General features: G+C 42.6%; 2 protein-coding genes across 3 annotated transcripts; one reads left to right on the top strand and one right to left on the bottom strand.

The window, feature by feature from the left end:
- Positions 1-20,509: 20,509 nt before the first annotated feature.
- LOC147452015 (uncharacterized) lies at positions 20,510-40,740 on the top strand. Its single transcript, XM_086517851.1, has 6 exons — positions 20,510-21,395; positions 38,644-38,719; positions 38,853-39,562; positions 39,643-39,777; positions 39,955-39,999; positions 40,101-40,740. Exons 1-6 carry the CDS (start codon positions 20,670-20,672, stop codon positions 40,215-40,217), a joined length of 1,809 nt encoding a protein of 602 aa, XP_086373977.1. The 5' UTR covers positions 20,510-20,669; the 3' UTR covers positions 40,218-40,740.
- A 1,650-nt stretch (positions 40,741-42,390) lies between these two features.
- On the bottom strand, positions 42,391-63,046 carry LOC147452014 (uncharacterized). Of its 2 annotated transcripts, none has more exons than XM_086517850.1 (6): positions 62,823-63,046; positions 62,485-62,524; positions 44,818-44,898; positions 44,346-44,520; positions 42,903-43,161; positions 42,391-42,815 (listed from the first exon to the last, which is right to left on the bottom strand). In XM_086517850.1, the coding sequence occupies exons 1-6, from the start codon at positions 62,898-62,900 to the stop codon at positions 42,621-42,623; spliced, it is 828 nt and encodes a 275-aa protein (XP_086373976.1). In that variant the 5' UTR covers positions 62,901-63,046; the 3' UTR covers positions 42,391-42,620. The 2 variants fall into 2 exon arrangements, with proteins under 2 accessions (XP_086373976.1, XP_086373975.1); XM_086517849.1 differs by having other exon boundaries at positions 44,346-44,529; positions 62,823-63,043.
- Between the last annotated feature and the right edge of the window lie 9,043 nt (positions 63,047-72,089).

The raw sequence follows: 72,089 nt of genomic DNA, 5'->3' as shown, positions 1-72,089 counted from the left end.
GAAATGAAAGCTAAGCCGAATTGCTGCGATAGTGCGTATCGCGGACAAGGGAATAGGCTCAAGCATGTACGTGTGAGTACGGTTTCCTCTCTCAGCGAAGAACATGGTTTTGTAGTTGGGGGCAATATAGGTGGTGTAATGTATGAAGCGTGACCCACCGGATTTCTCCCAAGCCGTAATACATTGGCGTTGTAGAAAAGCTTCATTCACTTGAGAGTCAATTGAAGCATCATGTAGCAAGTGTAATGCATCCCATCTCCCAAACCACTTCTTTATGTCTTGCATCCATCCCGTGCTTAAGATCTTGCTTTTATGCGTCTTTTGAACTTTTTTGCTTGCTTCCCATGCAATTGTAGGAAGTCGATGTGAGGGGTTTTGACGCATCTTTATCATGTACTCCACAACCCTTTCCATGCCCATAACCTCAATTGGAAGAGATCCCGACTCAAGAAGTGGGAGCATATATGGTGTTTGTGTCTTAACTTGGAGAAAGTTTGTAAGAAAACGCTTTTGGACATTCTCAAACTCTTTCCAAGTAGACTTTGAGATGCTCCCGCCCCACACTTCAACTCCATAAAGAAGAACCGGTGTCACCAATGCATCAAAAAGATACTTCTTGAGAACCCAACACTTGATGTTTCCCGCATTACACATGTTCTCAAATGCATAATATGCTCTCTTTCCCGCTTCCAAATGACGCATAGCACATTCATGCCACTTGTGATTGGATGGAACCTCAAGGCCAAGGTACTTAAAGTTCTCAACAACTTCAAGTGTCTCGTTGTTGTACACAATGCATGGCTTCTCCTTATGGTTGGTTTTCACAAGCATAACCTTTGTTTTGGATTCATTTACAATCAGCCCACTATGCAAGCAAAAGTTCTCAAGGACAACCATAAGCTTTTGTGCATCTTCTAAAGTGTGTGCTAGAAGCACTACATCATCCGCATACAACAAAAGCATGATTACCGCATTGCAAATAGTGACCTCTTCAATGCCTTCTTCTTGCATCAAGTACCATTTGTTCCAATTGATCGATGCATAGACCAAAGAGAGTTGGTGACAATGGACATCCTTGTTTAACCCCAATAGTGCTTACAAAAATTTCTGAAATTTCTCTTCCCATGCGCAATTGACAAATCACCTTCTCATAGATTCGAGAAACCGCAAGCATAAACTCACTTGGCACTTGGAGTTCTTCCATCCTTCTCCACAAATTGTTACGTGGAATCATATCAAAGGCTTTCTTAAAGTCCACAAAACAACAATACAATCGCTTGCCTTTCAACCGACTTTCCTCCATGAGAACACGAAGAGTGACAAGATGATCAATGGTGCTATAGCATCGACGAAAACCCGCTTGTCCCTTTGCACGCTTGTCATTCTCTTCAGCCCAATCACTCAATTTCATCTCCATTATGCACCCAAACAACTTTGCCATAAGAGACCCAATCATTATAGTCCGGTAGTTGCTTACATTCTTTACATCCCCTCCTTTATGCAAAGGCTTAACCCAATTAGTACTCCAATCATAAGGCATACCATGTTGGAGTGCAAGGTTGAACATATCACACATCCACTCATGGGTAAAATCTCCCGTCCATTTGATCATCTCCGGCTTGATACCTTGAAGATCTTCCGCTTTGTGAGTGGCCAACTTTTCAAGCCCACCACATACATCCTCAATAGTAAAAAAAGACGGCATACATGGGAGTGAACCATAAAATGGCATTTTTTCAGTATTTGCTTGCTCATATAATTGCCTACAATGTGTGTACATATCCACTAGACTCAAGTTACCAAAATTCTCAACCCGCTTGCCTCTCAAGTTTCTCCAAAATCTTCCACATGCATGTGCTTTTTCTTGGACTTGAAATTCTTGTTGCTTTACTTCCCATCTTCTTCTCTTCTTTTGAATCAATGCCTTGTATGTATGCAAATGACTTTGATAGTTGTCTTTGTCCATAGTTGCATCAAGCTTTATCAAGGACGTTCGAGCATCTTGACATTCTTTATCAAACCACCTTTTGCGTGATCTATCTTTGTTGATACCATGGAGATGTTTTATGGCAAAGCATTCTTCCGCACAAGAACAAATAGCTTTCTTGAAAGCTTCCCATTTAGTTTCCAATGGTGCATCACATTGAAGCTTTGTCATCCATAATTTTTGCTCAACCATTTCAATGTACATTGGTGCCCGTTTGAAATCCATACATAGTGATAACTTCTCTTTCCTTTGGCTGAGATTATCATGCTTAGTTGCTTCTCCACATGAAAGATCAATACATAAGGTGCGATGGTCGGATTCCGGGGTCCATTGACCAAACATAAAATTCTTTATGCGATACATGATGGCTTCAGAGAGTAGCATATAGTCAATCACACTATCCCCATTATGTCTCCTACATGTAAATCCATTGGTTCCACTCCACAAAGATACACCATTGGCAATGAGCATACCCGTGCTATTACACATGTGTAAAAGTAACTTTCCATAGTGATCCGGCTCTTTCTCATCCATTGAAGTACGATCATACAAGTGAACTTCCTCAAACTCCCTTGAAATGTATGGCATATCAAATTGTTGAGTATCATGTTGCAATGTTTTTGTGCGAGCATTCATATCCCCAAATACAATAACATCGCCTTCACCTTTGAAATAAGCAATGTCCTCTTCCAAATCAGAAAATGGTTGATCTCTATCCATGCAAGCATAAAAGGGAGAATCATGATGAGGAATGTAGCAACCGGCTACAAAAATGGGTGCTCTTTTTGGTGTCATAATTTTCAGCCATACATAACGTTTGTACTTGTCATCTTTCACAATTGATACAAAATCTTCCAATCCTTTCTTAACCATACATGCTAACCCTCCTTGTCCTCTTCGTTGCTTGAGATTCTTTGACCACATCAATGAATGTACATTGTAATCCTCCAAGCCGTTAATCCTTTGTGTATCATGCTCCCAAGTTTCAACAAGAAGTACAACATCGGCTTTGCTTGTTAGTTCATCAATGCCAACCCCCGCATTCCATGGGTATCCATTACAATTCCAAAAGCATATTTTCAATTGTAACTCGGTCTCATAGGTCACGCATCCCTATTTGCTTGAGAGACTTGCCTCCTCCTTGGGCACATTTTCTTCATGAGAGATCTCCTTGTTTTTATTATTCTTTTTCTCATATGCCTTGCGACGCATATTTTGTTGCTTAATAGTGCGGTCTTCACATACAAAACATTTTGTATCCCTCAAATAGATCCAACTATTATCAAGGATAATCTTTCGCTTGGTCTCATCCGGCATGGTGCATACAATTGGCCGTTCTCCCGAGCGAGGAGCTCCTTGCTTCCCCACTCTATGTGCTCCATAGACCATAACTCCGGACATGCCAAAGTGGGTTTTGAAGAAATCTTCAATAACAATGGCAAGAGAAGGAGGTTTCTCTAACTTCTCTTCGGGAATTCCACGAATAACAATGTTCTTGGAACGTCGCTCCCGTTCCTTCAACTCCTCCACATCCACATTCTCAACATTCTTTGTTTGAACCATAGCTTGCATGAGTGAGGAATTAGAAACCACATTGCTACCACATACATCAGCCCAAGACTTGTTTGTGCATACATTTTTCATGTCGCATACATCCCGGCTCATAGTGTCAAATTTCTCCTCTTTCAATACATGGTCATGCTCTACTTTGCTCATCCGCTCCTTCAAAGCATTCAAGTCCACAAGAGAGCGTTTACATTCCTTGACTTCCTCTTCAAGTTGCATCAAACGTGTTGTTTGCATCTCAAGTGTCCTCTTGAGATTCTCATTCTCAACCACAAGTACCCATAGTGTGCCATTCTCCATTGCAAGTGCTCGTAAGTCTTCGCCTTGTTTGTTTACGGTCTCTTGCAATGATACCAAGTACGCCATGATCATGGTTTCCGATGTCGTTGGTTGGGTGGTTGTGTTGTTATCTCCATACTTAGGAGATTTTGGATCATTTTCCACAATGGTTGTAGACCTTGTTGAAGAAGAAGAACCCTTGCGAGTGCCGGAAGACATTGTATGTAAAATAGGAGATGAGAATCAATTTTGTTGAACCTGTTCACTTCCGAAATGCTGCTACAGAAACGCCTTCCATAACTTTGAAAATTTCTGTCTTTACATCTATGCGTAGAGGACTTTGTGCTCTTCGATTGAGGCTATAGATCACCCAAATCGGAGTTCGGATGAAGAAATTATGATCAAAAGAGTGGACTGCTGTCTACTAGGTCAAAAAACGACTGCGTTTTTAGAGAGAGAGAGAGAGAGAGAGAGAGAGAGAGAAATGAAATGTTATATTAAACGCCTTCAAAAGGCCAAAATGACCTAGGAGACCTTATTGATATGATCTTGGTGGATCGATCCAATGTCTTGGTACAAAAATAAAAATGAAGAAAGTGAAAGACTAAAATCATCATCATCATCCATGCACGAGCATGCCCCGCATCGGGCATTGTTCGAGAAAGTATTGCGTCGGTTGCTGAAGAGCTTCGTCAATGTCCACCTTTGTAAACAGTCGTACTAGGCTTCTTCCATGTCGTGCTAGAATAGTCTTGATCCTTTGACGGAGCCTTTGTCCATGTCGTGGTCGCCCTCGTAAACATGGGTCTCTAGCTCTTCGGAGCTCAATGGCTCTATCAACTAATATACCTCTAGTATAAGTGGCCTTTGAAGTCTGTTGTGAAGCATGCTCATCTACATGTTGAGTCCTTGCTCTAAAGAAGTCAGTAATCTCCCTCTGTGAATGTCTCCCATTGCCTTATCTCCTCAAGAAACTCTCCCTGTGTCTGTGCAACTCTAGCAAAAACAACCCAAGGCATGTCTGATACTGATATCCCATGCTGCCATTTTAAGGTAAAAACAGAAAAAGTTTGAAAGGTGTCATTATTTTTTTGGTTAGGAAAAATGTTCCAAGCCCGGGTTCTAGTGTAAATAAATTGGTAAATGCTTCTAATTTTGACCTTAAAACCAAACATTTTGAAGGGTGCCCTTACCTTTTAGGAAAAATATCTTTTGCAAGACCTTTTTCCAGGGTGCGAGAGAGCCATTATTTTTTTCGATTGGGAAAAATGTTTTTGGCCGGCCTCAGTGTTCGGGAAAAGTGTGCCTCCATTTAGAGCCAGTTGAAAAACAAAATCGTCCAGTTGAAGAAGGGGGAGAAGGAGAAAATTCGCTTGATTTTTATTTTTTTTTTTAAGAGTTAAACTGCTAAAAATGCTCATTATTTTGCAAAATTTCGTCTTTGAATCTACCCTTAAGGGAATTTTGTATGTTTGTGAAATTGAACACTAGCAAGCCGCTTCAATTTTTGACCTTAAAACCCATAAAGTTTGAAGACTAAAAGAAAAATGGGCCTCCAAAGTGTCTGCACGGCAGTGCGCTGAAATTAGGAGGCTTTTCAAGGTCGTATGTACTACGAAACTGGGAGTGCCCATTTTTGGAGGTTGTACTAATAGCATGGGCATTCAAAAATATGTTGTAGGCAGTGTTTTAGCCACACTAGCAAGGCTGTTGAGGTGACAACGGATGCCCTCTTGCCACGCTGGAGGAGCGCTCGAAATCTATCCTAGCCGGGTAGGGAGTTGGTGGAGCATCTACCATAGGCAAGCTCAGTCACACACCACCACACTCCTTGCATGGGCGAGCCCTTGCTTGTTGCTGCTGATGAAAAGGGGGGAGAGAGAGAGAGAGAGAGAGAGAGAGAGAGAGGCGATGCACACGACGTGAACAACTATAGCGGTTTCTTTTCATTTTTAAAGGCTAGAGTAATGAATTTAAATTAAAAAGGGAAAAAATGTATATAAGGATTGTGGTTGCACCAAGTTGTCGAGCAATTGCAGGTCCTCTAGGTCTAGGTCCTTGCGAGTAAGGTAGGTTGAGAATGAGCAGGGTAGACTGAGGATGAGTAGCAAGTAAACAAAGTGAGAAAGCTAGATTCCCCATTCTCTCACTCTCTCCCTCTCCCCAAATCTCCCTCCTTTATGTGCCATGGTGGTTGATTCCCTGGTCAATCACAACCACATGAAGATAGATGTTTTGTATTCAAGATATCAACCACTAGCCCAAGCTCAGTTTGGAATTAGTCAATCGAATGCGATGCTCAGAGGTGGGAGACCTGAACAAAGCATAGGTTTGTTTTTTGACCATGTGCGACGAGCAAAGGGTTGGACAACCATGGCTGCCCACGTCTATGATCCCATGCAAGAAAAAGTTGAAAAACTTGCAATCGAATCCCTCATATTTTTCCTTTGTTTTGAAAGGCATTTTGTGTTGTGTTTTTGTGGGCAGGGTGCAACATGCAAGACCTCATGACAACTACAATATGTGAAATGAAAGAAGAGGAAACTGAAGCGGAAGTTCTTTTCTAGCGTGAACTAAATGAAGTCCTAGCCAAGAATGGATGTCCTTTGGTAGACTTCTCAGGGTTCATGGCAGATGAAGCTCAAGCCAATTGGAATGCATTTCGTACAGTGTTCAACAGAGGTTCCAACGATGTGATGGAACCATGAGAGCGTTCATGCCTCTTCCATTGGGAGCAAAGTTTGGGAATCCACATAACTATATAACGGCTTTCCAAGATGAACACAAGCAACTATGTCGTATGTGGAGATATGCTCAGATAGTAGAGGAGGCAGAGAGATAGTATAGGTGCATCCAAGTTTGGTTGGCAACATGCAAAGTGGCCGATGCCAACTTGGCACCTATGGAGTGTTGGCTAAGTTGGTGGCATGTTAGATACTCACATCAGAAGAAAGACATTATTGGGGTAACTACATTGAGATGTGAGGTTTAATGTGTTAATGCTTTGCTTTCGTATTGTGTAAACTCTTTGTTTTGTATGTTTAATCTATAGACAATACATGTGTTGTGTCAATGCCCCAAAAAACAAACCTCTCAGAGTTGGCTTGCTAGTGAGGGCTACAAGCAAAAAAATAAATAAATTATGATGCACACAGTGTCCATACATAGGGAATAGTTTGTTGCATTAGGCTAAACGCATGGCCTATACAAAGGGTAAATATATTGGACACGATCCTAGTGTTACGAAGCTAAGAGATAGAGCTGCTTCTCGACATTCTCAATACACCAATTCCAATTGGGGATAATTTGACAATATCAAAGCCACACAAACATATGGACAATGTGATTGAAGTAGAACCAAACAGCTCCCACAGGCCACAGTATGTCACACGCAATGGGCACGCAATGCACCACGCCAAAGAAAGGCTAGAAAGCTTTCATTTGCCAGTCAATCGCCACAAAATGACTACTCAAGCGACAAATTCAAGGATGTTCCAAAGAAAAGGGCCATAGAGGTAGACAGACATCAATGACAACATGTGGTCCATATGAAGGTGCAGGGCCGAATCAAGATTCACTTCCCAAGGGGTACTACCTAGTGGTGGAAAAATCAAGAAGAAAGTGAATTTAAGCAGAGAAGGCACAATAGCACCATGCTTTTTTGGTCAGTGAAGCTGAGAGGGACGCACCAACACATGGGCTTGGTTTTGCAGCACAAAGGTAAGGCAATCTTGGAATGTATTCCCACATCTTGTCATGAGACCTCCTAGGGTATCATTGGAATGGCATGGGCACGGGGTGCATCCTTAACAGTGAAGGAGATTCTTGGAGAGCAAGAAATTGGCATTCACTGCAAGCAAAGATGATTCTTTAGAATTGGGAAGTAGTATTTTTATTATAATTTCAAGTTTTGGAAGAAAATCTATTTGTGTGTATCGACTCTAAAATCCATTTGTGTGTATCTCTGTTGTTCTTTAATGCTCGTATACGAGAGAGAAACACACACACACACACAAGGGGGGGCAAGTATATTGTTGTGGTGGAGGCAAGACAATATGCTTCTTATCAAAGAGAGAGAGAGAGAGAGAGAGAGAGAGAGAGAGAGAGAGAGAGAGAGAGAGAGAGAGAGAGAGAGAGAGAGAGAGAGAGAGAGAGAGAGAGAGCGAGAGCGGGGTGGATGTATCCCTTGAGAAGCAACATGGTTGTACAATGGCTTTATCTCTAAGCATTATCTGCTTCTGAGCTTGGTTTGGAATGTAGTGTTTATAAGAAAAATGACTAGAAGAGTATGTTCCTCCTCAAATATGTTCATAGACCATAAAAATTTCAACTCTCTATGCATAATGTATTTTGCTCAGGTTGTTTCCAGAGGTTCTGTGTGTGTGTGTGTGTGTGTGTGTGAGAGAGAGAGAGAGAGAGAGAGAGAGAGAGAGAGAGAGAGAGAGAGAGAGAGAGAGAGAGAGAGAGAGAGAGAGAGAGAGAGAGAGAGAGAGAGAGAGAGAGAGAGAGATTTATTTGATTATGGTCCTAAGAGGTCAGAGATTACTTGTGGGACAATGAAAGCATACATGGTGGTTCCTCATAATGAAAGGGCACATGGGGGACATGGATAAACATGGACACAACAAAATTGTGATGTATGTCACACAGAACTGGGGAAAGGGTGGTTAGGGGGTGGCTTGGGAGTTATTGGGATGTGAAACTCCTTTTTCTTTTGGTTTGCATTTAAGAAAACCCTATTTTTCTCTTTTTTGTCTTTGTTTTTGTCTTTTCTCTCTTTATATTTTTTTATTTTTTCTTTGAAAAGGCCTTTCATAGGGGGAATGTTTTTTCTTTTGATTTTCTTTTATAAGACAAAATAAAAAGCAAAAATTAAAAAGAAAATGCATAATTTTGCATAAAAGTAGAAAATAAAGAAAAATAATATACAAAAAATTAGAAAAATTAGAAAAAAAGAGCAAAAGGGGGAAAAGGAGATATGGCTAGCTGTGGGCGGATTTTATTCTAATATTATGTTTTTTAAAATATATAGACATGCAAAAAAGTTTTAAAAATCTCTCAAGATTCTAAGAAAAACCCAAAAAGTCAAAATTGATCAAAAAATTAGTGAAATTTCATTTATTTACAATGCATGCTCTGGATTGGCTATTTGTATCAAAGGTTTTTTGTTTTCATTAATTTTGATTTTTAAAAAAAGCTAGCAATTCTAAGCAATAACTTAGAAAAATATGCCAAAACTTTACAATAAATAGACAACAAAAAATATCATTAAAAAAAATTTATGGAACCAAATCAACTCAGAGTTAGCACTTCGCAATGCTAATCAACGTTAATTAATTATGGATCCACTCAATGTTGACCCAGAAATTAGTTTAATTAGAAAAATTTATGCGCATCATAAAAAACACTACTATATAGTGTATCAATCATTCCATTTTTCACATCATTCACACATACAAATATATTTTAAGTGTGTAAACATGCACATTAAGCACAATCACTTAGCAAGCTTATGGACACAACATTCTATCACATTTTGATGGCATTTCGATGCAAATTGAATTCTCAAAACCATGAATCATAAACAAATTAACAAACACAAGTATCCATTATCTTCACATCAGTCCATTGACACCAAAATTTACATACATTTTCCCCCAAGTGTGCACAGCATTCTATCACAATTTGATGGAATTTTGATGCAAATTGAATTCTCAAAACCATGAACCATAAACAAATTAACAAACACAAGTATTCATTATCTTCACATCAATCCATTGACACCAAAATTTACATGTATTTGCACCCAAATGTGTGCACACTGCCTACACATAGGCACACACTAATGCACCTTAAAATTGCACTTAATCTTCAACAAAACCTACACATAATCAGCAAACCTTCGATTACTCACCCATGTACCACCACTACATCTCATGCACTGGCGCATGCATGCCCTGGGAAGGCAGCCTGACCCACATCATGTTGTTGTCTCCCTCCAAATCTCGCAAGCCGTGCACACTCTTGCCACCTTCCCTTCAGACCCATCCTACCACGGACTGTTTACCCGTGTTGTCGCTCATTGGGGGTAGAGCACTGGCTGGTAGCATGCTTTGGTAGCAGCTAATGGGGCAAACCATAAGCTAGCATGTGGAATGCTCCAAGGCCTTGCCCATAAATGAACATGGTGTGCAATGTCCCAACAGTGTCCCGCAGCCATGACTAGCCAACAAACAATAGCATGCACCATAGAGCAGGGGTGAGTAGAGGCCTCGCAAAGAAGAAGACATAGCAAAGGTAGCAGTAGAGAGAGAGAGAGAGAGAGAGAGAGAGAGAGAGAGAGAGGCTTACTTTTCTTATCATGGCCTGCTAATCAAACAAGCAAAGCTTGTTTTTGTACTCCCCACAATGTAGCCATTGCAAGCATTGCAGTCATCGGGGCTCTCCATTTTCCAACTTCCAAACTTTAGACCTTCCAACTTTGCGACCATATGAATACTGATTTAGAATCTCTCAGTATTCTAGAAACATTTTCTTTTCTATGAGATTGGGGAGACCTAATACACAAGTTTAATGAAAATCGAGAGAGAAGCAAGAGGACCTAACTTCAATGCATGCACTAATCGATTCATGAAGCAAGTACATGTGACTCCAACCTTCCACCTCCATAGCCTCCTTCTTCTCCTTCTCTACTCTAGGTTATGCTCACAAAATAATCTCTCCTCTTTCACACGATCTCACTTCACTTATATACCTAGGGTTTTAAAAATAAATGACCGGTCTCTCAAGGCACACAGAGTAAAATAGTAGATATAAATTGGAATTCATAGAGATCCCATCAATCTATACATAGTGAATAGAAAATGTGCTTTCGGAGAAACTGAAAATGGTTGCTGGTGCTGGATGCTTCCATATATATATATATATATACACACACACACACACACACACACACATATACATACATATATATATATACATACACACACACATACATGTTACCATATACATGTGGTAGTGATGTGTGTGAACACACTAGGACCGCCGGGGCATTTTTTCCCTCTTTAGGAGGTTTTTCCCCCCGTGCATTGTATATATGCCCATCATTCTAGAGCTATCTATCTTTCCATTACACACTAAGCAACACTCTCTATTGTGTGCCTTGAGCTTCCTTCGTCTTCTCCAAGCTGTGTGCCTTTCTCTGCAACCCTAATTCCAACAATTGGTATCAAAGCATGTCACGTCCTCCCGAGCTTAGTCGCCAGCTCCTCCAGTACACGCCTGCTCACTTTCTTCGATTTCAGTGAGCTTTGGCAAGCGTTCACAGGTCGACAAATACTTTGGGTAAGCTCGAAGAGCTTGATCTGCTCAAAATTTTGATTTGGGCTCATTTCGGCCTCCGTTTCCACTACAGGCAGTACTGCACAGGCTATTTCGTCATTTTGTGCAGAATTTCTGTCAGTGCCATTTTTTGCATAACAGATGCCTTATAGTCTTCTACGGTTTGTGCTATATAGCACAGGTTGTTCCCGCTCCGTTTCTCCTATTTCGGGCAGTTTTCACATCGGGTGCAACATTTACCATGGCTGACAACAACAACACAGATGTGTTCAAGATGTTTGCTGTTGAGGACAGGTTGGATGGGGACAACTACCCTATGTGGGCTTATATGATGCAACATGTTCTTGTGTCAAAGGGTGTCTGGAACATTGTGCAGGGCATTGATGTACGTCCTGGTTCTCAGGATGTAGGCGATGTTGAGGATGTTGAAAGTCTTGCTGCAAGGATTGCTGCTGTTAGAGTTGTTTTGCCTACGGCAGAACAAGCTCGTTGGGATGTTAAGGATGCGCAAGCTCATGCATTGATTGCGTTGTCTGTGAAGCGCACCATTGTTCCTCACATCCGTTCAGCAAAATCTGCAAAACAGGCTTGGGATATTTTAGCAGGTCTTTATGCAAGCCGCAATGAGGCTAAAATTGCTTTGCTGCGTAAAGAGCTGGAGTCGAAGATTATGCATGAGGAAGATGATATGGACACTTTCCTTGCTAGTGTCAAGGATATCAATGAGCAACTCATTTTTGCAGGTGAAGTCATTTCAGACAGTTCCCTAGTGCAGACTGTTCTTGATGCCTTACCAGATTCTTACCAGACTTTTGCTAGTACTTGGAGACTGATGACCCAAGGAAATCCTGAAGTTGTCAAGTTTGATTCATTATGCACATTGCGTTGCAAGAGTCACTTTCCAGAAAAAACAGGACTAGGCAGCGTGCAGTTGAACAGGCTTTTATTGCTTCTCAAAGAAAGGGTGGTAGCAGCAATGCAGCCACTTGTTATGGTTCTGTTGCGAGTGGCAAAAATATTGTTCCTAATGTTTCTGTTGGAAACACTTCGTTTAGCAATTCTGGTGATAAGGGAAAAAAGAAGATGTGTTGCCATTATTGTAAATCTAATGATCACTTGATCAAGCAGTGTCCTAAGTTGAAGGCAAAAGAGGCTAAGAAGAAAGAGGGTGGTTCCACTGCAAATGTTGGTTTCACTACAAATGCAGCCATTGTTGAGTCTTCTGTAAAAGGAGACTGTAATGCTAATGTTGATGTAGAATGGGCTTTTAGTGCAGAGTGCACTTACAATCCTGCTGTCCATGATGCATGCTTGTCAGTTGCTGCAGATTCACATGTGTGGTATTTCGACAGTGGTGCTATAAAGCACATTACCTCACATCGTGAATTGTTTACCTCTCTCGAGTCTGTCCCTTATGGGAATTCAGTCACTTGTGCCAACAACGCCTCTTATCTAGTTCAGGGAGTTGGAAAGATTGTGCTCACTGCTGCTAATGGCAGTTCCTTCACACTTGTTGATGCACTTTATGTACCCCGGATCAAGAAGAATCTCTTGTCTGTATCCGCACTTGCTAGACTTAGACTTGTAGTCAAATTTGTGGATGACAGATGTACAGTTCATGATCTCAGTTTTGGTGATGAAATTGTTACATCTAGGCTTTTATGCCGTGGGTTGTATAAGCTCACTTTGTATGACAAGTGTGGACAAAATTTCGCAAATGCTGTTGCAAATGCAAGGGCTATTCAGATGCAAAACTTTGGCATGCACGTTTTGGTCATCTGAATTTTGCCAGTTTGCTGCGTTTGTAGAAATTTGATATGGTTGCTTCTTTGCCGCCTCTTGAAGCACCTATCAAACATGTTTGTGAAGGCTGTATTTTGGGTAAGATGCAACGTTCTAAATTTCCAAAGGATGGTTCAGTTCGGACCACATGCAGGTTGCAGCTTGTGCATAGTGATGTTTGTGGGCCCATGCAAACTCCGTCCTTGGGCAATTACCTGTACTTCGTGACTTTCATTGATGATTACTCCAGGCATGCATGGGTATTTCCGCTTAAAGCGAAGTCCGAAGTTTTTACGTGCTTCAAACAATTTCTGGCTATGGCTGAAAATGTCTCGAAATGTACTATGGGCACCCTCCATTCCGATCGAGGGGGGGAGTATATGTCTCATGAATTTAATTCATTTCTGGCTAGTCGTGGGATAAAACACCAATGTACAGTGCCTTATACACCTCAACAAAATGGTGTTGCTGAGAGGAAAAAGAGGTCACTGACGGAAATGGCACGATGTATGGTCAAAAGTCAAGCTTTGCCGCATTGTTTTTGGCTCGAGGCCATCATGTGCGCCACTTATGTACTTAATAGGTGTCCTACAAAAGCTTTGCAGTCTATTACTCCATATGAAGCATGGCATGATAGAAAGCCTTCTATTGAGCACATGCATGTTTTTGGCTGTTTGGCATATGCTTTGGTGCCACAAGTGCAGCGCGGAAAATTGGATGATAAGGCTGTCAAATGTATTTTTGTTGGTTATAGTGCTGAAAGAAAAGGTTACAGGTTGTATCATCCGCAAACAAAACGTATTTTGGTTTCTAGGGATGTAGTGTTTGCAGAAGATTCTGTTCAGCCCTTACCGTCATGTACTAGAGACAGTAATGTAAGCTCACAGGACATTTATGACACTTTGTTGCCTCTTTTTAGTGGTGGAAATACGAATGTAAGTTCCAATGAGGCAAATGTACAGCCTATGGGGGTTTCTGAAAATGTTTTAGATCAGCCTATTACTCATGCAGATGTACATGATGTACTTGATGAGGAAAGGGCTGAAAATGAGCAGGCTAGAGGTATGCCAAAATGGCTAGTGCACACTTTGCGTGACAGTAAATTGGATGCACCTTTGTCTAGTCGTACTCGTTCAGGCTCTCGCCATGTATCTTATGCATTAGATTGTTATGCTTTGGCTGTGTCTAGCTTACATGATGTTGAGGAGCCTCTGTCTTTTGATGAAGCACAGAATTCAAAAAATTGGATGACTGCCATGCAATCAGAATATGATGCACTTATAGAGAATGACACATGGACTTTATGTGATTTGCCTCCTTGCAAAAAGGACATTGGTACGAAGTGGGTTTACAAGTTGAAACGCAAACCGGATGGTGAGATCGATCGCCATAAGGCTCGACTTGCTGCAAAGGGTTATGCACAACAAAAAGGCATAGATTATGAAGAGACTTTTGCTCCCACTTTTCGTATGACTACTGTGAGTTTTCTATGTGCATTGGCAGCTCATTTTGGTTGGGATGTACATCAATCAGACATTGTTACTGCATTCTTGAATGGTGACATATTTGAGGAAGTTTATGTAACGCAGCCTCGCGGTTTTGTCATAAAAGGACAAGAGGACAAAGTGTGCAGATGTAAGAAGGCTTTGTATGGGTTGAAGCAATCTCCTCGTGCTTGGTATGAGAAGGCTGACACTCATTTGGTTAAACGAGGGTTTTGTAACAGTCCAACGGAAAGCACATTGTATGTAAAGCGTGAGGGTGATGTACTTCTCATTGTGGTTCTTTATGTTGATGATTTGCTGATCACTGGACCAAATGAGAGACATATTGCTGAATTTAAGGCTGATTTGAATGCTACTTTCAAGATGAAAGATTTGGGGCTGTTGCATCATTATTTGGGTATACAGTTTAAGCATTGTGATGGTGGTATTTCCTTGTGTCAGAAAAGTTACATAGAGACATTGCTATGTAAGTTTGGACTTGAGGATTGCAAATCTATTGCCACTCCCATGGAAACAGATTTGAAGTTGAGTCTACATGATGCTGGCGATCCTGCTAATGTCACTCTTTACCAAACTGCTGTTGGGTGCCTCATTTATGTATGCAACATGAGGCCGGATATTCAGTTTGCAGTCTCACAGGTCAGCAGATTTATGCATAGCCCAGGGTCTAAGCATTGGCAAGCTGTCAAGAGGATTTTTCGCTACCTTAGTGGCACTTTACATCTTGGTTTGTTTTATCCCAAGGGGGAATCATTACCGCTAGACTTACATGCTTTTTCGGACTCAGACTGGGCTGGTTGTTTTGACACGCGAGTGTCCACAAGTGGTTTTTGTTTCATGCTTGGCAATTCATGTATATCATGGTTGAGCAAGAAGCAACCTACTGTGGCCACTTCAAGTTGTGAGGCTGAGTACAGGGCAGTCTTCACAGCTACGGTTGAGTGTGTATGGCTCAGACGCCTTATGGCTGATTGGGTGTTGGACTGGACACTACCAACACTATCTACACTGACAGTCAGAGAGCATTGGCAGTTGCGAGGAACCCAGTTTTTCATGCTCGCACAAAGCACATTGAGGTGCATTACCACTATGTCAGGGAGAGGCTCTCAACAGGAGAGATCAGCTTGGCTTATGTGCCAACACAGGACAACCTTGCAGATCTTTTCACAAAGGCATTGTCTCGTGAGAAGCTTGAAGCTTTCCGCAAAGCTTTGGGCTTACTCCCCTTTGTGGACTGATCCTGTCCTCAGGGCATGGCACTTCCCTTTACTCATGTGCCAGCTCTCGTTCACCGCATCACTCCAGGGGGGATTTGTTACCATATACTTGTGGTAGTGATGTGTGTGAACACACTAGGACCGCCGGGGCATTTTTTCCCTCTTTAGGAGGTTTTTTCCCCGTGCATTGTATATACGCCCATCATTCTAGGGCTATCTATCTTTCCATTACACACTAAGAAACACTCTCTATTGTGTGCCTTGAGCTTCCTTCGTCTTCTCCATTACACACACACACACACACACACACACACACACACACACACACACACACACATATATATATATATATATATATATATATATATATATATATAGAGAGAGAGAGAGAGAGAGAGAGAGAGAGAGAGAGAGAGAGAGAGAGAACGATCCCCCTCCTGAATGTTGTGATGTCTGCTTAGTTGTGTGCTCAAATGTTGTAGATGATGCTTTCAAATTTCATTGGACACAATAGGAGAAATTTATGTGTTACAGTCCTTGAAAGGGTGATATTCCTGCAAGAAAGTACACAAAGACCATGTTGCAAATGACATAACCACAAATATGCATACCTAAGAGATAATAGACGTAAAAAATCCCAAGTGAGATCGATAGGATAGAAATAGAGAGCATGATACAGCAAGAGGGAACGTGCGAGTGCACCTCCTAAGCAGAGGGCTACACCGGCACGACAAGAGAAGAAAGGGGAGAGGAGAGAAAAAGGACATAGTATGATAGCATTGGTATCAAAGCATAGGCTACGCTCCGATGGTTGTGAAAGGCTTTGTATACGACAATCAAGAGATAGTCTTTTTTTCTTATACATGCTCACTTTCCTCTTTGCTTCTTCCTGGCGTGACTAGATGGACTTCATCACATAGCATATTTGAGTGTTTTGCTCTTTCATAGAGGAAAATAATAGAAGGTACTGATAAGGAGCAAGGCTTAGATTAAGAAAATCAATTATTGTATATATTAGGGAATTTGCATCTATAATGCTATAGTAGAGAATAAGAAGAAAGAGAAGTAGGGATGAAAATTTATATCTATTTATTTTGTTTCTCTTATTTTGCTCCTTGTAAAAAGCATTTCAAAGAGTAAAGAAGAAGCAAAAGCATTGACTTTAGCCTAAAAGAAAACAATTCTCATTGACCTTTGAAATACCTCCGATGTTTGAAGGGGACGAGAAAGTAGTAGCAGAGATAAAGAACCATGTGAAAATGGTGGAGGAGAATTAAGAGTCTTCAATAGAGCTCGAACACAAGTCTACAGAAAAGGAGACTCGATGCCATAGAAGTAGTGAATAGTTCATGCCATAGGACAATCTCTAGAGAACTTTATTTTTAAAAAAATTTAAAAAGGGGTCTAATTTTCTTTGATGACCTTAATCGATCTGCATTTGGCATCACCATTGTTATGTGCAAAACATGGCACGTCAGCACCGACCATTTAGCAGCCAACAACAGTGACGCGCACATCACCATGGATGTTGTGGGGCCTACCATTCGGACTCTGACAAATGCCATTAACAATTGCAGTTCGGCAACTAGGCTTGTAGCCACTAGCTTGCCAGTGCCAACATCCTTGCCACCCACCTTCAACCTATGATTTTGCATCGCAAGTTCAACTGCAAGAGCCACACTTAACGTTGGCAATTGAGTAGTAGGTAATGGGCCATGCCAACAACAAAAGCATGCATAAGAAACATAAGGAAATGACTCTCTTATGATAGTGTTGCAAACACACTACAATCGCCAACATGGTTGGCCTTAGTGCAACGTGCGGAGCAGCATGCTTTCAAACCAACCATTGCCATGCAACCAACAACACAACATAGGTCTACATGCTATTGCATGGTGTGATGGTTGACCAGTAGCCACCTCAGATTGTTTTCTCCCAACCAACCACTTCTTTTTTCACCCGCACAGTAGACTACAATGCAAACTCTCTCCCCCCCTCATTTTCTCATGACGCCCACACCACACACCCGGTCCCTCTCTCTCTCTCTCTCTCTCTCTCTCTCTCTCTCTCTCAACCTATAACGTACAATACTTAGTTGGTTGCCCATACTAACTCTTTAGCACAAAATTAGCCCAACATCTTAGAAGTACCTATTGCTCCCATTCAAAAAGAACAAGCGAGATACACAACCTTAAATTATATGGCTTTGTCATCATTTGGACTACTAGCTATACCTTCCAATAACCTTTAAGTTGATAATTTCTTCGTGCATTTTTTAAAAAATATATAAAAGACCATTTGCATGGGTTATTTTTCTATATGTCCAAATGCCATATAAAAATACATGGACAAGCTCATGCCATTTGCGACAAGGAAGAATCTCATTGGACACTTTTAAAGGGAAGAGCTTTTTTACTTACCTCCATAACTTGTCAGGTCTGGAATCAACCATCTTTAACATTGTGACTTATATTTGTACTGATTGGGTTTACTCTTGAGATGATGTTTCATTAAGCTATACAGCTAGTCATGTGAGCTCAGGTGATTTGGGATGATCGGAAACACTTTGCACGTACTACACTATTCCAACCTACACCAATTTGGTGTGAAATAGGTAGTAAAAGTTTTGTCTTTTATGCCTTGCCTAGTCCATTGGTCAAGTGCACATACATTCACCGATTTAGATAGTGTGTAGATACTCATCCTGGTTTAGACTTGCCGATTTAGGCAACACCAATTATCCATGCAGATTCGTCAATTTAGGCAGCATAAGTGCACATTCACCGATTTAGGCAGCACATCAACAAACAACAAATTTACTTATTTAAACAATATTAGTGCAAATTTGCCAGTTTAGGCACCACAAGTGTAGATTCACCAATTTAGGCACCAGTTTCATTGGTATTGGTTCTCTGATTTAGACAATTGGAGCTGGCTACCACTGCACTTAAAGTGTGATTTTATTACTCCAGTATATAATGAAAGGGATTGGACTTGGATTTGGTCTATGATGATTTCATGTTGCAACAGTGTTCATGGAGTTGGAGTTGAAATTTATAAGAATTGACTAGCGAACATTGACCATTGACATCGTGATACATCAAGATATACATCTGGATATTAATCATGATATATACTCCTTATTCTCGTGGTATGGTACACTGTAGATCTCTTAAATACTCAAAATGAATACAGACTGTCCGTAGATACATAATAATGACCATAGACCATAAAGAGCACTTAAAATAATGAAATTTTCATAAATGTGCTTCCTTTTGCATAGTCCATACATTAAGTGAGCTTTTTTCACCTGTCAGCTGCAATAAATAAATATATTACCATTTCCAATACCCATCTCTCTGCTAGAAAAGCAATTGTCCTTAGCTGCTAAGTTAAGAATATGCAAATCATACTTGTCAAAAAGGTTAAAAATTGCTCTCTTTGGTCTTGAAGTCTAACACTATTTGTCTTCCCTTCTCTTTGTCTGGCAAGGTAAACATGCTACTCTCCCAATCCCATTTGGCCCCTATTGCAAGTAGCCACGGCCTCCCCAAGATGATAGGGTAAGCATTGTCACGTGCTTTCATCATAAAAACATCCCTTATCGAATGTGGCTCCACAAGAAGCGCAAAGAGAGAGAGAGAGAGAGAGAGAGAGAGAGAGAGAGAGAGAGAGAGAGAGAGAGAGAGAGAGAGAGAGAGAGAAAATATCTGCATGTTTCTCTTTAAAAGGAATATGGGAATCCAGAGGGAAAACACAAGCACCTCTCATCATCGTGCGCCATGCGCAACCCTTTCCCCCCATCACTTCCCCTTCCCATTCTCTATATACCTCTGTAGCATTGTCCTCAACGTCATAGGCTTGCGCTCTCTCCCTCTTTGGCCACGTCCTTCCGCTCAGCACTACCTGCAATCTCTCCTTTGTCCACCTTCCATTCAAGGTAGAAAGCAGCTCCTTAACTGGAAACAAAAAGAAAACCTCGCTCTTCCTCTCCACCTTCGACCATGTGTGCTGAGGCAACTCCTCTTGCCTTGAGCCTACATTGTAGGCCTCCACCCCCACTTTCGCAATGTCTCACAAATTTCACCCGAAGCTTTGCAATGCCTCGCATCTCCCGCAGGGCAAGGATGGGACCCTCCACCCCTACCTATGTACTGTCGAGATTACACAGACGAAAAAAAATCACTATGTCAGCTCGACTTCACCTCAACACATGGCATCTTTCTCTCCTTGTCCCTCTCTCTCTCTCTGTCTCTCCTCCACGTGTGCCCCCCCGCCCCCTCCCTTTTTTTATTCTCAAAGCCACGACAACATCTCAACATATTCCCTTTAATAAAGCACCCGAAAACTTTGAACATCCCTATTTGGCACCTTTCCTTTTCTTATCAATTACGCTAGTTTTAGTCCACCAATAGAGTTTTTTTTTCTGAAGATAAAAAATTGATTACTATGTTTAAAGCCATTACATCATCATGAGATGTCCCTCTGTCTACTTTAGCCAACAAGAAATTATGTCAATTTTTTATAAATCAAAATTAGTTTTAGCCAAAAAAAGAAAAGACAACTCTAAGCCTTTGCCCTTTGGGAGGCCAAAAAACATTTGTCTCACCTACTAGATATATATCACTTTTTTTTGGCCCATAGAGCAAGATTTTGTATTGTATCAATCACCCCCATGTAAATTTTATTTCTACTATTAGAGCTTGTTAGCAAAGAATGTAGCCCCATACATTTGTATTATACCCATGTAATTTTGCTTTCTACTTTAAACATTATGCTTCATTAAACATTCTATGCATCGTGATCATAACGACTCAAGCCGTGTGAAGACACCCCCCATTTCACGCGTATCTCTTCTGCACACGCACGCGACAAGGGTCTTCTTTCCCTCCATTTGGCAGCAATGCGAGCTGTCTGTACTGTAGCTATGGCTGTCCTCTAACTCATTAGGCCTCTTCTCTTACATACAGAGCTCATTGCCATGCTTCCACGATGATCTCTGGCTGGAGCTCACTGCAGCTTCCCCTTGGCCCCGAGAGCCATGGTCGCGGGGCCTTCACCCCACCTCCCCCTTCCATGGCCAGCCGTCCCTCCTCGAGGGAGCAGAGTTTCAGAAGCTATGACGACCGAGGCGGGCTTGATAGCTTCTCCTTTCCCGAGCTCAAGGTCACTCTTGTAGAGAACCTAATTGGAGCTTTGATCAACGCTACAGAGATTCTAGATGGATATACACCTTCGCCTGGTGTTCATGCTGCCGTTAAACATCTGCTAGGGTTTGAAGCCTCAAATCAAGATCGAGATCTTGCTCTTGCAAGTCATTTACTCCCTCAAAGTGAGCCCTTGGAGATTCTTTTCCATGAAAGGTTGATTAGTGGGAGCTCTGTGCAGAGTTCTATTTCAGCATCGCTTGACAATATGGCTTCTACGCAACTACGCTCACAGGGACATACACATGCTGACCCTGCAGTTTGGTCTTCTTTTGCATTGCATGGTGGAGGTTTATCTCAGGGCCGATGGAAATTTTCTGCCAACACTATACACTCTGGAGGCAGTCATGGTAATGTCCACAGTCCGAGCTCAGAAGAAGACTTATTGTTACAAGAGGCTCGTTCCAAAGCATTTAGAAGTCGCATGGAACCTGATGAGATGAAAGATATCCGCCGAGCAGAAATCTCGGGTGATGGTTTGGTGGATGTGGCACTCTCTGATTCTAAGCAGGTAGGGTGAGTACATACGCAGGCTGGGTAATTTTGTTTGAAAAACGTTTGTAGTATTGATCTGTAGTGACATACGTAGTTAAGTGAACGACGTTTCCTTGTTTGAACTTTTTCTAAAGAACAGTCCCACAGGTCTATAATTTTAGACAATTTTAATGATGTCTGAAGTGCGTTGCTACTGTCTTTCTGTGTTCTTGCGTGTATATTATATCTGCATGTGTGTGTGTGTGTGTGTGTGTGTGTGTTGGGGGGGGGGGGGGGGGGTTTCTTTATTAGGGCAATGATTGCATTTGTTCTATCATTCCCTCAACCTAGAATATTTGACATGTACTACAGGATACAAAGTTATCTTGCATATGAGGGGAGTCAAAGTTTGTTGCATCATTTGTTTAACTTGGAATGTGTTTATGTCAATGTAATGCATCTCATATGGAAGCCCAATTGGAGCCATAAAGTCAAAGTTAAGGTATCGTTTACGTATAGACACATTGAATTGGGGGCAAGTCCATTATTGGAGCATAAAAGAATACATGTGCCCCATTGAAAATACATCAATTCATTGCCGAGAAAATAGTTGACCCTCTCTCTCTTTCTCTCTCTCTATGTGCTCCCACAGCGTGTTTTTTTGACATGGTATCAGAGCTCAAGGGCTCTCAATTTTGAGTACTTTGATCGCAAGTGCGAGTAGAGGAGAGTAGGCTTGGGCTCGGAGCAGCGTACTTCGTTTGTAGAGGCTATTGATTGCAATCAGCCTCAATGTTGTTTTATAACGCAAGTTGAGAAATATTAAGTACCCCATTTCTATGTACCTTTTGTGGGTTCGTCTAGAGCGCGAAAGGCGTGAGCATCAAGAGCACTAGCATTGCGGGTGGAATAGGCCCATGAGGCGACATCAGGGGGGCCTTGGGGGGGGGGGGGGGGGGGGGGGGGTTGTGTATGTGCCAACCTTGTCCCCAAATATCCCTCATGTCCGTGGGATCTCTATGAGGAGCTGGCATTTTGTTTTTAACACATGAGTTGCAGTAGCGTCCTATTAATGCAAGGCATATTATTTGGTCCACCAGGATTAGTAAAATCCTCTATGGAGGTGGTTGCCATGGAGGCTCTGTATATCTTTGGATTTTCCCTATCGGATTGGAATTGTTTCATGAGTTGACCAACATTTGAGATCGTGGTACCCTTCTACGAAGTAGAACTTGTGCTGAGTAACAGTTGAGGTCGCGATACCCCTCGTGAAGTAGAACACTTTGTCAAAGGGAGAATGAATCTTGAGGTCAAGAAGAAATCTTCAACACTCTTAAGTCCAATGGAATTAACATAGGAGCAGGGAAAAGGGGCAGCTAAAGTGGCTAAAGGGCAATGCCGGCAGTCATTAACTCGGTTGAGGCATTAGGAGTAGGTTGTAGTGGGGGAAGAAGTTGTCTCGGTCCTAGAAGAACCATTACCATCTGCAGCTCTGTGATGTTCACATTGTCTCCGATAACATTTGGTTATTGTATGTCCATGCCTTCCACAATAGGCACAAGTAAAACAAGGTGGATTTTGCTAGGGAGTAGTGCCCACTGCCAAGTTGTCCTTGCTGAGTAGTAGTTCCACCACCATGAGTTGCTAAAGCTGGTCAGGGGAATCTTGATCTTGAAGATGCTGAGAAATCAGATGCAAAGTAGGTAGAAGATTCTCTTGAATGGTAGCACGAGTTGAGGAAACAAGGGACTAATGAAGACTCAAGAGAGTCGTATTGTGAGGGAAGTGTGGCCAGAAGTCGAGTAGCCATATCCTTCGAAGTGATTACCTTGCCACAAATAGAAAGCTCATCTCGAATCTATTGCATATGAGAACTAAGATCATGAAGACAAAAGAACTTGGAGTTCACACCCAAAGAATAAGAGGGTATAAAAAATATACAAGAGAGGTGTCCAGAGGGCCTTTAGACCCAACAAGAGTACCTTTCCTTTGTAGGAACAATTGTTCTACACTACTCGTGACAATGTCCTACTACGGAGATTTCTTTGTAGTTATCATTCCCCATTTTGTTGCTACACTCGCTAGGTATTGTCCTTCAACGGACATTGCAACTTGTAGGTCTCACATCTTCGGCTTTTGGTGGTTTGTTCAACATTAGATACCAAGAGGGGTGTTGGAGTATACACCACTCTATTGGTTCACTATGGTATAGGGCATGCTTGTATGGCTAGTGTTGGTGTTGGCCAATGTCACGTGCATACGGCTCTGTGTGCCAAGGTGGATATGCTTCATCGACTTCCAGAGGCAATTCTGTACATATCTCTAGATAGGAGTGTCTAGAGTCCTAGGAGGATTAGTACAAAATTTTGTGAGCCTGCTCGTAGGACCTGCATGTCCGGACGAGTCCATAAGATGAGGTTTTTTAGTTTTGGAACCCTTTTGCATAAATGATTTGTACAAGTGTTTTGACAGATGTTGTTACGCTATGGTGAGCATCTGGTACGACGTGCATGTGATTTTAGGTTAGAGGAATCCAACGAGCCATTCCCCGCGTCAATCGGATTCCCAGGTTGGCAGATGTGCGATAGTTTCACTGAGAAACTTTGCGTGGTCAAGTTTATTAGAATGATTTATTTTTATAACTTTGTCTTCAAAGTTTGCCCTACCGAAGCCTTCAGAGGTACTTAAAGCAGTTATCCATAGCCCAACATTCATCACAGTTCAGGCGCATTCCCTCACCGGAAAGCCTTCGCTTGCTAAACACGCATTCGCCGTTGTAGCCTGGTCCTTCGGCAGCCCATTGAGCCTCTTCTCGGCCATTCCCTCGCCACATCGAGTGCTCCCATTGCTGTCCATTATCGGTTCCATCATCATCTGCATTTTCAGCTTTTCATTCCTCTCACATCAGGAAGAACGCAAATCAGCCCAGATCTACCCCTTGGTGGCCATTAGCAACCCCTCAGTGAGACGGATCCAAAGGTGCATCAATTCTGTCGTGGAGGTACCTCGTTTTGAAAAGTTACTGCAGTGACATTCCCCATTTGAGTTAGTATAGTTTGCATTGAGGCATTGCATGTGTACATTCCATTTATGCAATCAAAAGCAAATACCACATCGCCAACGGTGTGGGGATCCCTTGAGAGGATTGGTTGGGACCCCTTCGAGTGTCGTTCTCCTTCTCTCTCTCTCTCTCTCTCTCTCTCTCTCTCTCTCTCTACAAGGAACCATCATTCGTGCTAAGTAATACACATTCAAGCAAGGAAAGAAGTAAAGATTTGTGGAGGTGTAAAGTTTAGATCTTGTCACCATTTCAATTCTGTTGCACCTGACATGCAATTACAACCTCCGGCTCTTGGAGAAGAATTTTGTGACGTCCTCATCCTGCTCAGGTGATGTAGATAGTTGGCATCAAGAAGTTTAAGTTCATTCCCGAGATTTCTCAAGGAGAGTGTGATAAGCTTGGATGATTACCTCAATTCACAACGAATAGTGCACACATTTTTATTGCAATTGGTCGAACATTTTAAGGCTTTTATGTAGTATATGTATGCACTAGGTACGCATAAAATCCGGAAACCCGATTCACAGTTTTTTCCCTTGGCCAAAACCTTGAAACCCAGAAAAAAGAACCCCATTTTGTTTTGCGGTTTACAAAACCCTTAGGAACTATTCTAATGACGAGGTGGACATAGCACGACCAATTCCCCGTGCACCAGCTTTTCCCTACTCGCATACTTTTTTACATCTTGTTATTGCTAACAGTTCAGATGCTTTTGGAGAGTCAATTTTTAGCCAATTTAAGAGCTATAAAACTAGTACTTACTAAGAGTTGAAGACGTTTCCCTGATTTGGAGAGAATTGTTGTAACTTGTGAAAGCTTAATAGATAAAGAAATACCTCCAGGGGCCCCTACATTAGGGCCAAAAATACTTCTTTGGAGGGCAACCAGCCCTCTCTTTTCAGGTGATTGTGTCCTGCCCTTAAGTTGTTTGAACTTTCAAGTTTTGTGGTAACAAGTCTATGCAGTTTTTTACCAGCTGTACAAATAGTATTTTTGACAACTCTGAGATAAATAGGAAGACGATTCCAAATGAAGGCAAGAGCAAGGTTGTTTGTGTCACAAAGTGATGACGTGGCGGACAATAGAAACCCTAAAATTCCCACAAACCCTAATTTTTGCCAAAAACCCTAATTTTCGGAAATTGTGGAGGTTGGATTATTTTTTTTTTGAAAAATGAAGAGCGACGCGAATTTTGCTTTTTTTTTTTAATAAAAAAAGAGAAAAAGACTCTCTAAGAGAGAGAGAGAAATGATGCTTTTGATTTTAAAAGATTTTGGGGCTTTGCTTTGGGCATCCCTTGTAACCTTTAAATTAGTGGTGAGGGCCTCACTTCTCAGAGCATCTGGATGCAGAGTCTGAGAGTGAAACCCTAACCGCTCTCTTGTACTTTGATGATTGATTAATATAAAAAGAAATACCGAAAGGGACGCCAGTCTTTGGGGCCAATATCTCTAGGCACGGAACTCCGCCGGGCCAGTGTAAATCTATTGTGATTTGTGAATTGTTTTGAAGTGGTTATTTGGTGCTGTCGCGATTGATTCCTGACTTGGAGTGTCCAAGTCTGTTACAATGGTATCAGAGCACGGCCGATTTCTCTTCTACGGGAAATCCGATCCCCGAATTTTTTTTCCGCGGCACCTATGGCTTCAGGCAATGATCAGTCGACTCCCTCTGCATCTGGAGATGCGGGCTGGGATCACAACGAAGATTCAGACAGAGAGTATGGCTCGCCTCGGCCTACTCAGGCGGAGCAAAGAGAGATGGAGCGTCGTCAATTGATTGGCGATGCAACAAAGATGATGCTCAATTTTGCCAAGGACCCAAAGATGGCAAAATATATGAACTAGACCTCTTTGGAAGAGGTACAGATGGAGTGGCAGGGAACCACAACACCACTCCCGAAACTCGCTCTCAAGAAACCTACTGCCTCCAAGAAATATACGGAGAAGGAACTGGAGAACGTGGTTGATGCACGGATTGCTCAGTTTTTTGACGCGCAAAAGAAAGCCAAAAAGCACGGCAAAACGCAGAAGAAAAGCACTGACTTTCCAAGTTATTTGGGTCGTCATTCGACTTTTGACAAGGCAAAGAAACAGAAGAAGCGTGTTCGATTTGAAGGAGTACCCAGTTCTTCTTCTTCTTCTTCTTCTGACAGTTCTTCTAGTTCTTCAGATTTGAGCGAAGAAGACAGAAAAGGTAAAAAGCGAAGCAAGAAACAAAGCTTCGGAAAGGGCAAGAAAAAGGGAAAGAAGGCTACATCTCGCCCAGAGATTGACAGTTCTACTGAGGACTTGTCTACAGACAACTCAGACTCCGATGACGGAAGGTTTTATGCGAACAAGAAGAATTTTTACAAAGCCAACCAGTATGACTTTCTCGAAGATAAAAGCAAGAAAGTCGGAGAGTTTAAGGAAGGTGGCCACTTGATAAGTTTGATACTTTTTCAGGATACTCAGATGCTTCGAAGGCTTTGTCTTTTATACAGCAATTTGACATCGCTTTCGCGGGAGGACGCTATTCAGAGCACTCCAAGATTCGGATAGCTGCCTCTTATTTTAAGGGGAATGCTCGTACTTGGTGGTCCACGCTTCTATTAAGCAAGACTGTGCCAGTTACATGGCTGAAATTCAAGAGGCTTTTTATTTCTTCTTGGTTGACTCAAGAGTTTGAGCGAGATATATGAGCTGCTTGGAACCATCTTCGGATGACCAAGAGCGATACAGTGAATTTTTACTGTGAAAGATTCTGGAACTCTTTTCTACCCGTCTCTTCATTCAAGAAGATCTCGTTCAGAGAACAGATTGAGCGGTTTACCTTGGGTCTACCTACAGAGATCCGAGATCACTGTTTGGAACAAAAGTCAGCTTCTATTCAGGAGTTGATGAGTCATGCGAAGCGGGGCTTTGCCATTCACTCTGGCAGTTTGACCTACCCCACAGATAAGGCCATGACACAACGAGCCGAATAGACTTCTGGGAATGAAAGTAGAAAGAAAAAGAGCAACCCAGAGAAAAAGGATGCACGACCCAAGCTTGCTCATGAGGAGAGAGCTCGCTTCATTAGAGAGGGGAAGTGCTTTGGATGCGGGGAACATGGACATATCTCCGCGAAGTGCCCTAAAAAGGCACAGAAAGAACAAAATGATAAAGATGACCACAGGTCTGAGAGTTCGAGAGCAGCTGAGGAATGTGGCAGAAAAGGCAGATAGAAAAGCAGAACTGGTATCGCATGGCATGGGACCTACACCAAATCTAATGAATGAAAGTACAAACTTTGCCGCTTTTGGGGCAAAGTGAAGGATCAAGAAGCTCTTTTGAAGGAGCCAAGGCCAACTTCTTTTCACTTGGAATTGGCGGCTCGATTTGGAAATTACGCCCAACAAACTGACGCCATAGGCGGAGGTAGTTCGATTGGCACCCGGATGGGATGTTGCCATTACACCGAGCATTGGCAAACTTTGTTTGTAATGACAGGGGTGTTCAGGGCACGCGAGTGACGTTCTACTCGGGATCCCTTGGTACCACAAGAACTACGCCGTGGTTGACTACCGGGCCGAGAAATCGACTTTGATAAATGAAGGGCTTAGAGATTGTACTTGATGAACTTCAGTTTCTTACTCATTCTTTTGGAAGAGAACTGAACGATGGATAAAGGTTGAATATGTTTTGACCTGATCAAAAGAACATGAAGATTTTTCTCCACACTCATGCCGATTGCTTTTCAGAGGGCTTGAAGATCAAACCATTGATTTGATACCTGGAAGCACGCCACCGAATCGGCCACCTTACCGTGTGAGCCGAGTACAGAATGAAAAGATTATGAGCCCGATGAAAGACCTCTTGGAAAAGGGTCTTGTCCAGCCTAGTACTTCACCGTATTGCTCTCCAGTGTTGTTGGTTTTGAAGAAAGACGGATCTTGGAGAATGTGCATCGATTATAGCACTCTCAACGAAATCACCATCAAGAACAGATTTTCGATGCCTAGGATCGATGATATACTCGACAGGTTACAGGGATCCTCGTGCTTTAGCAGGATTGACTTGAAGAGTGGATATCATCAGATAAGGATAGTGCCAGGAGATGTCTACAAGACAGTTTTTCGGACGACTTTTGGGTTATTTGAGTTTTTGGTGATGCCTTTTTGCTTAACCAATGCTCCTGCGATATTAAACCGGATGATGGACAGGATTTTTCGAGAGTACAGGCTATTTGTTGGCACTTTCTTTGACGACATCATTGTTTTCTCCAAGAATGAGGCAGAACACAGAGATCATCTGCTTCAAGTCTTTCAGGCATTACGATATCACACGTTAGTGATTAATGCAAAGAAAAGTGATTTTTTTCCTACCAGAGATTCACTTTTTGGGACACATTGTGTCAACACAGCAGGAGTGCAAATGGACCCGGCCAAGATAGAGACTATCCGTGATTGGCACGATCTGAGGAATGTCCATGAAGTTAGAAGCTTCTTGGGACTGTGTTCGTACTACAGGCGGTTCATACGACAGTTTGCAGAGGTTGCTTCCCCTTTGCATACCTTGACATAGAAAGGAGTACCTTTTTCGTGGGGACCCACAGAGGTGACTGCCTTTCGGACATTGAAAGAGAAATTGACTACGGGACCTATTTTGCATAGTAACAGGGGACGCTCTTTTTCGAGCTTCCCGTCCCCACTTTTCCGTCCCCACTTGCCGTCCCGCTCTCTTTTTTACACTAAAAATCCATTTCAGCCCCGTCCCCCGTCCCCCGTTCCCCCGTCCCAGAATGCGTCCCTTGTGACTATGCTATTTTGACTTTGCCGGACTTGCAGAAGTCATTTGAAGTATATTGTGATGCTTGTGGTCGTAGTCTAGGTGCGGTCTTGATGCAAGAAGGCCATGTCATAGCTTACGAGAGCCGTTTGTTCTCTTGGCCGGAGATGACACCACAGATCTATGAGAAAGAGCTTTTGGCGGTTATCCATACTCTTACTCAGTGGCAGCATTACCTACTCGGAGCGGATTTTACTGTCTTTACAGACCATCAGAGTTTGCGCTACTTCTTGTCACAGAAGCAGCTTTCGGAAAAGCAGATGCGGTGGGCGAACATCTTGTCACAGTTCCACTTCCAGATTGTCCATGTGCAGGGACAAAAGAATGTGGTGGCAGATGCTTTGTCTCGGAAACCGTTGGTTCTGGCTATTTCCGCGATACATCATAGGTTCTTCGAGGATATGGTCGAACGGTATGCCACAGATACAGATTTTGCAGATATTTTCACACGGATACGGGATGGGGAGACAGTAGCTGGATACTCCCTTCGGGAAGGCTACTTGATGAAACAGACTATGTTGTGCGTTACACAGCTGTTGAGGGATAAGGTTATGACTGAATGCCACTGCCCACCTTTTACGGGTCACCGCGGCATTGCTACCACCATGAAGGGGGTAGAGAGATACTTCTTTGGGTCGAGACTCAAAAAGGATGTGGAAGAGTTTGTGCGCAGTTGCTTGGTATGCCAGAAGGTCAAGTTTGATAGGCATAAGGCACAGGGATTGTTACAGCCTTTACCCGTACCCACCCACCCCTGGGAAAGTATTGCAATGGATTTCATTTTTGATCTCCCGAGAACACAGAAAGATCACGATGATTTTCTGATTACATTGCACGTCTGAGACGATTGTCTTCGACAGAGACCCCAGATTTATGAGTTTGTTTCGGAAGGCAATTTGGGAGAACATTGGCACGCAGTTGCAGTTCTCGTCATCGTTCCACTTGCAGACTGACGGGCAATTTGAGATTGCCAATTCAGTGATTTTAGATTTATTGAAGTCTTGTATCTTGGATCAGAAGACTCAATGGGAAAAGAACTTACCTTTGGTGGAATTTGCCTATAATAACACGATACACTCTTCGACGGGGAAGACGCCATGTGAGATTGTTGAAAGTGCTGCGAAGGTTCCATCCTTCCTGAGCACGAAAGATTAGATATTTGAAGCGGATGAATATTCGCGAGATTTGGATACGGCTTTTGCCAAGGTTCGCGAGACTTTGCAGGAGTCTCAAGAACGACAGAAAAAGGCAGCGGATCGCCATCGTCGCGACTTGAAATTGAAGGAGGATGATTGGGTGCTCTTACTTTTGAGAAGGCACGCCTAAGAAAGAAAAAGGGAAAGGAGAGGCTTTTTCCAAAGCTTAGTATGTGATACTACGGACCTTTCCAGATCACTGACAAGATAAATGATGTCTCCTTCCGATTGAAACTGCCATATACTTGGAGGATTCATAATGCATTGCATGTGAGTCTCTTGAACCCTGTTAAGGGTGATGTGCTTGATGATGGGGAGCCTGATGAGCAACCCGAAGTGGAAGAAAACGAGGAAGTCCTTGTTTCTGAACAGATTTTGGCACATAACGATACGAAGAAAGGTAAAGTCCGAAGGCGGGTTCTTGGTTAAGGTCAAGAACTTTCCTGCATTTGATGCGAAGTGGATGGAGGAGGACCTAGCAGATACTCCTCGGATTGTGAAACTTTACCTCGATGTTTTGGTTTAGCATAGTCTACTCCAAACGGAACCCAGAATTCAGCTTGGCTGGAGATCTGGTGTAGTGGGATGCACAAGAGGGGAGTCACTCCGCTCCCTTGTCAACAGATGCCTTGATTTTGATACTAAAGTCACTAATGTCTCTTTGAGCTTCAGGGATACTGAGAGCTGACAGTATTCTCCTCGATGACTTTATGAAATGGAATTCCTGATTATGATACTGATTTGTTCTTGACTTCTTGTGAGTGCAGGAACTGATAGACGAAATGACTGTAGCATTTTGGTATGATTGATCTCGAATAGACATGGTTGCAATAGGGGTTAGTCAATCGGACATCGATGAGGTCCCGATTGGACCTAGATGTGATTGCTAGCTACATTGCCGATAAATCATGGTCTAAGATCCGAATGAATGTTGAATGTCATGTGATGTCCTGTGATGTCGTGTGATGTGACTGTCGATTTTGTACATGTGCTAGATGTGTGTTCCTAGTACGTAGGTATTAACAATCACTGTCTGCTAAGACGGTTTATGGCTTTTGTCGGTTTTGCAGGCGTAATCGCGGTCGATTACAATGCTTTCAAGAGGGGGGTATGTCACAAAGTGATGACGTGGCGGACATCAAAAACCCTAATTTCCGGAAATCGCGGAGGTTGGATTAAATTTTTTTTTTGAAAAATGAAGATCGACGCGAATTTTGCATTTTTTTATAAGAAAAGAGAAAAAGACTCTCTAAGAGAGAGAGAGAGAACTGATGCTTTTGATTTTAAAAGCTTTTGGGGCTTTGCTTTTGGGCATCCCTTGTAACCTTTAAATTAGTGGTGAGGGCCTCACTTCTCAGAGCATCTAGACGCAGAGTCTGAGAGGGAAACCCTAACCTCTTTCTTGTACTTTGATGATTGATTAATATAAAAAGAAATACCGAAAGAGGCGCCAGTCTTTGGGGCCAATATCTCTAGGCACGGAACTCCGCCGGGCCAGTGCAAATCTATTGTGATCTGTGAATTGTTTTGAAGTGGTTATTTGGTGCTGTCGCGATTGATTCTTGACTTGGAGTGTCCAAGTCTGTTACAGTTTGACCAATTTTATATTGGTTTCACTAAACCTTATGGCGATTGAGGGTTGAGATTTTCTGTCACGTGACACATCCAACCCTATGTGTCCGTGGACAAGCTACAGCATAACAGGGTTTCGTCAGTCCAATCAGTCTAGATTAGAAGTGATATGGCACTTTTGTGAGTCTATTCGTAGACCGTGCATGCCCAGTCACTTAGTATAGATGCATATCCTCTGGTTGCACACAGCATGATCATAAGCATTCCCATCAGAATCCATTAGAATCAGTTAGGGGATTTTTCCAGTGCATTTAGCCTATTTTACCTATTTTTGACATTTTTCACTTATTAATTTAAGTGACTTTTGTTGGAAAGTAGGTAGGGCAAATTGGGTAAGAAAATATATAAGCAAACCAAGGTTAGCCCTAAATGGCAGATGAGCAAGGAGAACAGCAAGTCATTGGCGACAGGTTCCCCCCTCTCTCAGCAAGACTCTCCAATATCCCTTGGCGATTTCAACCCACCTTGGCCCTAGCGTTTTTTGCAACATCGCCATCCCCTTGCCTTGGCGTTTTCAACAGGTACTCCCCTTTTGCATCATCTCCAACAGCCCCCTTGCTTTGGCGTTTTTCAGCATACACAGGACAACATCCTAACCTTTGCATCTAGCGTTTTCGCCATCATCAGCAGGGTTGTTTCCTCAGTGTTTTTCAGCCTTGACCCGCAGCAGATAAGCATGCGTTTTCAGCATTGAATCGCAGCAAGACAGCAGCGTTTTCAGCCCTCAAACACAGCAGTATCTCAGCGTTTTCATTAGGCCAATGCAGCGTTTTTCAGCCATGAAGTACCTGCAAGTTCAGCCCCTAAAAGAGTATCAGTTTTCAGCCCGGAAAGACCATCAATTTTCAGCCTTAAGAAACCTCAGTTTTCAGCCCTAAACCTGCAGATTTTCAGCGACAAAGATCATCAGAAAACAGCCCCAGAATCAGCGTTTTGGACTAGCCTCAAATTTCAGCCCATAGCGTTTTTGGATAGTAGATAAAAGATTGCAGATTTCTGCCCTTAGGTCGATCTCGTCATCACCGTCATCACTCATACACTTGCACGCACAGTGTCCATTCACTTTGTTTGCGATCATAGCATTTTCTCACTAAGAATGGAAGGCTCTACCTTCCATAAGAACAAAAGAAACCTTGAGCACAGTTCGGAGCACTCATCTTGAGCAAACCGCAAAACATTCATTCCGTTGCACCTTACATTGGTATCAGAGCCTTGGCAGTGTTTTGTATCACTCAAGGAAAGAACCACAAGAATCACAAGATTTTTTTTTGCTTGTTGCGGTCGCACGAACCCAAGTTCGCTTGGGCGTGTCAATTCTTAATCGTGTTTTTGAAGAGTGACAGGAATCCCAAGAAAGAAGGGCTTGTCCAGCCTCCCCTTGTGTCTCTTTTCACTCATTGAGAGCGGACTGTGCACTTAGCGACCGGCCAATCGACGTGAGGTGGGAAAAAGCAACCTTGGTGTGAGCGCAAGGCCGCCAAGGGGTGCGCCCGCGGAAAGGAGTAGAACTCGAGTGAAGAGAAGATCCTTCTCAAACATGGTTTGCAAGTGAAAGAAAACCTCAAGAATCTCAAGACCCTCAAGCACCCAAGAACCCAAGACCCTCAAGAACCCAAGTCCTCGTGGACTTGAGAACCAAAGATCATAGTGCATGGTCATCACCCGAAGCGGAATGGATACTTTGCTTGGAAGTGACGAGCATGAGAGAGGCGAAGAAGAATTTTCTCCACTAGGATGTTTTTCCGACCCTCCCCCTTCCCCATCTACGTCAAGGATTGCACTAACTTCTATGGAGGAGTTGGAGCAGATGTTTATGGAAAGGAAGCTAGAACGCGAAGAAAGAGAAGTAGACAGAAAGGCCTACGAAGAAGAAATGGCAACCATAGAGCGTCAGTATGACTTGAAAGAAAAAAAACGTTAAGCAAGATTTGATCGCGAGACCAAAGCAAGAATGCAAGAGATGTTGCGACTCTTTTCTCAAGTTCAGGCACAGAAGCAAGAGATTCGGGAAAAGGAGACTCTTTTCTTCTTCAAAGCATGACACATAGGATTTGCATGATTATGAGAAGCATGATGATTTGAATGCCAATGATTTGTATGATAATGATGAGTATGATGATTTGGATGCCAATGACAAGCATGATTATTTGCATGATCAAGATGTGATTTCTCACAAGCATGATGATTTGCATGATGATCAAGATGTGATTTCTCACAAGCATGATGAGTTGCATGAAGATGATGTGATTGACAAGCATGATGATTTGCATGATCAAGATGTGATTTCTCACAAGCATGATGATTTGCATGATGATCAAGATGTGATTTCTCACAAGCATGATGAGTTGCATGAAGATGATGTGATTGTTCACAAGGATGATGTGTCAGTTGATGCTTTTTCTAGCGAAGCTAACCTCGTTGCAGATTCGATCAATCACGAAGGATCGATCTTGGCTCTCGAGCCTAAGTTCAAAGACCCCCCTTAGGAAGAACCGATCTTGGCTCTCTAGCCTAGGTCCAAAGAACCCTCACAGGAAGTATTATGTGTTCGCATGATTGATATGCACGCATTGTTCGAATGTTTTATTCGTGATCGTTTCCTGTATTTTAGTCAGCATCTTTATGTGATCCCTTTTTCTAGGCATGACATATTGTATGTTGAGCACATTTCTCTCATGGATGAATACGAATATATGCGGATTTTTCATGAAAAGCTGAAAGTATGTAAGGAAATCACATTCCATGTCTCTTCCTTGGCATGCTACATTCGTAGAAAGAGCACATGAAAGTATGAGCACCAAGCATGGGCATTTCCGTTGTGAATTGCCACAGTTGATTACTTTCGATCAAAAGAGAAAGATTCGATCTCATTGTTTGGTGTGTGTGGTGAACGGTTTGGCACTCTGTCTATTGGTTCATCTACATTGCATGCACAGTCTTTGAGGAAGACACGATTTTTTCCACTCACTTTACATGGAATAGGTATGTTTATGGTTTTGTGTTGGAAATGGTTTCGGGAATTTTCAGCCATGGAGATTCTTGAAGAAGAAAGAAGCAAGACTCTCGACGAAGTTGAAGCATCGAAGGAGCCACAGAAGACTTTGTCGCTTTCGGCGCGGCCCAAAGAAGCAAGTGTTGCAAACCTTTATGAAGTTCAAGTACCGCACGACTTACACATCAGAGTGGGCCGGCGAAGAGTCCCTTCCAAGATTTTGGATGCTATTGGCGATCTCCCTCGACGCCATACAGTTCGGTACCAGTACCTCACTTTAAAAAGGAGGGGATGTCACGTGACACATCCAACCCTATGTGTCCGTGGACAAGCTACAGCATAACAGGGTTCCGTTAGTCCAGTCAGTCTAGATTATAAGTGATATGGCACTTTTGTGAGTCTATTCGTAGACCGTGCATGCATAGTCACTTAGTATAGATGCATATCCTCTGGTTGCACATAGCATGATCATAAGCATTCCCATCAGAATCCATTAGAATCAGTTAGGGGATTTTTCCAGTGCATTTAGCCTATTTTACCTATTTTTGACATTTTTCACTTATTAATTTAAGTGACTTTTGTTGGAAAGTAGGTAGGGCAAATTGGGTAAGAAAATATATAAGCAAACCAAGGTTAGCCCTAAATGGCAGATGAGCAAGGAGAACAGCAGGCCATTGGCGACAGGTTCCCCCCTCTCTCAGCAAGACTCTCCAAGATCCGTTGGCGATTTCAGCCCACCTTTGCCCTAGCGTTTTTTGCAACATCGCCATCCCCTTACCTTGGTGTTTTCAGCAGGTACTCCCCTTTTGCATCATCGCCAACAGCCCCCTTGCCTTGGCGTTTTTCAGCATACACAGGACAGCATCCTAACCTTTGCATCTAGCTTTTTCGCCATCATCAGCAGGGCCGTTTCCTGAGCGTTTTTCAGCCTTGACCTGCAGCAGATAAGCCTGCGTTTTCAGCATTGGATCGCAACAGGACAGCAATGTTTGCAGCCCTAAAACACAGCAGTATCTCAGCGTTTTCATTAGGCCAATGCAGCGTTTTTCAGCCATGAAGTATCTGCAAGTTCAGACCCTAAAAGAGTATCAGTTTTCAGCCCGGAAAGACCATCAATTTTCAGCCTTAAGAAACCTCAGTTTTCAGCCCTAAACCTGCAGATTTTCAGCGACAAAGATCATCAAAAAACAGCCCCAGAATCAGCATTTTGGACTAGCCGCAAATTTCAGCCCATAGCGTTTTTGGACAGCAGATAAAAGATTGCAGATTTCAGCCCTTAGGTCGGTCTCATCATCACCGTCGTCATCATCGACATAGCCTAGACTTGCATCAGTCACATGCATCCAGTTTGTGCAATCATAAGTAGTACACTCTCGCCGACGAGAGTGGGGCCTTTGGAGGAGGGTTTTACAACGTCTCTGGTGTCGTATCTCTCTTCTCTCTCTATCTCTCAGTCTCATACACTTGCACGCACAGTGTCCATTCACTTTGTTTGCGATCATAGCATTCTCTCACCAAGAACGGAAGGCTCTATCTTTCATAAGAACAAAAGGAACCTTGAGCACAGTTCAGAGCACTCATCTTGAGCAAAGCGCAAAACATTCATTCCGTTGCACCTTACATTTTCTTTACGAGATTGTTTTTTTGGGCATATCAGAGGAGTATAATTTATGGAGGTTGAGGTAGATATGAAGAAGCTGTCAAAGACGGCAAGAGCAAGGTTGTTTTGCTGAATCTTGATTGTTTGGTCTTGTGGGGATTGAGGTTTGCTCTAGGTGAATAGTTGGTAGCAACCCTTGGAAGCAGATTTTGTAGCTCTGGAAAACAGACCGGTAGAACCCTAAGGAGCACATTTAGTGCTCTGAGGTTGTTGGCCTAGATTGACACACTAGTTGAAAAACTTTGCACATAGTGCTCTCGTCACGTGACACATTTAACCCTATGTGTACGTGGACAAGCTACTTCATGACATGGGTTCAGTCCAATTAGCTTAGGAAGTGTTATGGCACTTTTGTGAGTCTGTTCGCAGACCATGCATGTCTAGGCACTTAGAGTAGATGCATATCCTTTGGTTGCACACAGCATGATCAACAGATTTTCATCAGAACCCATCAAGAGCATTTTTACAATGCATAGACCTATTTTCCTTATTTTAGCCAATTTTCACTTATTATTTTTAAGTGACTTTTGTTGGGAAACTAGGTAGGGCAATTTTGATAAGCAAGTACATAAGAAACCTAGTGCTATCACTTTCTGGCAAAAGAGGCAACAGGGACCTGACATCCACCAGTGCACCTTCTCAAGCAAGACTCCCCCGGCAAGAAGACTCAGCGTTTTCAACCATCAACAAGAAGAGCCAGCGTTTTCCTTTCTTTGCAGATCAGCCGTAGCGTTTTGCATTTGCAGGACAACCGGGCGACAGCAGGACCACAGACCCTCTAGCATTTTTGCATCAAGTACTAGATCAACCGTAGCGTTTTGGATCAGCACAGCCTTCTAGCGTTTTGTAGATTCATCGCGACAAAAACCCCAAAAGCATTAGCATTTTCGGTTTTCAGCATAGTAGAACCCCCGAACCTTGCAGATCTCACCTTCCCGCAGCAGATCCTTGCCGCACGGTCCAATCCATCGAAGTTTGTAGTTTCAGCCCGGAAAACGCAGATTTCAGCATCTGCGTTTTCAGCACGTCGTCGTTGCATCGTCGCCATCGACATCGTCACCGACATAGAGTCAGAATTCAGCAGATAAAGATTTGCAGATTTTTGCCATTAGCGTTTTCAGATTTCAGCCCGTCACGTCGTCGTCCTCATTGTCGTCGACATTGTCGGCAAGTCCAAGCATTGTAGAGTTTTGTGCAATCAATAGTAGACCGGTCTTGCCATAGAGAGTGGGGCCTTCGGAGGAGGGTTTGACAACATTCTGGTGTCGTATTCTTCTCTCTCTATCTCACAGTCTCATGCACCTTCATTTACAATGTTTACCACTTTGTTTGTGTCCATTGCACTCTCTCACTAAAGGAACGGAAGGCTCTCCCTTACGTAAGTAAAAGGAACCCTTGAGCACAGTTTGGAGCACTCATCTTGAGAAAAGTTCAACATTCACTTCCATTGCACCTTACAGCTCTAGGAAAGAAACTTGAGGGAGAGTTGAGTGGCACACTCGTTGAGAAACTCTGCGCAGAGTGCTCTAGAAAAAAAACTTGTGGGAGAGTTGAGTGCTGTTGTACCTTGCATGGATCTTTTATATGTCAAGGTGCTCTAAATTCTTGTGATTTGGTTTAGATGTCAAGAGTGTGAGCTTGTCTCCACTCTTTGTTGATTGAAGCTTCTGAAAGTTTAATTGTATAGAGTAAAGGCCTAGATGTTAACTATTGGTCAACTAAATGATCTTCAGTCTAAGGATAATCGATTAGAACTTAATTGTTTTGTATGGGTCTTTCACCTATTATTTGCATCCATAGTCTCTTTCTTAAAAACGCTTTTCCTAATCCCAACTTTGTTTTCTTTGTTTCTTGATTGAATGGGATGTGTAAAATTTCAACACATGAAGAAACAGGTTATAAAACTTTCTCTAAAAGTTTGTTACTGGATCAGGCAACAAATGTGAGCTATGGACTGACCAAAAAAAGCGGAGTGTGTGCAGAAACTGAAAGGGCTTGGTCACTTGCAGGTAGGCCTCCTTTATGCCTGCATTCAATGATTCAAGGCTCTGCTTGTTGTGATGATGATCGATGGTGTTGAGTTCATTCTGATTGAGGAGCTAGTTTACAGATGGCCAAAATTTAGTGATTTCATGTCTGCAGAAATCCTGAGACCCTCGCAACAAAATAGTCTGTTTTGGGGCTCGATTGCTTTGGGTATGCTGTTGATTGGAGCTGTGATAGTGACATGTCAATCAAGTTTCTTCAAAGGAAGGCAATTGCAAAGACCCTCAGTCAAGCGCAGAATTCTTAAGTCTCAGTGGTATGGCAGTCCTGCATCACCCGCATGGGAGCATAAGAACTTCCAAATGAAAATTTCAGAGTTTCCAAAGTACCCCTTGCTTGAGGTCGATGGTGATAGGAAGTTGTTACGTTTCCCTTCTGGAAGTGCTGGTGTATCCGCTGCTTTTGTTAAAAGAGAGAATCAGCCCATAATAAGAGCCCAAACTCCTCAAAAGCAGCCTATTTGGCAGTCCATCCAAGATATGCGAATAGGTCATGTTCCTTCTCCAAATAAGGCCGGCGGAGGGCAGCCTATCCGACAGACTATACATAGCAGCAGTCCTCTTCTCAGAAAACAGCATGGGTCCATGAAGGCTCAGCAAGAACAAATCTTGAATGGAGGAGCTTCAGCTGAAGGGTTGCCAGAAGATAAGAATGAAACTGTTGTTTCTCAACCCAAAGGTTCAGGCTTTCATGGGGCAAGGGTACGGCGGAGCATTGTTCAAGATGAAATGCCCAATCCGAGTTTTTCAAGAATAAACACCTCCAAAAGTAGAATCGATCAAGGACAGTGGGGAAAGGAGGATGAGGTATACGGAGTTTCAATTTTCAAGTTTGTGAAATTAATATCTTCAGTGCTTCTCTTGACTATAATCAACTTTGTCAATAGATTGATTTGGACCGACGGATTGAGAAGCTTTATCAAACAATTCAAGCTGTAGAACAGCACCGGAGATCAGCCATGCTAGCGCTTGAAGAAGAGAGGCAACGGAGTTTGGCTCTTGAGCAGGAAATGTCCAAACAGGTGAATTTTATTAGTTTTGGGCAAGAGCATGAATTTGTTCCATTATGGTTTATGCTCACCTTATGGTTGTGCCAATTTCGAGGATAGCTTTCAATGGGCCTCACAAAGTCACATTTGTTGCATCATCTTTTTTTTATGTCTGGAAAACCACTAAACATCCATTGCTCGCTATTGTAGAGAGAGGCGGCAGCCGTGCTTGGGGAAGAAGTGAGGCTTTTGAAGGTACTGTGAAAATAACCTTGGATGAGTGCTTCGCTCAAGGAAATATTCTGCTCTATTACTGATCAGGAGAATCATAAGTTTTTTTTTTCTTTTTGCATCAGGAATCGCATAATGCACTTTTGACCTCATTGCAAAAAAAGTATAGCACTTCAGCTGCTGCTCGAACAGCTGCGGATTTGGTCTATCAGGATTGGGAGCGGCGCGTAGCTGCAGAGTAGGAAATGCAGAGCCCATTTTTTAACGTCTAGCAACTTGTTGTAACATATACAATCAATCTCTCTCTTTCCCACTCCCCCCTTCCCTCCCCCCCCCCCCAAAAAAAAGATCCCGCCACCAAAACCCTCTTTTTTCTATGCCTTCTTCAGCGTGTTCTTGACATGCATAGGTTAGCAGTCATTTCACAGCTTATGGAAGCCATCTAGCGTAAATCCAAAAGCCAATTGTGATATATAATTTTTGATAGAAGAGACCCCATATTTTAGTGCATCTATGTTACATTAGTAGCTATTGATGAGATTAACAAGGCACCATTACTTTTTCTTAGATTGAAACAAAAGTTCTTTAGTTTAGGCAAATACATCTTTATTTGAGGGATGGCCCTCCACCATTTTGTTGTAAAAGGCAAGGAATCAGCAGGTAGACTCTCCCTGGTGGGTTGAGAAGAAAATCATGTCAAATAAGTGTAATCAAACGAACCATTCAGGATGCAATGCAATGTAGAGTGCTTCAAGATTTTAGAATTGGGTAATTGTGAGTTGAAAAGTGGCTGGTGTTGCAGCCATATTCTTGTAATTTTTTATGGATAGTATTTTCTGTTAAGAGTTGTGTGCTCCAGAAAGTGAACATTAATGGAGGATTTTATAAATCTGTGGAAATGAAATGCACTAAAAAACTAGGGCTATATAGTCTTTTTGGTAGTAACTTTTGCATTGCCAAAGGGAGCTTTTGCATATTATCTTCAAGCTTTCAAAGCTTTTGAGATGGTGGCCATGAATAGAAGCTTCCATATACATCTCTTGTTCCACTCCATCTTTGTTAGTCTTAGCTGGATGCATTACTTGTGAGTAGACGGCTTAGTAGTGTGAAATGCTTTAATTTATTGCTTTGTGATGCGTCCTTGTGTGTAGGTTGTTAGCTGAGGGAGGTTATTTGAACGAAGGGATTGAGGTGTGTGGATGTCAAGGCTTCATTTTGGTGCTACATCACTATAGATTGGGCCAAGATTGAGTGCAGAAGCTAAGCTTGTGTTTGGGGGGTGTTCAGTAGAGACAGATTAAGATTTGAGTGACAATTAGATGTGTAGAGGACGACTTACTGTCTCTTGTTTACGATAGCTAGCTACTGATAAATATATAGAAATGTAATTTTTGTGCGGTATGCTGAGTACCAATCCTCCACATTAAAAAAGGTAAAAACCGGGTAATTACTGAGGTGCCTAATGGAACTATTATTTTTGCTTATTTATGGAGTTTTGTTCAATACCAATTCAACGCTTGCCCTACTAGATGGCCCTCTTTAATTTACTTGTTTGGAGAGCTTCTAACCACTCCCATTGTGTACACGAACCGCTTGCATTTGGTATACAACGGTAGAGTATCCTAGAAAAAAGGACATTCTCTCTTGTCCTTTCTAGTGGCTTGTATCAGATGCTGTTGGGCAACATGTCAAAGGTATCCAGCAACAGATGATTGGCACTCATTAATCCAGTTAAAGAGTTGTCTTCAGCCATAGGCGGCTTTCAAGCTGATAAGCTAGTAACACAACCATGTGCAAAGCCCCACTTCACCTTATTCTTTCAATGGAAGTATCACGAAAAGATGATGATCAATAAATCCGTCCCATTCAAGACCTGTCACTAATACAGCTTTGTTTCTTATCTTAATCTAACTTCTAAAAAACCTACTGCATTGAAAAGATTAACAAATTGAATGAGATGTTTAAACTTTATCTTGTATAGCAACACTTCATAAGGCTATACCGTCTTTATTCTGACTTGATTCTGCTTTTCAATCAATTAAGATCACAGATCCATTTCTGCCACACACTCCTCGATATAACTCCCATGCAGCGAGCCGTTACATTTCACCACCTCAAGTTTCACATGATGCATTCTGCACTAAGCCACTGCCTCATGAGAGCCTCGTTGCCTGCCCAATGACCCCTCGCATATTAAAAATAAGGTTTCTTCCCTTGCCCAGCAAGCCCACCTGCTAAAGATGAGTTCATCATGCAAACTGGTGATGCTAATGTGAATGATGCTGTCCCACATACTTTTGATCAAGAGCTTGATGATCCAAAGGAAAATAAACAGCCTTGGAAATTTGTAAAGACAGCATTTGAATAGAAGTAGGCTAATGAGCATACGCCACAGAAGAAAAATAAAGACAAGCATCACACAATCCACCTGAAAGTAAACAATCATCATCTCCCACTACATAACTTAGGCTGAAGCCTACAAAATTTTTTGCAAAATTTCAATGTGCATGTGCTAACTAATATACTTCACTACCAAAGGTTACTTTTTGATTCGGAAGCCCTTCACTAACAGCTTTTTACATGCAATAATTTTGTACACATTTTTCGCCAATGACGGGGAATTGTAAGACAAATACAAGCTTTCTTTAGGCAAAGAAAATAAACTTGACTGCCAGTGCAAAGCAGACTTGTAGTACTAGCAGTCCCATAACCGTAATATAGGACCATTCACTCGATCCAAGATGAGTTTTGAGGTTCATAGTCACAAAAGTTGTAGAAACAAGCCCTGATCCAGCTACAACAATCCACTTCAGGACTCCAACAGGAATAAGAGCAAGGGCCTACAAGTTAGTGCACACACTAGCAGTGAGAACCCACAGACACAGACACAGAGAGAGAGAGAGAGAGAGAGAGAGAGAGAGAGTTACCGATGCTGGAATGAAAACGAAAAGCGAGTAGCCGTATAAACACCACAGCTGGACAAGGCCTAATGCCACACCAATATACTTCAAAAAGAAGTAAAGTAGCAGCGGGAGCAAAAATGTGTACGCATAGAATAATCCAGCTGCCCAGTTAACCTTGCCAATGTCGAATTGCCATGACGTGTGGTTTGAAAGATAGGCAGCAAAGTTTCCCAATGCTGATGCCATAAATACAAGGGTAGTGCATATCCAAAAAGGTCCATACCTGCACAAAGGTCATTATTATATATAGCTAAACTTTGCAAAATATGCAAGTCAGGAACAGCCTGTTTGATTCCAAAGTCCCCTAACAAATTTCTGGCACAATTAAACTTGTATCACCCACCTAAGAGAAACTTTTGTCAGAATCATAGTTATGGGAAACAGGGAAATGGAAACAGAAACAGAAATGGAAATTGTAAGGACCAGGAAAGTGGAAACACCACATCACCATGGAGACCGTATTATATATAGCTAAACTTTGCAAAAGATGCAAGTCAGTAACAGCCTGTTTGATTCCAAAGTCCCCTAACAAATTCTGGCACAATTAAACTTGTATCACGCACCTAACAGAAACTTTTGTCAGAATCATAGTTATGGGAAACAGGGAAATGGAAACAGAAATCGAAATTTTAAGGACCAGGAAAACGGAAACACCACATCACCATGGAGACCGTTTTGTGTGTTGGGTGGGTGGGTGGGGGGGGCGGGGGGTTCGCAAGTTAACTTTAAACAAGTTGATACAAAATAGAGTATATTCAGACTAGGCTTGTGTTTTCCCTTTCACCACTTTGAGGGAAACCCCGGAGAAACGGAAACAGGCATGTTCCCCTGTCTGCATTTCCCTGGACAGAAAAGGTTTCCCACATTTTCTAGGCCTTCCCGTTTCCCCCACCTAAAAGGGCCATTTCCTCCTGTTTTCCACAACTATGGTCAGAATGGTGCAAAGCAGATCGATCACGGGCCTTGGTGGGTGACTACCCTTACGCAATCAACAGAAAAATATTATCTAAACTTATGAGAACAAGGTGAAGAATCACATGGCATTCTAATATAAGAGAAAGTCACATGACCCATTGAATATTACAAGGAACCCTCTGCAAGCTAAAACTACACATACATACAAGAACGTACGCTAATCTCTCTTCTTCTTCAAGCGACCCTCTGCAAGCTAAAAACACATACCAGAATATTAAAAGGGACCCTCTGCAAGCTAAAAATACACATACAACAATGTATGCCTATCTCGTTCACATGCGAAATCTAAGCTGCCATTTTTTAAGTTTTTCACAAAGGAAAAGATGCATAGCCTTTTTTAACACTGACACATGCACTACCCCAAACAAGACTGACAACAACAATGTCTCAAAAGGAACTCATGACAATACGGTAGGTCAAAAAGCTTCTTACAAGTCAGGATTGTGGCTTGTGATTGATATGAAATCTCTTCGATTTAATGAAAGCGATTGAAGAATTCTTTGAGATACTTCTTCAGTGTCTATATTGAAGTAAGGTTGGTAAGTTGTAACCCTGAGAAACCGAGGGAGACCACGTTGAGGTTCATCACCAGCATCAGGTCTCCCACCTGCAGAGTCTAAATATCACAAACGGTTTAGTTATTCATTGCACCAAGGCCAACTTGCACAACCTATGCATTCACCAATCTTATTAAGGCTGTCGGTCCATGAAGACTGATCCAGACCACATGGTACTAGAAGACCAATGCATTTTGTAGAGATCATTAAAAGACTTCTTATGACATTGTCTATGAAACAAACCAAGACAAGTAAATTTCATCCAGCCATGATCGACAAAAGCAATGATGAGACGAAGACAAGGAATTAAGGGGGCAAAAAATAACTTGAATGGACACAAAACCTACCTTCTGCTTCATGATTTGGTGGATACGACCCCAGGAGTTTGCTGCGTGCATTACTTGGAGGAAAAGTTTGCAAGTTACCTTCTGCAATCACCAAAACAGAGTTATGGTTATCACATAAAAACTGCTGACAAAACATCTTTATCTATACAAGACGTAAGAATATATTAACGTACGAATGAAATATAAGTGTACTCAAGACTATAGCATGTCTGAATCTACAAAAGCACATTTCTCAAAAGAATCTAAGACCCTATTCACATCAAATTTGTTGTTTTCAGTTTGGAAATGATTGTTCTGGCTAGGTTGCTTGCTAATGTGCATAGGCCAATGTAGTAGATTTTCTGGCAGCTCCATCGAAAGACAGTTTCTACCTTTGAAACTAACGCTGGTTCTATCATTGTAACTTCCTGGTATTTATAAAATTGTATCACTTGTGCTTTCCTTTTCAGTTTTTATTCATTGGACATTTCAGAGGTTATTTCACCTCAGTCTATCCTATAATTTGACCTCTTGGTTGTATTGCCTTGGGGCCTCAGTAATATGATGAATTTCAAGCCCTTTCTTTCTTTCTATAAATATGTGTGTGTGTGTGTGTGTGTGTACAAATATATAAATCAAGGTACATGCTATGGCTTCTTGCGTCCTGCGTCTCTACTATCGCAACCTCCTTTCTCTCAGATTGAATTCGTGCTGCTTCTTTATCGTCTATTGATATTCCGATGTAGCAATATTAGACATCACATGCTTAAAGGTTCATCAAACAGCATTGAAACCAACGAGATTTCAAGTTATGATCTGCTGGGGTTTCCATGGCAAGCATTTCAGGATACCCCACTCTGCCAAAAGTTGCACTCCGAAGGAAGATGTCAGAAATCCTATAGCTTCGGGCAAAATTTTTCTTGAAAGCTTGCCAAGTCCTTGGGAGTGTGCGGCTTGGTAGCTATAGAATTCCATCACTGCATGGCACTACCTTTGAGGAAAACAGCTACTCGAACAAATCTTGGATCCTTCTCTTGCAAGTGATCTTTATGGCTTATGCTCTGTAAGACATGAGCGATGAAGACGGGAGCGCGTCCGATGCGCGATGAAGTAAGGGGATCTGCTAGGGTTTCCATGACAAGCATTTCAAGATACCCCACTCTGCCAGAAGTTGCACTCCGAAGGAAGATGTCAGAAACCCTACAACTTCGGGCAAAATTTTTCTTGAAAGCTTGCCAAGTCCTTGGGAGTGTGCCGCTTGGTAGCTATAGAATTCCACCACTGCATGGCACTGCCTCTGAGGAAAACAACTACTCAAAACAAATCTTGGATCCTTCTCTTGCAAGTGATCTTTATGGCTTATGCCCTGTAAGACATGAGCGGTGAAGACGGGAGTGCGTCTGATGCGCGATGAAGTAAGGGGATCTGCTAGGGTTTCCATGGCAAGCATTTCAGGATACCCCACTCTGCCAGAAGTTGCACTCCGAAGGAAGATTTCAGAAATCCTATAGCTTCGGGCAAAATTTTTCTTGAAAGCTTGCCAAGTCCTTGGGAGTGTGCGGCTTGGTAGCTATAGAATTCCACCATTGCATGGCATTGCCTCTAAGGAAAACAGCTAATCGAAACAAATCTTGGATCCTTCTCTTGCAAGTGATCTTTATGGCTTATGCCCTATAAGACATGAGCGGTGAAGACGAGTGTAACAAACTGCTGATGTGTCAAAGCCCTAAAGAATGGAGCCAACTTGCACATGCCGGCCGAGGGGCCTAAACCCTAAGAGAACAAGTAACAGAAGAAGTCCTACCAACTTATGGGGACCCCGTCCGATGGGGCCCTAGTGACATAAAGGATTAAAATAAAGCAGGACCCACATACACAGTAAAGGAAATTGCGTGGAACTGATGACGTGGCAAGTTTTTCCGAAAATTACGTTGATTGATGATGTGGCAAGCTTTCCGCGTTTTGCACTGGCTCATGACGTGGCAAGTTGTACGGACTTCCGTGATTTACGCTGGCAGCTTTTTGGCTTTGCTTTTGGACCAGATACTTTTGAGTTTGAAGGCTTTTTACTGTAAACTGCTTTTGGGGCCTAGGGCCTTTAAATATGAGGTTAGGGCTCATTCTCTGGCATGCTTCCTGGAACTCCCTTCTCCGAGCTGTGGAGCAAGATTGTACCGGCTTGTATTGTGTTGATGCAATATAAAGAAATACCGAAAGGGGCGCCAAGGTTTGGGGCCAATACTCTCTGGGGTGGAATTCCGTCACTACGTGTCGCGTGTCGTCTCTCTCTCTTTCAGTTAAGTTGTTATTGAAGTGCTAAAAGTCAGTTCAGTATGTTCTTTTCTATTGGCACGTGTTGCCCGTCTTGTGACAATGGTATTAGAGCATCGGGCGTGTGCTTTTCTGAAAGCATACCGGTCCCACAAAAGAGCAGACATAGCAAACCAGAGACTTCTGGAATTTATTCGAGGTAGCTTCGCCCTCCAACTCGGACTTATTAGCCACTCCCACCCTTACTTCATCGCGCATCGGGCGCGTTCCCGTCTTCACCGCTCATGTCTTACAGGGCATAAGCCATTAAGATCACTTGCAAGAGAAGGATCCAAGATTTGTTTCGAGCTGCTGTTTTTCTCAGAGGCAGTGCCATGCAGATGTTGATATCTATAGCTACAAAGCAGAACACTTCCAAGGACTTGGCAAGCTTTTAAGAAAATTTTGCCCGAAGCTATATGGTTTTTGACATCTTCCTTCGGAGTGCAACTTCTAGTAGAATGGGGTATCCTGAAATGCTTGCCATGGAAACCCTAACAGATTATAACTTGAAGTTTCTCAACATTTACTAGTAGATGTCTCATCACGACCAGATGACCTTGGAGGTCAGTGCGATTGCTATCTTGGGACTACCATCGTCGCCAAAGAAACACTGTTTGTCCAAGAGCTGATGGACCATGCTGTGCTCGGCTACGACCCTATGGAATGAACCTAACCCTAAATTTTTGGTGCAGGTTTCAAGTTGGAAAGTTAGTCGACTTTTCGAGCTCGCCTGATGTCAAGATTGCTTTTAAGTTTGAATTTTGTTTGAGTTCTATTTGAGAACTTGTTTGGTTATCCTGTTTGAAAGTTGTTTGAAATGGATGGTATCTGTTTTGAACTTGTCTTGGTGCCGATTTGAAATGTTTGACTCTGGTTTTAATACTGGTTTCATTGATTGGTGATTTTACTCCCGGATGGAGAAGTGAGAAATATTATTTTGGTACTCTTTGAACATCAAAACGACGCAGGCCGATGCCTGGGGAGCGTTTGGTTGTATGTTAGTAAACCTCCGAACAACGTAGGCCAATGCCTGGGGAGCGTTTGGTTGTATGCTTGTAAAATAATTGTTGTTGTGACTCCCGGCCCGGACTTGGATGGTTATGCGGGAGGAGTATTAAGAAGTCTGAGCAGTGGTTACTCTCAACACCTCCAAACGACGCAGGCTGCAGTCTGGGTGGCGTTTGGTTGTAAAAGGCCTCTATATCTCCCGGCCCTGACCTTTTTAGGTTATGCGGGAGGAGTGATGAGGGAGTCGTTGAATATCTCCCAGCCCGGACCTTGTTAGGTTATGCAGGAGGAGTGTTCATCAGCGACTTTATGTTTCTATGTCTTGTAACATGCATATGTGAGCATTTGTGTTGCATTGTGATGTGCCAACTACTGAATATTCCTAATTGGATGAGATTGCCTGGGTATGTAATTTTAGTGCATCAAGACACCCGTGGAAGATCAGTGCAGTATGGGTGTGATGGCTAATTTTACTACGCCGGAATATCAAGAGTTCCGATCTGGACGAAAGGAGAAGCTAACTCCTTGAACAAAAGAGCCGAAAGGAGAAGCTAACTCCTTAACAAAAAGAGCAAATTGATTGTCCCTCGGAATGACCCTTGGAATTTTTTTTGAGCTAACTTGAGTTGTTTTGCAGATATGCTGTAATCGCGGACGATTACTTTCTTTCAAGAAGGGGAGATGTAACAAACTACTGATGTGTCAAAGCCCTAAAGAATGGAGCCAACTTGCAGATGTTGGCCGAGGGGCCTAAACCCTAAGAGAACAAGTAACAGAAGAAGAAGTCCTACCAACTTATGGGGACCCCGTCCGATGGGGCCCCAGTGACATAAAGGATTAAAATAAAGTAGGACCCACACACACACAGTAAAGGAAATTGCGTGGAACTGATGACGTGGCAGGTTTTCCTGAAAATTACGTTGATTGATGACGTGGCAAGCTTTCCGCGTTTTGCGTTCGCTGATGACGTGGTAGGTTGTACGGATTTCCGTAATTTACGCTGGCAGCTTTTTGGCTTTGCTTTTGGACCAGATGCTTTTGAGTTTGAAGGCTTTTTACTGTAAACTGCTTTTGGGGCCTAGGGCCTTCAAATATAAGGTTAGGGCTCATTCTCCGGCATGCTTCCTGGAGAAGGTGCAGAGTCTGGAGTCCCAGCTTGTATTGTGTTGATGCAATATAAAGAAATACCGAAAGGGGCGCCAAGGTTTGGCGCCAATACTCTCTGGGGTGGAATTCCGCCACTCCGTGTCGCGTGTCGCCTCTCTCTCTTTCAATGCAATTGTTATTTAAGTGCTAAAAATCTGTTCAGTCTGTTCTTTTCTATTGGCACGTGGTGCCCGTCTTGTGACAACGAGAGCGCGTCCGATGCGCGATGAAGTAAGGGGATCTGCTAGGGTTTCAGGATACCCCACTCTGTTGGAAGTTGCACTCCGAAGGAAGATGTCAGAAATCCTATAGCTTCGGGCAAAATTTTTCTTGAAAGCTATGTTTAACCATTGTTGATCATTTCAGCAAGTTTTGCACGTTGATTCCTTGTAAGGCCACAACCACAACACAAGATGTAGCACATTTGTTCATTAAGCAGTGGTATCCCCTTTGTGGCTTGCCAAAGACGATTGTGTCAGATAGAGATGTCAAGTTTACGTCACATTTTGGCAAGCACTCTTTGAAAATTTTGGCACTAAGTTCAAATTTTCATTCGCATTTCATCCACAATTCGATGGTCAAACTCAGATCTACAATCAATTGGCTTTCGGTGTCTTAAATTCATATGTGCATGCTCAACAGTCTCATTAAGAGTAGTACCTCCCGTTAGTTCAAGCAATTTTGAATGACTCCAATTTCAATGCCATTGGTAGAGCTCCGTATGAGGCAGCATTTGGTCATCCGTTCCGGTCTTTGTTGACTAGGTCAGTCAATCAGTTGCCTGATGCCAATGCTGAGAGCCAATCTTTGGATGAGATTACTGAGAGTGTGAAGCTTCGGCTAAGCAAGGCTCAAGAATCTTATTCACGTTAGGCTAACAAGCATCGTCAGGATGTTACTATCAAGGAAAGGGATTGGGTCTACCTTAGGATCATGAAGCACCGTTTTAAGCAAGTAGGAAAGAAGTGTTCAAAGTTGTCTTTTCGAATGTATTGCCCATTTCCAGTCATTAAAAAAATAAATGAGGTTTCTATGAAATTGCACTTACCTAACTCATGGTCAATGCACAACGTTTTCCATGTTTCTTGGATGAAGTTGTTTCAAGGAGATCCACCAAAGGACATTTCCGAAGAGGACGGACCCGAGATCATAGACGAAGCAGAAGTCATGGAACCAGAGCAGATTTTGTTGCATCATTTTCGCCATGGCTCAAAGAAACAAGCACATTTGTACCTTTTAAGTTCAAAGATCAAGGAACCCACGAGGCAGTGTGGGAGGACGAAGCTTTATTCATGGATTACACTGAGTTGTTGGCACTGGGGATACTACAAAGAAGCCATGCAGCTTGGTACCAGTACCTCACCTTGAAAAGGGGGGGATGTCACGTGCACATCTAACCCTATGTACATGTGTACAAGCTGTACTTACTTCTAGGGTTTAGGTCAGCCTAGGAAGTGTTCTGGCACCTTTGTGAGCCTGCACGCAAGACATGCATGTCCAAGCACTTAGAGAAGCTGCATACCCTCTAATTGCACAACCCATTTGCATTAGCATCAGTACCTAGCACCAAGCATGAGCATTTCTCACCGCAAGTGACCAATTCTGGAATTGCACGTGAACCACCTCTTATAGGCCTTTATTTAATAAAAGTGACCTTTTAATTTCCAGGATACTGGGCTGTAGGGAGGCCTGCTCGACCCAGCAAAAAACACCTACACAGGCAGTCCCTTGGGCGTGAGAAGAAGGCAGAAGAAGCAAGAGAGCATCAGTACCCTCAGCACTCGCAGTACCCGCAATGCAAGCAGCCCTCCTGGCGTTTTCTCATCAATACCCCAGCGTTTTCAGCAGCAGCAGCGTTTTTGCTTCTTCATCGGCATTCTGCAACAGTACCTCAGCGGACAGCCATAGCCTCGTCACGGTCGCATTTCCCATCGCGGCCAAACCAGCATTTTCAGTTTTCAGCCAGCCCTACGATCAGCATTTTTCAGTTTTCAGCCATCGTCATCATCGAAGACAGGAGATCAGCCCTTAGCCTCGCCACATTTGAGGAATCCCATCAGCATCTCTAGGGATTTCAGTTTTCAGCTGAAACGAACACATGGAGTGGATCTCCTGGCTACACGGCTGCCTACACACACGTCGAACGAACCACCCGACCATAGCCACCACCCGGTAGCTCCCCCGTGTTGGGGCCAACGTCCGAGGACATAGGTGTGCACCTGTAAGACCGAGCACCCCATACCACCCGACCTCACCTCCTCGAGGTAACTTGCGCACTCCTAGCCTCACGGGCTAACCATTGGCACTCTGCCAGTGGGGATCGATGTCACAAGACGGGCACCACGTGCCAATAAAAAAGAATAAAATGAACAGACTTTTAGCACTTCAATAACAACTAACTGAAAGAGAGAGAGAGAGAGAGAGAGAGAGAGAGAGAGAGAGAGAGAGAGAGAGAGAGACGACACGCGACACAGAGTGGCGGAATTCCACCCAGAGAGTATTGGCCCCAAACCTTGGCGCCCCTTTCGGTATTTCTTTATATTGCATCATCAAAGTATAAGCCGGTACTCCATTCTTTGCACCTTCGTCCAGAAGCATGCAGCCCATGGCCTCATATTTAAAGGCCCTAGGCCCAAAAGCAGTTTACATGAACAGCCTTCAAACTCAAAAGCATCTGGTCCAAAAGCAGATGCCCAAAAGCTGGCAGCATGATTTAGGGAAATCCGTACAACTACCACGTCAGCAACGCAAATCACGGACATCCGTACAGGCTACCACGTCATCACTGTCAACGTGAAACACGAAAATCCGTACAGTTTACCATATCAGCAGCCCAACGCGAAATCTGGGGTTTTCGTACAGCCTGTCGACGTGAATTCTGCGAATCCGTGCAACTGCCAAGTCATCTCTTTCTACTGCTTTTGCTTCTTAGGGTTTAGGCCCCTCGGTCGAGATCTGCAAGTTAGCTCCGTACATCAGCAATTTGTGACATCCCCCTTCTTGAAAGAGAGTAATCGTCCGTGATTACAGCATATCTGCAAAACAACTCAAGTTAGCTCAAAAAATTTCTAAGAGACAATCAGTTTGCTCTTTTTTTAGTTAAGGAGTTAGCTTCTCCTTTCGTCCAGATACGAACTCTTCATATTCCAGCATAGTAAAATTAGCCATCACACCCAGACTGCATTGATCTTCCGCGGGTGTCTTGATGCAATTAAATTACATACCCAGGCAATCTCATCCAATTAGGAATATTCACTGGTTGGCACATCACAATGCAACACAAATGCTCACATATGCATGTTACAAGACATAGAAACATAAATTCGTCGATGAACATGTCCCCCCGCAAATAACCATCCAGGTCCCGAGCCATGAGCTGTTCAACGACTCCCTCATCACTCCTCCCGCAAATAACCTAAAAAGGTCCGAGCCATGAGATATAGAGGCCTTTTACAACCAAACGCCCCCCATACCGTAGCCTGCGTCGTTTAGAGGTGTTGAGAGTAACCACTGCTCAGACATCTTAATACTCCCCCCGTCAATAACCATCCAAGTCCGGGCCACGAGTAACAACAACAATACTCCCCTCGTAAATAACCACAGGGGTTTGGCCCATGAGTAAAAACAACACTTTTCAAACATTCAATACTCCCCCCGCAAATAACCACAAGGGTTTGGGCCATGAGTATGAACAAGAATTCTCAAACATCATTTCTCACTACTCCACCGAAGAGTAAAACCACCAACCATTGAAACCAGTATTAAAACCAGAGTCAAACAATTCAAATCGGCACCAAGACAGGTTTAAAACAGCTAGCATCCATTTCAAACAAATTCCAAACATGATCACCAAACAACTTCCAAACAAAACTCAAACCTAAAAAGCAATCTCGACATTAGTCGAGCTCGAAAAGTCGATCGACTTTCCATCCTATAGCCTGCACCAAAATTAGGGTTAGATTCCTTCCATAAGGTCGTAGCCGACCACAGCATGGTCCATCAGCTCTTGGACAGACAATGTTCCTCTGGCGGTGATGGTAGTCCCAAGACATAGCAATTACACCGGACCTCCAAGGTTATCAGCTTGAGAAGAGACATCTACTAAGAGATGTCGAGAAATTTCAAGATATAATATGCAAGGGTTTCCATCGCAAGCATTTCAAGATACCCCACTCTGCCAGAAGTTGCACTCTGAAGGAAGATGGCTGAAACCATATAGCTTCGGGCAAAAATTTTCTTGAAAGCTTGCCAAGTCCTTGGAGTGTGTGGCTTGGTAGCTATAGACATCAACATCTGCATGGCACTGCTTTTGAGAAAAACAGTGACTCGAAACAAATCTTGAATCGTTCTCTTACAAGTGATCTTTTTGGCTTATGCTCTGTAAGACATGAGCGATGAAGACGGGAGCGCGCCCGATGCGCGATGAAGTAAGGGTGGGAGTGGCTAATAAGTTCGGGGTCGGAGCAAAATTTCCAATGAACTTTGGAAGTGTCATCTTGCTCTGTCTGCTCTTTGGTAGGACCGATATGCTTTCAGAAAAGCCCATGCCTGATGCTCTGATACCACTATCACAAGACGGGCACCACATGCCAATAGAAAAGAACAGACTGAATAGACTTTTAGCACTTCGATAACAACTAGACTGAAAGAGAGAGAGACCACACGCAATACGGAGTGGCGGAATTCCACCCCAGAGAGAATTGGCCCCAAACCTTGGTGCCCCTTTCGGTATTTCTTTATATTGCATCATCAAAGTACAAGCCGGTACTCCATCCTTTGCACCTTCGTCCAGAAGCATGCCAAAGAATGAGCCCATGGCCTCATATTTAAAGACCGTAGGCCCAAAAGCAGTTTACATGAAAAGCCTTCAAACTCAAAAGTATCTGGTCCAACAGCAGCTGCCCAAAAGCTGCCAGCGTGATTTAGGGAAATCCGTACAGCTGCCATGTCAACAGCGCACATCGCGGAAATCCGTACAATTTGCCATGTCAGCAGCCCAGCACAAAATCCGGGTTTTCCGTACACGCTGTCAACATGAATTCTGCGAATCCGTACAGCTGCCAAGTCATCTCCTTCTACTGCTTCTGCTTCTTAGGGTTTAGGCCCCTCAACCGGGATCTGCAAGTTGGCTCCGTACGTCAGCAATTTGTGACAATCGATAACTGCAAATGAGGCCTTGGCCTCCCTTTTATAATAATGACCGGCCACAATGGCCGGGTTCACACTACGTCCGTCTGGACATTGGACGCCCATCTCGACGGCGTCTAGGCTAGATCCCCTTTCCCGCGAGCGGGACATAACATACTTCCCCCCTTAAGAACCATTGATGTCCTCATTAATGAAGTGGGGATACTGAGCTTTCAAAGCTCTAACCGATCCCCTAAGTAGTAAACCTTTCAGATTGACCCTTCCATTTAATTAGGTACTCGTCATAAGCCTTTTGGCACGAATGACGGGTACGATGATCTAAAACCGCCTCTGGTTCTCGAGGAATATACTCAGTTAGCATATCTTGCCATACATTTTCCTCGATAGGCACAACAATGTCAGCCTTGCCTAGTTTTTCTTTAAGGCGATTGACATGAAATACTGGATGTACACTAATATCCGAAGGAAGAGCCAGTTCGTAGACTACTTGGCCAATTTTCTTTGTGATCAAGCAATATCTAGCTGAAAGCTTATGATGCTTTCTCGTTTGAATAGTCTTGGAATCTTTGGGTACCTTCAGATAGACCCATTGTCCCACATCTAGAGTCCTAGGAGATCTCTTTTGATTAGCATAACTGGTGACTCGATCACGAGCCGTTCTTATACTATCCTTAGCCAATTCGAGCATTCCTTGCATGTCATACAAGAAAGCACGAGCTTGGCGTTCCTTGACTTTCTCTAAGCCAATAGCAATCGGAGATTTAGGCTCGAACCCATACATCAGCATGAATGGGCTAAATCCAGTAGCAGAATGCTTGCTACTATAGTAGGCAAACTCTGATTATGGAAGATACCTTTCCCAATCAAACTACCGGTGAGAGACGTAAGCCTTCAACATGTCCTCTAGCGTCTGATTACTCAACTTCGTCTGAAGATAAGCAGCGCTTCCTCTCTGTTGCACTCCACCTCCTGCTTCTTGCCCCAATCCTGCACTACATCGCGACACGCACCTACCGGTACCTTCTGCTTCGCGCTTTCAATTGGTATTAGAGCTCTAGGGTTTTAAAACAGCCCTGCGCAGTCTGTTGGACAGCAAAAAAATTGCTCTCTCGCGATCAATTTCGCTTCCACCGCAAAGCCCCTTGCTTTCGGGGTCAAAAGGTCACCAAAACAGGTGATTTACAGGTTATTACAGGTCAAAACAGTAATATGCGGGTGTACCAAAGTTGTAGGATCACATGTATTGATGTTTGTCTGAGTGAAAAGTTGAGTACAGATGCTTGAAATTGCACATTTCAGCTGAAATTTCAGATTTGGACTGTTTCATGTGTAAGGTTGCAGCGGAATGAATGTTGTATTTTCTCAAGATTAGTGATCTTTACTGCTCAAGGTTCCTTTTAGTTCTTAGGGAAAGAGAGAGCTTTCCGTCTTGTAGAGTGCTGTGGTCACGAACAAAGTGAGTGGATATTGTGCGTGCAAATGAATGAGACTGAGAGAAGGAGAGAGAAGAGATACAACACCCGAGAGGTTGTAAAGCCCTCCTCCGAAGGCCCCACTCTCGTCAGCAAGAGTGGTCTATGTCTTGATTGCACAAAGGTGTACAATGCGTATGCAATGGACTATGCAACTTGGTCTATGCCGATGACGACGACGATGGCTGAAATCTGAGATCTTCTAATCGCTGAATTTCGGGACTGTTTCGGTGGCTGAAAATGACTGTTTTGGCTGCGTTTTCTTGGCTGAAAAATGAGGTTTCCTAGGGCTGAAAACTGATGGTCTTTACGAGCTGAATCTGCTACACTTTAGGTGAATAATGCCGGTCTTAATTTGCTGCTGAAATCCAAAAACGCCAAGGGCTGAAATTGGTCCTTTTGTCGCCGGGGTTCTGCAAATGCAAAAACGCTAGGCTGATCTGCTGTGTCATGATGACGCCGGGGCTGATCTGCTGTGTCATGATGATGCCGGGGCTGATCTGCTGTGCACAAATCGCCAAGGCTGATCTGATGCAAAAACGCTAGGTCTTCTGTGGAGAAAACGCCAGAGTAGTCGCGGGGGTTGGTCTTGCTGAGAAGTTGCCTGTTGAGCAAGGTGCTCATGCTGCCTCTTCTGCCAGAAAGTGCTAACTTGGGTTTGCTTATATATTAACTTAACAAAATTTCCCTACCTGCTTTTGTAGGAAAGTCACTTGAAAATAATAAGTGAAAATCCCAATAAATAGGAAAATAGGCTAAATGCATTGGAAAATTCCCCTAACTGATGCTAATGGATTCTGATGGGAATTCCGATGATCATATTGTGTGCAACTGGAGGATATGCATCTATGCTAAGTGACTAGGCATGCACGGTCTACGAATAGACTCACAAAAGTCCAAGATCACTGCTAATCTAGACTTGACTGAACTGACTAAACCCTGCTGTGGTGTAGCTTGTCCACGGACACATAGGGTTGGGATGTGTCACGTGACATCCCCTCCTTTTCAAAGTGAGGTATTGGTACCGAACTGTATGGCGTCGAGGGAGATCGCCAACAGCATCCGGAATCCGGGAAGGGACTCTTCGCCGGCCCACTCTGCTGTGTGGGTCGAGCGGTACTTGAACTTCATAAAGGTCTGCAACGCTTGCTTCTTTGGGCCATGCCGAAAGCGACACAAAGTCTTCTGAATCTCCTTTCTTGCGTCAACTTCGTCTAGAGAACTGCTTCTTTCGTCTTCAAGAATCTCCATGGCTGAAAATTCGTGAAACCATCTCCAACACAAAACCATGAACATACCCATTCCATGTAAAGTGAAGGAAAAAAATCTTGTCTTTGCTAAAGACTGTGTATGCAATGTAGATGAACTAATAGACGGAGTGACAACCCGTCCATCAAACACATGCAAACAATGAGGTCGAATCTTTTCTGTTTGATCGAAATCAATCGACTGTGGCAAATCACAATGGAAATGCCCATGCTTGGTGCTCATACTTTCATGTGCTCTTTCGGAAACTGTGTCATGCCACGGAAGAAACATGGAATGTGACTTCCTTACATACAAACTTTTCAACTTTTCATGAACAATCCGCATACATTCGTGCTCATCCATGAGAGAAACGTGCTCAACATACAATATGTCATGCCTAGGAAAAGGGATCACATAACGATGCTGACTAAAATATAGGAAACCTTCACGAATGAAACACTCGAACAATGCGTGTGTATCAATCATGCGAACACATAATACTTCCTGTGAGGGTTCTTTGGACCAAGGCTCGAGAGCCAAGATCGCTTTTTCGGGATCTATCGAATCTTCTTGTGGGGGATCTGTAGACCTCGACTCGAAAGCCAAGATCGATTCTTCCTGAATGATCGAATCGTCCTGTGAGGGTTCATTAGACCTCGACTCGAAAGCCAAGATCGGATCTTTGTGATTGATCGAATCTACAACGAGGTTAGTTTCGCTAGGAAAAGCATCCACTAACACATCATCCTTGTGAACAATCACATCGTCTTCATGCAACTTATCATGCTTGTGAGAAATCACATCTTGATCATGCAAATCATCATGTTTGTCATTGTCATCCAAATCATTATGCAAATCATTGGCATCCAAATCATCATGCTCATCATTGTCATTCAAATCATTATCATGCTTCACACAATCATGCAAATCCTGTGGGTCATGCTTTGGAGAAGAAGAGACTAAGAGAGAGTTCTTTTCCCGATCTTGTTGCATATGTGCCTGTATTCGAGAAAAGAGTCGCAACATCTCTTGCATTCTTGCTTTGGTCTCGCGATCAAATCTTGCTTGAATTTCTCTTTCTTCCAAGTCGAACTGACACTTTATGGCTGCCATTTCTTCTTCGTAGGCTTTTCTCTCTGCTTCTCTTTCTTGTTCCAACTCCTCCATAGGAGTTAGTGCAATCTGTCGTAGATGGTGAAGGGGGAGGGTCGGAAAAACCTCCTGGTGTGGAAAATTCTTCTTCGCCTCTCTCATGCTCATCACCTCCAAGTGAAGTATCCATTCCGCTTCGAGTGATGACCATTATGAAGTCGTGGGTTCTTGTGGGTTCTTGGGTGTCTTGGGTTCTTAAGTTCACGAGGAACTTGGGTCCTTGATGTCCTTGAGGTCCTTGATTCGTGAGAATCTAGGGTTCTTGAGGTGTTCTTTCGCTTGCAAATCGCGTTGGAGAAGGATCTTCTCTTCACCCGAGTTCTACTCCTTTCTGCGGGCGCACCCCTTGGCGGCCTTGCGCTCACACCAAGGTTGCTTTTTCCCACCTCACGTCGATTGACCGGCCGCTAAGTGCACGGTCCGCTCTCAATGAGTGAAAAGAGACACAAGGGGAGGCTGGACAAGCCCTTCTTTCTTGGGATTCCTGTCACTCTTCAACAAAACACAATTAGGAATCGCCACGCCCAAGTAAACTTGGGTTCGTGCGATCGCAACAAGCAAAAAAATTCTTGTGGTTCTTTCCTTGAGTAATGCAGAACACTTCCAAAGCTCTGATACCAATGTAAGGTTGCAGCGGAATGAATGTTGTATTTTCTCAAGATTAGTGATCTTTACTGCTCAAGGTTCCTTTTAGTTCTTAGGGAAAGAGAGATCTTTCTGTCTTGTAGAGTGCTGTGGTCACGAACAAAGTGAGTGGATATTGTGCGTGCAAATGAATGAGACTGAGAGAAGGAGAGAGAAGAGATACGACACCCGAGAGGTTGTAAAACCCTCCTCCGAAGGCCCCACTCTCGTCAGCGAGAGTGGTCTATGTCTTGATTGCACAGAGGTGTACAATGCGTATGCAATGGACTATGCAACTTGGTCTATGCCGATGATGACAACGGTGACGACGATGACGACGACGATGGCTGAAATCTGGGATCTTCTAATCGCTGAATTTCGGGACTGTTTCGGTGGCTGAAAATGACTGTTTTGGCTGCGTTTTCTTGGCTGAAAAATGAGGTTACTTAGGGCTGAAAACTGATGGTCTTTACGGGCTGAATCTGCTACACTTTAGGTGAATAATGCCGGTCTTAATTTGCTGCTGAAATCCAAAAACGCCAAGGGCTGAAATTGGTCCTTCTGTCACCGAGGTTCTGCAAATGCAAAAACGCTAGGCTGATCTGCTGTGTCGTGATGACGCCGGGGCTGATCTGTTATGCACAAATCGCCAAGGCTGATCTGATGCAAAAACGCTAGGTCTTCTGTGGAGAAAACGCCAGAGTAGTCGCGGGGGTTGGTCTTGCTGAGAAGTTGCAAGTTGAGCAAGGTGCTCTTGCTGCCTCTTCTGCCAGAAAGTGCTAACTTGGGTTTGCTTATATATTAACTTAGCAAAATTGCCCTACCTACTTTTGTAGGAAAGTCACTTGAAAATAATAAGTGAAAATCCCAATAAATAGGAAAATAGGCTAAATGCATTGGAAAATTCCCCTAACTGATGCTAATGGATTCTAATGGGAATTCCGATGATCATGTTGTGTGCAACCGGAGGATATGCATCTATGCTAAGTGACTGGGCATGCACGGTCTACGAATAGACTCACAAAAGTGCAAGATCACTGCTAATCTAGACTTGACTGAACTGACTGAACCCTGCTGTGGTGTAGCTTGTCCACGGACACATAGGGTTGGGATGTGTCATGTGACATCATGTAAAGAAATTGTGGCTCTTTGTATGCAAAGTCTTGTGGTTGCTACTATTTGCTGAAATTTTCAGCCTATTGCATCTCTCTTGTATACACACTTGTGGTTGAATTAAGATGGCTTCTTCCTCTTCCGCATCTGACACTAAAAGTTTAATGGAAATCAAACGGTTCGATGGTCAAGGCTTCGATCTTTAACAAGAACGCATGCAAGGTATCCTTTTCTTAAAGGATTGTGAAGATGCATTGGAACAGAATAAACCACCAAGTTTGTCTGACGAAGAGTGGGCCAGGTTAAATAAGAAGGCTATGGCCTACATCAAAATGGCTATCAATGATGACATCAATGTGGCAGAAAGGGTCACAAGAAACCCGATTGCAGGTATTTCAAGAAAGAGCAGGAAAGGAAGAAGGAAAAGCAAGATAAGAAGAAGAAAGATGAGAAGAAAGGGGGAAAATCAACAGGTGATTCCTCTAGGGATGCTGAGAATGCAAATGTATCCTCTAGTGTGGTCATTGAGGAGTCGTCAGACATTGAGGAAATTTTGGTTGCGGCTTCATGCCCCTCAGATTTGGTGATAGCTAATGCAGAAGACATGCTTATCTCGAAGAAAGATGTCATTGATGCATTGCTTAGTGCTAATGATGACCTATCCCAGTCTTGGATAGTGGATTATGGTGCTTCATTCCATGTGACTCCAAAAAGAACAAAACCGGGGCAGACTTTAACACTTCAACACGAGAGAGAGAGAGAGATACTCCACACAATAGACACGGAGTAGGAGTTCCACTTCCAGACGCTCCATCCCCAAAACCCTTGCGTCCTTCTCAATATTTATGTTACATTGATCTTCAAAAGATACAACTATTGGAGAGAGCCCACCTCAATTGAGTGTGTAATAACTTTCCCTAGGTATTCTTTTATAGGCCCAAACCCCTTTCTTTTAAAAACCAAAAGATCTCTGTTTTTGACAGTTCTAAAAGCCCAAAAGAGATCTACTTTTCCTAGTCAAAAACAATCACCCAGAAGTATCACATGGTTGCCCAAAAATCACAGCGCGTTTCACAGGATTTCCCTATTGGCTTGCCACATCATTATAGTGTAGGGTGCCATGTCATCACTTTAGTGACACCATGTGACTTCCAACCGACACAAGTAGATTGATATCTAGTGAGCCAAAAAAAAAAAAAAAACTGTTTCCAACCCTACTCCTTTGGGAAATGGCCCGTCTCATGCTTTTTCAAATGGTTTATAAGGCAATAAGTCAAATTTCCCCGTTTTTGCTTCCCAAAGAAGAAAAATCGTTGTTTAGCAATAGAAAATCTCTTGAAATAAATAAATCCCAACACATTAGTAACACACCTATACAGTAAATAACATTGTTTTGTTAATCAATGACACCCAATAGTCTTCAATATATTTTAATGCTTTTGTCCTCACTTCACTAATTTCAAAAGACAACCTACAACTGAATTGACTGCTTGATGAACATTCTCACAATGTGAATTTCATTGTTAGATGGCAGGCTTCAAAGGAAGCTATCTGCTACAGCTAGGTCTTCTACTATGGCAAACTATCTAACTAAGTCCGAGGCTGAGCATCATGCAAACCGGGTTCTAACTCCTTTGCGGAAGCATTTGTTGATGATCAATAAGGAAGTTCATTTCTCGGGGCACATTGCTTCATAGGAAGGTACATGCATGGACCTTGGCCACCACTCAAAAACATAAATGATCTGAGCAAGTTCTTGGGTCCGCAGTGCTCAAATGACAAACGTCTTATCAGACTCTATGCAAAGATTGCAACCCCCTTTTCATGGTCTGACCAAGAAAGGAGTCCCATTAACCGCAGGCAAAGGGCAAATGGAAATCACTTTCTTTTGATCTTTGAAAGGATCAAAAGAAGCTCACTACAGGGGCAGTTCTTTCATTGCCAGATCTGTTAAAGACATTTGAGGTTCATTGTGATGCTTGTGGCAGCGACATTAGAGGTGTGTTACAAGAGGACCGTCATGTGACAGTCAATGAGAGCCGATTACTAAGACAGAGAGGGTTGCACATATCTATGAGCAAGAGTTATTAGCAATCATTCATACTCTCAGCTCTTTGAAGTTGGACCATTACCTTGCAAATACACATCATAAGACATGCATTATTCTTACTATCCATGTAAGAAAAGTGCATACGAGTTCAACCTCCGTGTTGATTTGGATCTTGGCAGCTATGCAAAAAAGAACCATCCATTCAATAAAGTACATATGAGAGAAGCATAGTTTTTTGACAAAAGATTGGCCCTTCTTTTTCCAATTCACAAAGTGAATTTAACTCTGGAATCTAAATACGTCCACGAAAGGTTGCCTTTGTTCATCTAATGTAAGCTAAACAAATAAGCACACCCACTTGTGAAAGAGTTATAAAAGGCCGGTGTATGGACACTTCACACAAGACAAGATTACCTTGAAATGGCAAAAGCATGGCATCCATGTCTGCAGCAGCCTACACAAAAATGACATAATATTGTATTATAAGAAAGGAAAATTGATCCCTCATGCAACTATGTATTTACTATAATGGTGAGATGGTGAGAAAGAAGCTGCATTAGCTAAAAACGGAGACACAGAATTTATGATTACCTTCTTTCTTTGTGTATATGTGTGTGTGTGTTTTTTTCGGCTGGGGTTTGGTGGTCGAAAACAAACAAATTGCTCTTTGGAGGAATTGCTAAGAGCTCTCTCTCTCTCTCTCTCTCTCTCTCTCTCTCTCGTACACACACAAGAGCACCGGAAACACTTACCGGGACTGATCCAGGAAGACTGCTAGGTGATAAGCTGGTGTATCCGCCTTGATGGTTTCTGTAGTTAGGATCGGCCATGACTACCTTCACGTGAACGGGAGCATAGCCTGCGCTCTTTTGCAAGAATGGCGCTTCGCTTCTTCTAAAGTTCTTCACAGTTTGCTGGGCAAGGCGTACTGCTCAGTTTCTTTTCGCTGGCCAAAACTAAAAAAGTCTCTTGATTTTTGGGCCTCGGAAATGGAGGGCCTAAGAGCTCGCTTCGCAACTGGTTGCAACCAATTTTTGGCCTGCCAGGCCATAGTGATGTGTTCCTGAGAGGTTGTTTTTAAAAAATGTACATTTTTTTGATTGGTTGATTGCAAGAGCAGACACTCATTATAAAGACTAGTTAAAAATACATAGTTTTTTTATAGGTTCATGTCACAAGAAACAAGACATTCATTTGAAGGATTGAGGAGCCGCTACCTTGTTGGACCATAATGGTTTTCACATTATATAAAGTCATAAAACCTGCCAGGGCCTAAGATCCTTAGCTAAATTTCAATTAAAAATTCCACAAAAGGAATAGGACCTCAGCTAAATTTAAATAAATAAAAAATCCACAAAACTTAAAATATTATGTAGTGATGGGTGACTCGTGAAGCACCACCATATCCAACAGAAGCTCTCTCTCTCTCTCTCTCTCTCTCTCTCTCTCTCTCTCTCTCTCTCTCTCTCTCTCAACCTATCTATTGTCTCTACATCTGAGACTATGAGACTATCTACAAGTCCATTTCTCTCTATGCCCAGGCACTTATCAACAACAACACCGATTTTATATATTGACCCTCTCTCATGGATGCATGGCTGTTGCGCTCTTGCAGTGACTCCCATAAAGCCAAAGACAAAGTGGGAAGAGTGGGAATAGAGCACAGAGGGCCCAACAGGAAGATGGTGGTGGAGAGATCAGGGTCGGTGAAGAGAAAGAGGATGGAGAAGAGATGGCGGAGTGGGGAACAAGAGCGAGAGGTCACATAGACAAGGAGGATGTCGAGAGGGAAAAAAGATAGGACTCTCTCTCTCTCTCTCTCTCTCTCTCTCTCTCTCTCTCTCTCCCCCAAACTCCCACGCTCCTCTTCTTCTTCGTCTTCTCTCTCGCCCATGGGTGCTCTTCTCCCTTGCTTTCTTGCACGCCATAGCCTCATTCTACTACCCCATTAGCCACCTACCCTATGCCCTACTAGATTCCCCTCTACCTTCAATTCTCCTTCTCCATGTTTGATCACAACCAGCCCAAGACTCAATTTCTCCAGCAACTCCAATGTCGACTCTTTTTCTCTTCCCAGATCTGATGTCTGCAACCCAGCTCCACTATAGTGAAGATGGTCTCGAGCTTTGCTACCATTGCATCCAGAGAACTTAGATCAGATGGCATAGTGGTAACATTGATTAAAAGTGCTCCAAAATTTTGGATGCAGAAGCATTAGCAGTGCCGCACACTCAAAAGAATGGATTAGGGAGGCCACTCCTCAAATTTATGGAAGAAGCCACCTTTTCACTAGCCTGCAAGCTAAAAGCGATGGCCGTAGTCATTGCCATGATCCTCTAAAGTTTCTGCTTCCTGAAGATGAGTTACATGAATTCATCAATGGCGTTAGGGTGAGAGATTTTGGAGGTATGCTTGCAAACTCCAAAAAAGTCTTCAATTTTCTACAGCCACTTCCCTTGTTTGTATATTGAATGTGACCCACTCAAGGAATTGTTGTTGATATCAACACATAGAAAGTTGTTGGCATTAATAGACTCCGTGTAGGAGGCCTCTTAAACGATGATCCAAACCTTACTACATCTCTGTCTCAATTCCTTCAGGTGAACAACTGAGCATTGCTTCTTCCGCACGTTTTGAACATCACCCAGGTTTATGCAATCAACCCCTCCCACCTTGTGCCAATGTGCTGGAAGATGACAAGCCATATGAGAGATACATTATTGGAGGTGCAGGTCAAGAGTGGCCAATCCATTTAATCTATAGAGACATAAAGCCCACAAACGTGCTACTTGATGAGAATCTGGGAGACTTGAAGCTACACTGTCTGACTTTGGAATGGCAAGGCTAATAACTGCACTGGACACTCATGCGAGTGTGATGAGTGAAGTGGATGGATACCTGTATTGCAATCATTTCTGGTTCATTAACCAAGAAAGGAGAGAATTGACAGTGGTGTTGTTCACGTATCCCAGATTCGTGGGGTTCTTGGTACCCTTTCATTTTAGGTGGCTATTGCTATTCGTCCCTAATAAATGTAGGGCACAATCCCTTGTGCAGTTCCTCTCTTGCTCGGTGGCACACTGCAGCTTTGGGATCCTCTGCACATATTATGGTGGGTTTTAAATTAGGGCTCTGTCTTGCTATAGAGGTCTTTGTAAAGGGTAGACCTTGTCAGTTAACTCTTCCTATGTTTGCAGACTCTAGAGTGTCGATGGGCTTTGAAGGGGATAATGTAAGAGGCGTTCTACAGTAGATTGTGCAAGGCTCACATTAGGGTTGGAGGAAGTTCACTCATCTTGGATTCTGCATGTAGAGATACCCTTTGCTCATGTGATCTTTCTCTCTTCTCGCTATCTACTGGTCTTGACTCACATTAGCACGGCATGTTTTTTGTCTGTGTTTTTATCTACGTGTGGTGCAATGATGGGGCAGCCTGTAACAGTTGTGCTTCACGTGCTAAGCAAGGAGGTGACCATGAAGGCCTCGTTTTCATAGGTCTCAATGCTTGGTTCAATGGCTACACACGTCAAGCACTCCCGATCGGAAGAACACTTTGTGCATTCGTTCTATTTGTTTGGGTGGGTGAAATTAATTCGAATAATTGATTTAATATTTGTTGGTACTATTGCACAGCTTGTCGCATGGCCAACTTGTTTTGTTGTGTATATGGTGGAAGATTTTGTGCCACAGAGGGTAGGTGAAGGATCATCTTGCAATATTGTGGCTCCTTGCAATCTGCTTCAACATCATGTCTTGTTTTGTCTGTTGCAGGATGTGCAAGGGGTGTTTTGGAGGAAGGGATTTTATTTGATGCCCTTGATGGAGATATTCTTGTGATGAATAGAAGCTTTCAAATTTTGTTCATGTGCAAAACAGTTGCAGACCGGAGAGGTAAGCATGGGTGTCTTCCTTTGTTGTTGCTTTGATTTGAAGCTCTTTTGTTTACCTACATTCTTACCTAATGAGCAGTTTTGCAAGTCCCTCTTTTTCGGTTTGAAGCATATGATAAAACCTTGTGCTTTCACAGGGCATGTTGTTGCAGCAGCGGAATGCATTCTTGCCTTACTGGCTAATGATCAATAGTGAGCGGAGCCACCCTTGCCCTATTAGCAGTATGTTTGTTGAGACTGACACTAGCTGCAAAGAAGGTGATGTTTGCTTGAACTAGACCAACGTGGGACATGCTCATAGCGTGTGAGGAGCTTTTACATGCAATGTACAACTATAACATTTTAGACGTTAATGGATCTTATCAGGTTGGCTCTTTCATCTCTTTTGACAGAGGCCTAGTTGTAGGGAACCCCTGTTAACATACTGGACCTTCCAAAGATCTGGGTCACCATTCAACCTCTCATGCCACAATTAATGTGGAGTTGAATGCCACCATTGGCTTGGGTTGATCAATAGATTATCTCTGACATGTTGTCTTGTATCAATAAAGAGTGTTGTCTTGTATCAATAAAGAGGAGGTGGTTTTAATGTTCTTCTTGCTCATCCCTCTCTCTTTGTGTGTCAAGATTGGTGAAAGACGATGTGTTCTTTTGGAAATTTTTGATTGACATGTATGCAAGGTGTGAGAAAATTTTGCAAGCGCAATATGTTCTTGAAGAGCTTTTGCTCCTACGACAACTCTCTTGTGTTGCTCTTAGTGTTGGGCACATCCAGCTTGGAAATTCTAGGTTGTTTTCTTCATCAAGCAAGGACTTACACTATAAAATATTGAATCTTGCATTGCTTCAAAATTGTGGCTGATTAGAGCAACTTTAGAATATGGCTTCTTTGTTGTTAATGCGATGTCATTTGCTTGTATTTCAAGTTTATTGTATTTTCAACTACCACACTTACTACAATCTATGTACAACATGGATAGCACCAAGACTTTTAGTGCATGTTTTCACTTCAAATACAAACACCTAGGCTTGCATTTTGAAGGCAAGACATTCACGTGGGTAAACAATTACATATCACATTGTGAGGCAAGGAATGCATAATATAACATGGTGCTTGGACATGCTGTGATTTCTATGTTGAGTTAGTTGTCCATAATGTTATTTTGTTGCACCTACTATATGTTTTGCTTAGAGATCTGCTCTCTTTTCAACAAATTGAAAGGCAAATTTATGATTATGTTGTTAGTGGAGGCTACTGGAAATGGATTCATTCATGCATTGAGTGTGCAGGTGTTATGATTTAGGATTGGAGGAAATAGGGGTTGCTTCCAGCAAAAAAGGTTGCAGTGATGGCTTTCAAGAAAAGAGCACCTTGAAGGTAGTTCCTCTCTATAGTTGCATAGCCAAAACTAACCATGTTTTCTGGGAAGTGATGGACAAGATGAAACAGCTCATGAAAAGTGGTAAAAAATCGCTTAAGGCAAAGGCCATCATGGCTTAATGATCTTTGTCTAATACTTTCTCTAGATTCTAACACAAAAGTGTCAAAGGTACTCCAAATTATGTGAGATCTTCATGTACCGTATGTCCACTTCCAAGAAGAGAGCTTAAAGATGATGCTTCAACCTCAAAGTGAAAATTGATGTTGAGAGACTATCTGTTCTAATACACATCCTAAAGCTCACTTCCAAGGTGTAACTATACCTATGCAATAGTTTGATTATATATATATAACAAAAAAAACATATAGTTTTTTCATACACAGATCCCTTTTTTCAATTTTGAAAAGGAATTAGTTGGTGTGTTTTTTTTAAACAAAATGGGGGTAACCCTCCTCCTTCTAAAAACCCCATGGGAACCCACCCCTTGGGGGATTTTTTGAGGTAGTTGCTTTCATTACCTTAAACCTCACGCTGCCCGCTAGCTCTGTCTGTCTCACTTAACTACACTACAATGCGTATGATACCCCCTACACTGGGTCTCTATCCCTCTCAACTCCCCGTGTGTAAGTAGGAGTGGCCATATAGGCGGCTTGGGAGGCAATAGCTACTGAGTACTTGATTGTGGGCATCTTCACCTTGAACATGCCAGGAGGCGCTATATAAGGTGAGGGTGCTCTGGCCCCTCACTTAGTCTATGGGTTTTTCTTTCCTTTGCATGTGTTTTTCAAGGAGAGGTGTGAGGGCTTTTTTGATACTAAGCAGCTATGGAAGTTATTGAGCTACCATCTCAGGTCGGTACTCACCTTGATACCTCGATGACATATATTCATTGTTTTTCTTGCTAAAACGGGCAGTTACCAACTGACGGTACCTGGTTCTTTCCATTGATATTTTTTCTGTGACTGCATAACTAGGCAATTGAAGATGGATTGTAGTACATAATGTTTTGTGATCATACTGATTACTCTTGGGTTTTTTGGCTATTTTAGGGTAATTAGTTTTGGCTTTTTTAGCTTGTACATCGCTTGTAAATCATTTTTGATATAGGTATTTTGGTAACCTATACACAAACAATGAAGTGGTGCTTGATGTGGCAATATTCATACATAAAAATGGAGGATCTTATACGTGATATTGTCGTTTGTCTGGCCTAGTGTCAGGGTTGTTTTACACTATATCAGATGCATGGAATTATCTACATACTACTGCGTAGTGTAAAGGGGTTAAGTTTCCAGTGAACAAAAAGTTGTTTTTTTAGCTTGTACAACGCATGTAACTCATTTTGGACGTTTTGATAACCAATGCCCAACCAGTATAGTGGTGCTTAATGCGGCAATACTCGGACAGTGAAAAATGGGGGACCTTATACTTGATACTGTCATTTGTCTGGCCTAGAGTCGGGGCTGATGGGACTCTGTATCATACGCATGAAAATATCTCCATACTATTGCGTAGTGTAAAGGGGTTTTGTCCTCCCTTATGCCACTTTTGGGATTGTTACATTTGCAAAGGATCTCAGATGTTAGCTTATATTGCATGACATTGACAATACTGGTAACATATATGGGGTTTTTCTCTTTACTAATCTTTTTAACTTGGGCTCTTTTAGTGTTTTTTCTCATTACACTTACAAACTCTGGTAGGTTGATATTCGTAAGCCCAAATGATTATGAGAATGTTGATTTGGCTTGACAAAAGCCAAGTTTTTTTCAAAAAAAAAAGGAAGGTATCTATAGTTGGTATTGAGGACACTTTATGACTTCATTGTACTTAGTAAAGCTAGTGAAATCGGAGCCTGACAAAATCGGCAAAGTTGTTCAGGTATTGGTACATCTCTCAAGCTAATAATTAGGTTACTTTATGCTTTATGGTACTTAAGAATTTGGGCTCGACAAATTGGCAAAACAATATTTGAAAAACTAACCTATGGGTTAAAATAGGACACTTGGATCAAAAGGGGTAATGGCCTTTTGATCAAAATGATATATATGTTAAATATCAAAAAGCATACAATTATTGACATTAAATGAGATAAATAACCAGTTTTTTTACTTAAAAGAACTAAAAGACATGAACATCTTGGACAATGGTTTTAAGTTAAAAAGGGTTGTAAGTTGGACAAGGATAATAACTGATAGAGTCCATTGACACCTGTAATACACATTCAAGGCTAAAAAATCTATTGTCTTGTTTGGATGAATGCAGGTGAGGACTCTATTCTTTCTTGGATTTTTTTTGGCTTAAAGTTGTTGTCTATTAGATAGTACACCTGCTCTTACCACTTGGGAAGTAATTCTTTATTGGATCACTATCATTGTATACTAGAATTAGGCTTTATTCTCATATGTCATGTACAAAGATAATTCTAAGACTGAGTTGTTATTTTACTAATTTTTGCCTTTTCTTTGAAACCAACTGTCTTTTGAATGTAAAAGTTCATTTATGTCATATCATATATAACATTCGCGCGCGCGCACACACACACACACACACACACACACACACACACACACACACACACACACACACACACACACACACAAACACAATTACTACTACTTTGACTAGTAAATATAGGCCCATCGTTCCCCTAAGGAAGTAGATCAGGTCAGTTTACAACACTCTTTTTCTTACCTTTAGCCTGATATGGTATGGAACACTATACCAAGTTTGGTACTTCCTTTTCTTTTCCAAGCCCCCCCGGCCGAGTGTGACCCACACTTTCCTATGGCACCTTACGGGATCTTTGCCTAACCTCTCTTTCACCTCAAGTTTTTTTTCAGGCCATCGTAGGACTATGCCCTTCACATGGTGCTTGGACTATGTGATACCACCCCACATAGGGTGTCTGGCTTACATTTTCGTTTTCTGTGACACCTACTTAAGTGCATAAATGACTTGATGGCGGGGGTACATGTTCTATAAATGCACCACGCTTGGTTTTTTCCCCTCTCTACCTCGCAATTGTGTTGCACTCTCTCTACACCTGCGCGCTTTCTAATAATTCCCCCTCTCTCCCACCCTTTTCTCTATGGGAGTTACCATGGAGGTTGCCATTTCTAGCCGTTGGCCTTGAGAATCGAGCATCTGGATAAGCAGATCGAGAAGGAATCCTCCTTGCTGGCCTTACTCATTACATCCACCAATGGTTGATCACTATAGAAATGAGGTGAGGTTGGCTCTATGCCTCTCACTTAGCCTTATATTTGCGTATTGTGTGTATGTGAAGAAGAGAATTGAGGGCATCTTGGATGCTTGTTTATTGTCTGGCTATGGATTTGGTGGAAAAATATGGTGCTTCTCAGGTATGTACACTACCAAAACTACCTCTATCCTTTTCAGTTTTACAACTTCCTCTATTACTGTTGCCCTTCATAGGGTCGGTGAAAGAGTGTTGTGATGATTTGGATATACTGTACTGTTAAAAAACAACAACATTAAAAGTTGTGGGTATTCTTTGGGCTTCTGGCTAGGGATTCCTGGCCCAAAGGGCGCATGTTATAGTTAATTGTAGGTTCTTTGTGGGGTTGTCTTTTGTGCATATTGGTAATTGATGTTGGTTTGAGTCACTCTGCATATGGTCTTCTTCATAAGGATCATGGTTTTTGCATGTTGTTATTAGCTTCGTTATTTCTTATGGATGGGGCCGTTTGATCATAGCTCCCTTTGGTTGTTTTTGGCTCAGATTAGGTGGTTATTGGCCCTGCATAGCGGTCTGTATACTATGGAAACCTGGTAGCATTTTCTTCATGTGATAAGTATGCATTTTTTTTCACTTCATTTGTGTCAAAAGCATTGCACAATCTTTGCCATAAATCTCTAGCTGTACATGCATCCAAACCAATGCGATAGATAGACTCACCAAGGTGTAACATGATGGTCAAATTTGCAATCTTGTCCAAGTCCTCCCACTCATTGTCAGCCATTGAATCTGGCCTAGCATCCATGTCCTCTAGTGGCAACACTTGGCCCAACTGAGTCAATGCATCATGCATACCTGCTTTCCAATGCTCAAAGTTTGAACCATCAAACTTCGTATGGAAAAGCATAAACCCTGACAATGATGTACATGCCAAATCCATGGTGATAACCTTTGATAAGATCAAGCACAAATCGATCAACTGACAATAGCCAAAGCCCAACTAACTCACACACCAAGCACTATCAAAATACAACATAAGTTGACATAAGCTGTCTACGAGGACTCTCAGCAAATATGGTGATCAATGTAACAAAACAAGTGATCAAAACTGCTCAAATGATGCCCAAAACCCCACTCTAATCCAAGAGCACTATGCACTATGCAATAATCAATGAATCTATCATCAACAATCTCCTTCTTGAAGAGATTATCACATACATGTCAAATGACATAATCCAGTGAGCAAACACTCTCACAATGCGATGCCAAAACACTATGGCAAAGTAACCACATGAGTGCCAAATGCAATCAAAACACAACTGCAAACCACGCGCATAAAAAAATAAACTCACAACAAAAATCTGGTAGAGTTTTGACAGTATTTGGCTATCTACCATAATAACCATACATGCCATAAACATGCTCAAAATTATGAGCAAATCATGCGCAAAATCCACACTCAAGCATACATGAGCTACCCCAAAGTCTCAACTCCCTAAACCTGGAACACAATCCTGTAATCTGAAGCACAAAGTGTATCAACCA

This window comes from Adiantum capillus-veneris, chromosome 8 (genome assembly GCF_014529385.1).
Source record: "Adiantum capillus-veneris isolate H3 chromosome 8, ASM1452938v2, whole genome shotgun sequence".
NCBI classification, from domain to species: Eukaryota; Viridiplantae; Streptophyta; class Polypodiopsida; order Polypodiales; family Pteridaceae; genus Adiantum; species Adiantum capillus-veneris.
Note: the sequence above shows the minus strand (reverse complement) of the source record. Positions and strands in the feature narration are given on the sequence as shown.

What these genes read in the sequence shown, in the direction of transcription:
- LOC147452015 (XM_086517851.1), top strand. Translation starts at nt 20,670, where the DNA reads ATGATCTCTGGCTGGAGCTCACTGCAGCTTCCCCTTGGCCCCGAGAGC. An exon ending in AAGGGCTTGGTCACTTGCAG is followed by an intron (nt 38,720 to 38,852) that starts GTAGGCCTCCTT and finishes TCATGTCTGCAG; the next exon opens with AAATCCTGAGACCCTCGCAA. An exon ending in AGTGGGGAAAGGAGGATGAG is followed by an intron (nt 39,563 to 39,642) that starts GTATACGGAGTT and finishes CTTTGTCAATAG; the next exon opens with ATTGATTTGGACCGACGGAT.
- LOC147452014 (XM_086517849.1), bottom strand. Translation starts at nt 62,900, where the DNA reads ATGGCCGATCCTAACTACAGAAACCATCAAGGCGGATACACCAGCTTA. An exon ending in CATGCTTTTGCCATTTCAAG is followed by an intron (nt 44,899 to 62,484) that starts GTAATCTTGTCT and finishes TGGTGATTGCAG; the next exon opens with AAGGTAACTTGCAAACTTTT. An exon ending in ACCAAATCATGAAGCAGAAG is followed by an intron (nt 44,530 to 44,817) that starts GTAGGTTTTGTG and finishes TGTGATATTTAG; the next exon opens with ACTCTGCAGGTGGGAGACCT.